Source organism: Schistocerca nitens, chromosome 2 (genome assembly GCF_023898315.1).
Source record: "Schistocerca nitens isolate TAMUIC-IGC-003100 chromosome 2, iqSchNite1.1, whole genome shotgun sequence".
Lineage (NCBI taxonomy): Eukaryota > Metazoa > Arthropoda > Insecta > Orthoptera > Acrididae > Schistocerca > Schistocerca nitens.
Window position 1 is genome coordinate 964,638,193 of NC_064615.1, and position 66,035 is coordinate 964,704,227.

General features: G+C 43.2%; 1 protein-coding gene across 1 annotated transcript; it reads left to right on the forward strand.

Moving 5' to 3' along the window:
- The first annotated feature begins 222 nt into the window (after positions 1–222).
- Positions 223–33,566, forward strand: LOC126235478 (uncharacterized). The gene is made up of 2 exons (XM_049944198.1): positions 223–371; positions 33,326–33,566. The coding sequence occupies exons 1-2, from the start codon at positions 223–225 to the stop codon at positions 33,564–33,566; spliced, it is 390 nt and encodes a 129-aa protein (XP_049800155.1).
- The last annotated feature ends 32,469 nt before the right edge of the window (positions 33,567–66,035 follow it).

The window sequence follows — 66,035 nt, forward strand, 5'->3', positions numbered from 1 at the left end:
GTTGACTGACTCGTCTATGCTGTAAATTATAACCCGCTCCGTACTGTTTACGTACGCTATTCTAGCGCTAATGTAGAAGATTAACGAAATGCACAGTCGTTCTGTCGCGGTCGTACTACTAATGAAGCCAATCGATTCGCAGTAGCCTTTCGGCTGTTTCTATGGTTACAAAACAAACGCTGTAGTGAGAGCGCGTTCAGTCGGTGAGAAAACAGCTACGAGATGGGCGATGAAGTAAAAGAGGCGCAACCTTCCTTCGTCTACCAGCCGAAGCGCAAAGTATGGGACATCAAGGAGAGGGTACAGTTCCCCGAGCTATTCAGAAGCACTGATTCAATACACCCCAGCTACACTGGCTTTATTCTCCCGTAGTAAGTATACCTTATTTGGGATTAAGCATTGCAGTTCACACCTCTGGATTTCGCTTTACTTCTTCACGTTGGTTAATTTCTCTAATTAAGGTAAAGATTCCGACTATGCAATACCTGTTAGCGTAGTGATTCAGCTGAAAGATGTTAGTTGTCAATTAAGAGTTGCACTTAATGACTTCAGTAAGGGGGAAGTTTCTGATTGTTGCAAGTAGTTCAACATAAAACTTTGATGACTAACTAAATCATCAAAAAACTTAGTTTTGGGAGTGATTTGCATATATGCTTCTCTTTAAACGATATGCTTTACCTAACTTTTTGTGAAACAATTGGAGATATGAGCTGTATGTTGTAAACAGAGTTCATAGTTTTCACTAATTAGAGCCTATAGGTCATATGTAATAACCTTTCAAGAAAGTTAGTTTCATACGAGGAATAGAATACCTCAAACATAAAAAAGGTTTTTTATACAGTACAGTGTCATCTACTACGTTTGTTAGCGCGGATTAACTGTAGTACATTAACGCGGAAATAAAACTTTGAACTGTACACACAGGGCACTATTACAAGTAATATTGAAGTCTTTTGATACTAGCTGAAATTACCAACTTCAGATGTTGCTTTTTTCCGGTAGGAGAGCACAAGCAATATGATAAACACAAAAGTATTCATTATCTATTCGAGATCCTTTAGTTGTCTCCTTACTCGAGAAAAGTTGTCCACTTTACTCGTTGATAGAAGTAGTACAGGTGAAAGTTGGACAATAAAGTGCAATTTTCTACGAGTTTAGAAAGTCTGTATCTGCCAAATGCAGTTTCTTGCCAAACTGTAGCAGGATGGACTGCCGAAACAAGCGAAATCTGAACACGTTACCTACCAGGTAGGAGGAAAACAGTTTACATACGAGATTCAACTGTATGCAGCACGTACCAGTCTACGCAGAAAAAAATTTTGGAAGAAAATTAATACCATCTTAAAATTATAATTAGTTTTTACTTTAAAAAAATTCATTTACGCAACATCTCCTCACTGGTCCTACACTAAGACAATTTACTTTTAAACTCCAAGAATGTATCTTGTTGTAATGAAACAGGTACATTTTCCAAAGGTCGCAGTAAATGAAATAGTTTTAAATTTAAAAGAGACGAATGTCTGAATTGGCAATATTGCTTAGTTCAGAACGATTTCCTCTTATGGCGACTGTTGATGTACGACTTTTTTTTTTCTTACCTCAAGATAATAATACTAAAATATACATTCAATTTCATTAGTTGTGTTACACTTTGCCATGTTTTTTAATTGATAGATCAGTCATTTTGTCAAGATTCCATTCATGTTGTGTTTGGCATCTAGGAACAAAAAGCCCTTCTTAAGAAATATTTAACAACGGAGCTTTATTCTTTAGCCTAAGTGTATGGAACCATTTCATCAGTGTTCATAACGCTGCTTTCAGAACTTCCAAACATTTCAATATTTATGAACAATAAACAAAATACCGCCAAGATCTCAACGATATTTTGCCCCTCATAATGGCAATTTTTAAACGTAATTCGCCTTCTTTTGAGTAGCGTGTAGGCCTACTAATTTTTCACCTCTAGGCATCGATTATGCCTAAATCGTCTAGAGTTTGTTTTCCACATTCTCATCTTCACCTGGTGCTAAAAGGTTTTCGCCTCTTAAAAACGCTCATTCCAGTGTGAAACTTGTTATCCTTCTACATCTCAGCACGTGTCGCATTAACGTAGCCCTTCTTGTCGCAAATTTTGCCGTGTATGTTTTTCCTTCTCGAGTTTTCCCCGTACCTCTTCGTCTTGCACGTCATCTGTCCACTTAAATTTTAACGTTAACTGAATTTTCCGTCGGTACTTGGCGGACAATGATAACATTATTAAAAATTATATTTATTCGTTCACGAATCGGCTTTTGATTGCGACATTCAGCTCTCACCTGACGGTGGCCTAAGGAGCCGAAGTGTTTAACATTTACTATTATTACCAAATTTGAACATACTTCGGCAGTATTGCCTTTCCAGTGCTTCCAGGTTCTTCTTTAGTTTTCTCGTAGTTAACTGTTCAGACCAGTACACTGCTGTGCTGCAGACGTACAGCCCAAGAGTCTTTTTTCTTATTTCATTATTAATAGAGCCCATTAGCTGTTGAATCTCTACTTCCCTGCCCCAGTTTGTTTTTGGTACGTTCTTGCTTTCTTTTACTGTTGTGGTTTTCCCAGTTCTGATGTTTTGGCAATAGTTTGGTTTCCTCTTGATTCGTCTTACATGTTACATATACTATCACTTCCGTTCGATAGTTTATTTAAGTCTTCTCGACTATCGTTTGGAAGGGTTACAACATCTTACATCACAGGCGAAGAAAATATGTATGTCTTTCAGAGTAAGTCACTTCTTGCTAGATGTCTGATTACCTTGGGCATCAGCTAGACTGAACTAAGCCTTTTGCAGGTCTCATAATTCGTACATTTCTGCTAATGATTCGCGAGAAAAAACAAAAGTGATAGTTTGCGTAAAACCGGTTTCACAAATAGCCTTCGAAACCAAGTATTCCGTTACGATACACACTTTTGCAAGCTTTATAGTCGTCAGTCAACAAGAATCGATAAATTATATACTTCAAGTTATGCAGACATGGGGAAACAGGTATTAATTTAACAAAGATACTTCCGACAAACAGCAAACGTAGTTCCAGGTATGAAGATTCTTAATGTCTGCATAATGAAATGAAATGATCGTATGGCATTGTTGTCGGGAGGCCCCATGCGGGGAAGTTCGGCCGCCGTATTGCACGTCCTTTTTAGTTGACGCCACTTCGGCGACTTGCGAGTCAATGATGTTGAAATGATGATGAAAGACATACAACACATCCACTCATCACGAGGCATAGAAAATCCCTGACCCCGCCGGGAATCGAACCCGGGACCCCGTGCGCGGGAAGCGAGAACGCTACCGCAAGACCACAAACTGCGGACAATGTCTGCATAGCTCCTGCCGCTTACATTTATTTGAATCTGCTTGCTGTATTCAAACCTTGGTCTCCTCTATAACTTTACTTCCCTCTTATCAGAAAATCAACTATCCCTATTCCCATCCTTTATTCTATTAAAATATCCCTTCTTTTTGTCAAGTTGTACCACAGATCTCTTTTGTCTTCAGTTCTATTCAGTACCTCTTCGTTAGTAACTCTATATACCTTTCTACTCTTCAACATTTTTCTGTAATTCCGTATATCGAAGCTTCTATTTTTTTCGTTTTACTGTTTATTGTCCACGTATCACTTCCATACAACGCTGCATTCCAGGCAAATATGTCCAAAAAGTCTTCCGAGCACTTAAGGGGGTAGCCCTTTTTGAACGCATGAAAAGTAAGTGATATTCGTGATTTTTTTCGAGTAAAATAAAAAGTAATGCTTAATGTGTTGATATGATTTTATTCCTTACACTTTTGTCTTTAGGATTTTTTTTACATCGGAGGCTCGCTGTAAACTCCGCGACCTGGTGGAAGGACCCCCTACAGCTGGAACATTTGTTATCGGCGGGAATTCCCGAAGCCCTCCTGCTGGACTTGTAGCAAAATAATCACAAGACCATACTGAAATCCTTCCAGACCCATAAGAACGTCCTCCTCCATCTTCTTTGTGGCCATGGTGGTCTTGCGAGCCTCTTTGGCAACTTCTATCATTCGCTCTTCTGATCGCTCGATACGATTTTTGTCCGCTTTTGTGGAGAAGTTTTAACGGGGTGGTCCGATATCATGTTCGAGCACGTCCATAATTTTCATAATGCCTGTTAGCACGTCGTTGGAATTACAAGCTGCCACATTGGCCGCAATGTCAACATTCTTTTCCCCGCTGTGATTGGTTTTCGGAGATAGTTTTTCACAAATCGTCTTGTAACTCGATAAAGGGTTTCTGGCGAACTTGGGATGAACACTGCAATAAAGTGGACATTCCTGGAATGTTTTAGGCAAAAACAATCGATTTTCTGAAATCTTCAAAGAGGACTACTCCCTTAAATACATGTACGATGTAACATATTTCTATTTTTCAGAATAGCTTCTCTTTTCATTGCCAGTCTGCAGTTAATATCTTCTTTTCTTCTGCCCCCATCCGTTTTTTTCTGCCCGAATAAGAAAACTCGTCAACTGATTTCAGCATCTCATTTCCTATTATAATTCCGCCAGCATCACCTGACTTAATCGACCACACTACATTACTCTTGTTCTACTTTTACTGGTGCTCATCTTGTAACCTGTTTTCAAGAAACTGTACTTTTAGTCTCTCATCGGCAAACCTTAAAGTTTTAATTTCTTCTCCATCTACTTCTTTTTTTCTGCTTGTGTCGTTGCTTTTTCTTTGCTACTTGTCCTAGATCGCGACAGGACAAAATGGAGGACAGGCTCCAACCCTACGCCACATCTTTCTCAACTACCGCTGCAATTCCATATGTTTTGACTACTGTAACTGCAGTCTTGTTTCTATAGATAACCTATCTCTCTCTACATTTTGCCCCTGATGATTTCAGAATTTGACAGAGTGTTTTCCAGTTAATAGCTTCAAAAGTATTTTCTAAGCTTGCAAATAATACGCGATGTGATTAGAAAGTAACGGGACTCTTTGTTTTTCTTAAAGAACCTTTGTTTGTTCATCAACATCAACTTTGTTCTCCTCAAATATAACGCACTTGTGCCAGCGCTTTTTCCAGTCTTGGAAGCTCTTCTGAACTCACTTTTCGTCACATTGTTCAGCTCCTTCAGCGATTCTGTTTTTATTTCATGAATGGTGGCAAAACGACGTCCTTCCATGGTTCTCTTCAACCTCGGAGTAGAAAGAAGTCGCAGTGGGCTATGTCTGGTGGATACGGTGGCTGAGGCCACATAACGGTTTTGTTTTTCACCAGAAAATCACGAACAAACATTGAGGTGCGAGCCGAAGCATTATCATGATGTAATTTCCACGAGTGGTTTTGCCACAGCTTTGCTCTTTTTTTTTTCCGGACTGCTTCACACAGACGGCTCATAGCTTCAAGCTAGCAGTCCTTATTGACCGTACTACCATAAGGCAGCAACTCATGATGGACCTGTCACGCTGTAATCGAAGGAGACGAAGCTAGAAATGTGATCGAACTTGTCGAATTTCTTCCGATCTTGGCTTTTCAGGCAGTTTCGACTTCATACCCATACACCCATGTTTCGTCACTTGTTACAACCTCCGTTAGAAATTCTCGATCTTTGTCTACTTCATTCAGAAATTAGTAGCGATGTCTACGAGACGTAGTTTTTGACTGAAATTCAATAATTTCGGAAGAAACTGCTGCTACAGGTTTCATGCCCAAAACATTAGAAAAGAAAAAAAATTGCTTGGCATGAGCCAGAGGATTGCCAACATCATCAGAAATCTCTCTGATGGTAATTCGGCGATTTTCCGGAACCTTTTTCTTTACTTCTTCCACAACGTTGTCAATAATTGATGTGCTAGGGCGTCAAGGGCGCTGAGCTTCCTCAACGTCTTTTCGACCCTCTTCGAAACATTTATACCGGACTTAATTCTTGTTTTACTCATAGTAAATTCGCCAAAATCCGCAGTCAGCATTTCGTATTCAGTGCTGCACTTCATTCAATTAATTAAGAATAATTTAATGCAAATTCTTGATCTATCTTTCTCGGAAGTGAAAGCTCGCCGATCATTCGAAGGCACGTATAACAATAAACTAAATATTCAGAACAGCTTAAAATGCAGACATGCGTCAGGGAATGTGTAGCAGCAAGATAAAAAATACGAGACTCGGATGTATACAGCGCGCGGAATTTAAAAAAAAAATGTTTTTCTCTTTCTTCATTTATTTTGTGAGAAAGGTCACAAGATCACTATTACCTCGAGTGTCCATAACAAGCGACGTGCGCAGTAATTAGCACACTGAACTCGAATTCGGGAGGACGGCCATTCAAATCCCTGTGCGGCCATCCAGGTTTAAGTTTACTGTGATTTCCCTAAATGGCTGAAGGCAAATACAAGGATAATTCCTTTGAAACAGCATCGGCAGTTTCCTTTACCATTTCTCCCTAATTCGAACTTGTGTTCCGTGTCTAATGACCTCGGGACGTTAATCACTAATCTTCTTTCCTTCCTTCCTGCGAGTGTCCATATGAAATGATCGTGTGGCAACATAACCGAATGATACACATCAGTTGCTTCAAAAGTCGCCTTCGGAAACTGTATCTACAAGCAGTGCTTCTGAATGTAATAAGATCAAGCCTAGTAGTATTGTGAGAAGCAATAACGACGGAAATGTTGCTGTGAAACTAAATATGCTGTCAAGACTTTTGAAGAGTGCTGTGAAATGTGAGTACTGCAATTGTGAAGATAGTGTTGACATTTCTGAGGACATTTCAGCAAGGAAGGGTCTTTCAAGTCGGTTAGTGATTGCCTGTAACTCGTGTAAGATGCACAGTGATACTGTGACATCGCCATTAACTGATAGTCGACATTACAGTGTAAATACTCAGCTTGCTTATGCAATGCTATGTATTGGAAGGGGAAGGAGAGCTGCCCAGACGTTTTGTGCAGTGATGGATTTGCCTCCACCTCTACTGAGGTTTGACAGATACAATAAATTAATACATAATGCTTTATGTGGTGTAAGTGAACATTCAATGAAAGGAGTAGCAAAAGAAGCAGTAGCCTAGTCTGAGAATACAGACATTGTAGCAGCATTTGATAGATCTTGGCAGAAGAGAGGCTATACTTCTCTGAATGGGCTTGTAACTGCCACATTTATTGGAACTGGTAAGATACTAGATTGTGAATGTCTAACAAAGCACTACCAGGGTTGTTCAAGTAAGGTTATTGATACCCATGTTTGTGTATAAAACTTTGATCGTCCAAGCGGAAACATGGAAACGAAAAGAGTTTTAAACATTTTTAGATCAGAGGTCAGTTGTGGTGTGAGATATGTAGGCTACCTTGGGGATGGAGACTGAAAAGGACACACTACTTTTGTTAATGACAGACCATATGGGGACACACTGATAGAAAAGCTTGAATGTGTTGGGCATGTACAAAAAAGAGTGGGAGCTTGGCTGAGAAAATTATGTAAAGACTTCAGTGGAGAAAAACTGTCAGACAGAAAATACATAGGTGGTCCAGGTCGTCTTACAGAAAGTGAAATTAATTCTTTGTCTCAATATTAAAGACTACCAATAATGTGAAATGTAGGAACTTTATAGAACATGAGACGAGCTGTTTGGACAACATGGTTTCACTTAGTGTCAACAGATGAAACCCCACAGCATGGCGCCTCGGGCATGGATGTGTGTGATGTCCTTAGGTTAGTTAGGTTTAAGTAGTTCTAAGTTCTAGGGGACTGATGACCACAGATGTTAAGTCCCATAGTGCTCAGAGCCCACAGCATGGCTTGTGTCCAAAAGGGGAAGATTCGTAGTGCAAGTACTGGTTGAGCAATGCTGCAGGCATACAATATACCCACAAGCATTCTTTATCATTTGCTGTAATGGTGGCAATTAGGCCTATATATAGGGATTGGCAAATAAAAATCTACTTAGGAAATGTATGCATGGTCTCTCTCAGAATGCAAATAAAAGCGTCAACAGCTGTATATGGGAGAAAATACCCAAAAGTGTATTTGTGGGCTGACAGTGCTGAAGACCGGTGTAATGGATGCAATAATAACATTCAGTGATGATGCAATTTCAAGGATCAATGTTATGAAGGAATTGAGCATCCAGACTGGAAGGAATATGGCTTCAGCTCTAACTGCTATTGATGAGAAGCGGGTATCCCAAGCAGAGACAGCTGCAGAAACTGCTACCAAGGAGTCAGAGGATAAAGAAAAGAATGAAGAGAAAGAGTATGGAGGATAAGGAAACAGGAGGACAACTGGAGTATGCAGCTGGAATGTTCTACATAAGCATAGTGGTAAGTTAATAAATCTTTAAACCTTCTTTTGCGATTTACCAAAAACTTGAATTTTCATCATTCAGGTACACTTTTCTCCTGGATGACTGAAGTTAAACTCACAAAAACTGGTACAGATATTTAGAATGCCCTCCTCTACCTCCCTTGCCTACTATTTGCTGAAAAATTTATAACATGATGATGATGTCAGTGATATTTGAGCTACATTTTAAAATATTTTTGTTATAGTAAAATAAATTACTTGCCTTTTTCACAGATCAGCATCAGGGAAGGAAATTGGAGGCATAAAACACTTGTTGAATGTTGTCTGTAATCTGACTCTTTTTTCCAAGCTGTGCAGCCAGTGGTTCCAAAGAAAATGGTACCGCAGTGAAATAGTGTTCCGTTTTTTATATTATTATCAATATTCTTGTCAGTGCCAATATATAATAAATACCTCAATGATTTTTTAGGAAATGCTTTGACTAATGACCCTAATTGTGTGTAAAATATTGAGCTATCTCTCATTTATAGATCAGTTGCACTATGAGGGTGAAGATAATGCTAATAATGTAGCCCGTTCAGGGGCGTTCCCATTAAGGGGTCCTTACAAAAAAGAAACTTAAACTCTTGGGTTATGGAATGTCCCTGTCACGTGGAGTGACAGGCGTGCCAAAAATTCGAGAAATAGCTTCAGTTGATACTTAAACAGACATGACATGTCTCCGAACTGTTAAAAACTACAAATTACAGCCAGTTATTGGAGTGAGCTGCTGGCAGAATCCAGTTTATGAACCCAGATAGTGAGTCATACTTCACTGGCCTAGGTGACGACACGTGTTAGGCACACCTCTCCGGGCTTCGAGGAGGCGCGCCAGCCCCGGATCGAATCCACAAGTTCCCAGGTTCAAGGTCCCGGTCTGGCACACAGTTTTAATATATCAGCAAGTTTTAAGAGCAATTTCGATGCAAGGAACAGTGTAAAATTCCGTCGCCAATGTTTCAGGATCCGTAATCATATAACCCTATGAAGATTCCTTCTGTTTTGTTCGGCCGTGCATCATATTTTATTTTTTGAAATTCCTCTAGGTGTATGGCACTAAAGAAATGGATGAAACTTCCTGGCAGATTAAAACTGTGTGCCGGACCGAGACTCGAACTCGGGACCTTTGTCTTTCGCAGGCAAGTGCTCTACCAACTGAGTTACCCAAACACGACTCACGCTCCGTCCTCGCAGCTTTAATTCCGCCAGTTCCTCGTCTCCTATCTTCCAAACTTCAGAGAAGCTCTCCTGCGAACCTCTCCGCTGTAGAGTGAAAATTTCATTCTAGAAACATCCCCCAGGCTGTGGCTAAGCCATTTCTCCGCAATATCCTTTCTTCCAGGAGTGCTAGTTCTGCAAGGTTCGCAGGAGAGCTTCTGTGAAGTTTGGAAGGCAGGAGACGAGGTACTGGCGGAATTAAAGTTGTGAGGACGGGGCGTGAGTCGTGCTTGGGTAGCCCAGTTGGTAGAGCACTTGCTCGCGAAAGGCAAAGGTCCGGCACACAGATTTAATCTGCCAGGGAGTTTCATATCAGCGCACACTCTGCTGTAGAGTGAAAACTTCATTCTAATTCCAAGGGATCTTTGAAATCGTCAAGATGATGACTTAACTACAATGTGTATAGAGCTACATTTATTGGCGGAGAACTCAAGTTGTCGCTAATGTCGATCCCTGGTTTTGCATATCCGTCAGTCGGCTATTTGGAAACATAGCCATTGAAGCGCTCACGGCCAACCGGACGGTGACTTTTCAATGTCGCGGCAGTTCCTGCCAGTAGAGGCTTTCATAGTAAACGACTGCTCTGATCCTAGTTCTCAGTCTCTCCAGTTCATGACTTGGAAGTCGCCTTCCTAACATGGTGGCTAGAGTTTGAATCTAAGAATCGAGGTTTCATTTCGAGATAGGTAGCGGTGTCAGCTGCAATTGAGCGTTGAAATAATTCCGTGGCAAACCAGAAAATTTATGAGGGACTGGGACTAGGACCCGGATTTCCTGCTTTACGTGTGCGGTCACCTTAGCCACTTCGGCAATACGAGCACGCTCTTCGTCCAGTCAAAATTCGCAACTTATCACACACCACTAAGCATCGTTCCCGTCTATTTACCTCATTTGCTCGCAGCATTATAGAACACATACAACAGACACTACCGTTTTTTTTATACAGCAGCCGTAAATATCAATATTTCGAAGTAATACCGCCGTTAGCCGCAATTGGGGAGTGAAATAATTCAGTTTTAACTGTCGCCATTGAATTATTTGGATGCCCACCTGCCGCTGACGTCGAAATACTGATATTTACGACCGCTGTACCAAAGCCAGGTGTCTGACAGAACGTAAACCTCACATATATAGTATATCTGTAAGCTTGACTGCCATGACATCTTCAGTGATGATGCACAGCAGTGTACGAATCTCTTGCGGAAATACAGGATACGCTGCGAGCAAATGAGGTAAATGGAGAGGGGGCCCTACTGCGTAGTGTTCGATAAGTTGACAGTTTGGGTCTGATGGGGAGCATAGTCGAATAGCAGAGGCAGTTAAAGTGACCTTTCACGTAAAGCGGGCAATCCGACTTCAAGTCCCGCTTTGGCAGAAATGTTCAACTTTCGCTACTGAATTATTTTAGTGCCCATTTGCGATTGACGTCGATCTCACAATCAATCGAAATATTTGTATTTACCGCAGTTTGTATCGAAAGTGTGTCTGTAAGCTTAACTACTGCGATATACTCAGTGTCGAAACACAATAGGATCCTAACTTGATGCGACAGTTCAGGAAACGGTGCGAACAAGTAAGGTAAATGCACAGGGACGCTACTTGCAAGGCAACGGTACAATCCGATATGTCAAATCTTACCCCGAAATTTTTCACACGGGAAGAATACTTCGAAACAAACATACTGTCAAAATTTTAGCTGCTAAGGGTCACTGCAAGCATTTTTTTAAATGTTAACAGTACTTATTTACGCGGCACGTAGGACTGCTTCTAACAGCGGTTTGTACAGCTCTTCCTGCCTAGAGCGCTTATAGGCGTTACAAGAGAATGAGCGCCGTCTAACGCGCAGTTTGAAGTATACAGGGTGTTACAAAAAGGTACGGCCAAACTTTCAGGAAACATTCCTCACACACAAAGAAAGAAAATATGTTATGTGGACATGAGTCCGGAAACGCTTAAATTCCATGTTAGAGCTCATTTTAGTTTCGTCAGTATGTACTGTACTTCCTCGATTCACCGCCAGTTGGCCCAATTGAAGGAAGGTAATGTTGACTTCGGTGCTTGTGTTGACATGCGACTCATTGCTTTACAGTACTAGCATCAAGCACATCAGTACGTAGCATCAACAGGTTAGTGTTCATCACGAACGTCGTTTTGCAGACAGTGCAATGTTTGCAAATACGGAGTTGGCAGATGCCCATTTGAGGTATGGATTAGCACGGGGCAATAGCCGTGGCGCGGTACGTTTGTATCGAGACAGATTTCCAGAACGAGGTGTCCCGACAGGAAGACGTTCGAAGCAATTGATCGGCGTCTTAGGGAGCACGGAACATTCCAGCCTATTACTCGCGACTGGGGATGACCTAGAACAACGAGGACACCTGCAATGGACGAGGCAATTCTTCGTGCAGTTGACGATAACCCTAATGTCAGCGTCAGAGACGGTGCTGCTGTACAAGGTAACGTTGACCACGTCACTGTATGGAGAGTGCTACGGGAGAACCAGTTGTTTCCGTACCATGTACAGCATGTGCAGGCACTATCAGCAGCTGATTGGCCTCCACGGGTACACTTCTGCGAATGGTTCATCCAACAATGTGTCAATCCTCATTTCAGTGCAAATGTTCTCTTTACGGATGAGGCTTCATTGCAACGTGATCAAATTTTAAATTTTTACAATCAACATGTGTGGGCTGACTAGAATCCGCACGCAATTGTGCAATCACGTCATCAACACAGATTTTATGTGAACGTTTGGGCAGGCATTGTTGGTGATGTCTTGATTGGGCCCCATGTTCTTCCACCTACGCTCAATGGAGCACGTTATCATGATTTCATACGGGATACTCTACCTGTTCTGCTAGAACATGTGCCTTTACAAGTACGACACAACATGTGGTTCATGCACGATGGAGCTCCTGCACATTTCAGTCGAAGTGTTCGTACGCTCCTCAACGACAGATTCGGTGACCGATGGATTGGCAGAGGCGGAGCAATTCCATGGCCTCCACGCTCTCCTGACCTCAACCCTCTTGACTTTCATTTATGGGGGCATTTGAAAGCTCTTGTCTACGCAACCCCGGTACCAAATGTAGAGACTCTTCGTGCTCGTATTGTGGACGACTGTGATACAATACGCCGTTCTCCAGGGCTGCATCAGCGCATCAGGGATTCCATGCGACGGAGGGTGGATGCATGTATCCTCGCTAATGGAGGAAATTTTGAACATTTCCTGTAACAAAGTGTGTTGCTGTGTGTTTCCATTCCATGATTAACGTGATTTGAAGAGAAGTAATAAAATGAGCTCTAACATGGAAAGTAAGCGTTTCCGGACACATGTCCACATAACATATTTTCTTTCTTTGTATGTGAGGAATGTTTCCTGAAAGTTTGGCCGTACCTTTTTGTAACACCCTGTATACAAGCGAATACTAAGCATTTAAACCACACGAAATATGCCTCAGATCTTTAATTAATTCATTAAATTCTACATTTAAATCTACATCTACATGGCTAATCTGCAAATCACACTCAAGTGCCTGGCAGAGGATTCATTGAGCCACCTTTACAATAATTCTCTTATCATTCCACGCTCGAACAGCACGTAAAAGAAACGAACACCTATATGTTTCCGTCCGAGCTCTGATGTCTCTAAGAAGGTCGGCGTCAAAAAGTAGTTTCGCATTCCGAGAATAAAGTTTGTGATTGAAATTTCACGAGAAGATACCGCCGCAACGAGAAACGCCTTTGTTTTAATGAACTTCGTGACACTCTCTCCCCTATTCCTCGATAATACGAAACGTGCAGACCTTCTTTGACCTTTCTCGATGTACGTCGTTAATCTTATTTGATAAGGATCCCACACCGCGCAGCAGTACTCCAAAAGAGGACGGACAAGCGTAGTGTAGGCAGTCTCTTTAGTAGATCTGTTGCATCTTCTTAGTGTTCTGCCAATAAAACGCAGTCTTTGGTTTGCCTTCCTAACATTTTCTATGTGTTCTTTCCAATTTAAATTGTTCGTAATTGAATTCCTAGATATTCAGTTGAATTTACAGCTCTTAGATTTGATTGGTTTATCGCGTAGCCGGGTTCCTTTTACAATTCATGTGGATGACCTCACACTTTTTATTATTTAGGATCAACTGCCAATTTCAGCACCACATAGACACCTTATCTAAATCGTTTTGCAATTGCTTTTGATCTTCTAATGTCTTTGCTAGCCGATAAACGACAGCATCATCTGCAAACAACCTAAGACGGCTGCTAAGATTGTCTCCTAAATCGTTTATATAGATAAGAAACTTTTAGTTCGTATCAATAGCTAAACTGTTGTACAGTTAGTTTTTGCACAAATGAATGGCAGAGGAAAGAAAACTGAGGCAGTGTATGATGTTACATTACGGACAACTTCCATCAATCGGGATATTAATATGTTGACATGAAATATTTTGTAACTATTACTGTAACCCACTTCTTATGATAATTTTTCAATAAGGTACAATTTACTAACAATGAAACAGTTTCTAATGTATTCCCTGTACTCGTCACAAAAATGCGGCATGTCTATAGGATGATGAAAACGAACTTTTTTCTTCCACTAGACACACCTGTTGAGATAAAAATTAAAGTATCCAGGCATTTCATAGTAATTACTGCTTTTATTTAGACAAAACTGAGATGGAGTAAGAAATGGTAGCGGCCATTGTTCTGCATACCCTCCTGCATATCAAGCATCAATTGGAAATTTGTGGTAAGGTCTTATGGGAGCAAACTGCTGAGGTCATCGGCCCCTAAGTCTACACACTACTTCATGTAACATAAACTAACTTATGGTATGAACAACACACACACACTCACATACCCATGCCCGAGGGAGGACTCGAACTTCTGACGGGGGAGCCGTACGGACCGTGACAAGACGCCTGAGACCGCGCGGATACCGCGCGCGGGATATCAGGCATGCTTGATCCAGTTCGTAAAATATGATGATGCAAACTATCAACGAACAAATGGCAGAAGTTTAACAATACCGTTCCGCTGAAAAACCTGAAATGACAAAGAGCTGTCGGAAATTATATTGTCTGACTATTTACTGAAAAATGCTTTACACTGTCGAAAATTTTCTTTGCGAGACGCTGACTCACACTATTGTTACCTGGTGGAATCCAAATTATATTAACAGTCTTTTCGTCGTCCTCCTAAAGACAGAGAGGTGTTGTTACGTCCAGGCCAAGAGTCCAAAGAATTATTTTCTGCAACTGGTAAGAAGACGTTACATATGCAATATTGAAACTTTTTGTCTCCCATTTTTCCATATTTTTCTATATCAATTACAAGGTTTTTGCAACTAGACGTTAATACTTTTTTTAATATTTGGCCGTAATTTGTTTTCGGGTTCCTGAAGAGAAACATAAACTGTGGAAACAGTAATCCGCTGATACGTAATCCAGTGATATGGTTGTATACGAATGTGTCATAACATATCGATTACAAAGCGACTCCGTGTTTTTTTGCATGAAATGGTAAAGTGCAGTTTGCACGCAGCTCTTGCACGAAACCTAACTGACTATCTTTATACACAGCATTTTAGGAGATAACAAGAAGGTTCGTTTTGACGTCAGCTGCGAGTTTATCTATAGAATTACATATTTATGACATCTCCTCTACACTTTTCCTTAACATAAACTTCCTAATTTTGTGTCTTTCTTTTTCCGTATAATTTCCTGAATCTGTTTAACTTGGTCGAAGAAGCCTATCGAAGGAAATTAAAATTCACTTTACAAATTACGATCGTGTTGTGAAATGTTATCTGTTTACCAGTGTCTCTCAACCAAGACAATACACCTGCCATGTTGCATGTGCGCTGTCTGTTACAGCTATAGTAGGCGTATACATTTCTCAAAAATGGTTCAAATGGCTCTGAACACTATGGGACTCAACTGCTGAGGTCATAAGTCCCCTAGAACTTAGAACTACTTAAACCTAACTAACCTAAGGACAACACACACATCCATGCCCGAGGCAGGATTCGAACCTGCGACCGTAGCGGTCGCGCGGTTCCAGACTGTAGCGCCAGAACCGCTCGGCCACCAGCGGCCGGCCGTATACATTTCTCCAGCCGCCTATGGAGCTACGATTTTGGCAGTTTTCAACATTTAAAAAAATTATTGCAGTGTGTTTTGGCAGCTAAAATTCTGACAGTGTTTCTTTCGGTGCATTCTTCCTGTATAAAAAAATTCGGTGTAGGTTTAGAAATATCTGACTGGGCCATTCCCTTGTTGGTAGTGTGCAATAAGTACAGAATTTGGGTCGAAGGAGAAGCGTGCTTGGATAGCTGAAGCAGTTAAGGTGACCACGCACATGAAGTGGGAAATCTGGGGGCACAAATACCAGTCTGGCACAAATTTTGAACTTGCGCCACTGAATTATTTCAATTCCAAACTGCAGCTGAAGCCAGTACCTTCTCTAAATGTTGATATTTATGGTCGCTGTAGCAATAAACAGTGGTATCTTTTCTGTCGGATGCGTCCGACAAAACAGGCGCCACACGTATACAATAAATCGAGGTTTTGTCTCCCAAACTGGAATATAGTACAAATATAATAACACATAAAGGTTTTGATTGTCCTGTCAATTCTGCTGGTGTTGCAATATAAAACATCGAGAGTATAGGCGATTTTTTTCACATTCGCTACAGGCTTACAAAGTAGTTGATGGTCACTATGTTTCACACCTAACTATTGGTTCACTATCTGCAAATGTTTCATATGCTGACATTAGGGCAAAACTCAGCTTGACTGGAGACCTGTTCACCATCCTAGTCGGCAATAGGTGGAGTGCAACACGCATTTTTTTAAATTTTTTAATGTGTCGGACCTCCTACCTAAAATGATGGAGAGAGTACAGAAATGATACCTTAGTGGATGGCTCGGCCTTTGCTTTTTATTAAGTGGTCAGCCATTCACATATAACATAAATTTTTTAGCATTTTTATTCAGCTGATTCTCGTTTCGTGAAGTTGCATCTAAAGTCAGGACCATTAGAGTTTTCTTCTGCTACAGAGGTGTTTATATGCGAACCACTGTGGAAACAATGAGCTGGGTATTTTAAGTGTCATAGTTCAGTGTGTCATAAGGACGGTTTCCCGACGACTGATGGATTTAATAATTACTAACTGATCAATTGAAACTTCCTGGCAGATTAAAACTGTGTAGATTTAGTAAAGTCAATGTGGCTATGTAGTTGAGGTCCCTAAATCAAAACTATCCTGGTAGTCTAAACATCCAAGATCGCAACACTAGAAACAATACTTGAAGCTATAAATGCTAAATTTATCTATTGGCCACTTATCTGTGAACGTTGTTACAATTTATGGTCATCCCGTCCAATAATCTGGCTGTATGGTGAAAGCAATGTCAGGGATATTGCACTCCACAAAACTGGTGGAACGCTGCTGTTACGAATTCCGTGGGCAGGTTTGTTGTTCTCTGCCGACACTGCTTCAGCACTGGCCACAGCAGCGTCACCTACCGGATGATCAAAAAGTCAGTATAAATTTGAAGACTGAATAAATCACGGAAGAATGTAGATAGAGAGGTACAAATTGACACACATGCTTGGAATGACATGGGGTTTTATTAGAACCAAAGAAATACAAAAGTTCAAAAAGGTCCGACAGATGACGCTTCATCTGATCCGAATAGCAATAATTAGCATAACAAAGTAAGACAAAGCAAAGATGATGTTCTTTACAGGAAATGCTCAATATGTCCACCATCATTCCTCAGCAATAGCTGTAGTCGAGGAATAATGTTGTGAACAGCACTGTAAAGCATGTCCGGAGTTATGGTGAGGCATTGGCGTCGGACGTTGTCTTTCAGCATCCCTAGAGGTGTCGGTCGATCACGATACATTTGCGACTTCAGGTAACCCCAAAGCCAATAATCGCACGGACTGAGGTCTGGGGACTTGGGAGGCCAAGCATGACGAAAGTGGCGGCTGAGCACACGATCATCACCAAACCACGCGCGCAAGATATCTTTCACGCGTCTAGCAATATGGGGTGGAGCGCCATCCTACATCAACATCGTAAGTTCCAGCAGGTGTTTATCAGCCAGGCTGGGGATTATGCGATTCTGTAACATATTGGCGTACCCCTCACCCGTCACGGTAGCAGTTACAAAACCAGAATCACGCATTTCCTCGAAGAAAAAAGGCCCGATAACGGTAGATGTGGTAAATCCAACCCATACCGTGACTTTCTCGTCGTGCAATGGAGTTTCCACGACAGTTCTAGGACTTTCGGTAGCCCAAATTCTGCAGTTGTGGGCGTTGACAGACCTCCGGAGCGTGAAATGAGCTTCGTCGGTCCACAACACGTTACTCAACCAATCGTCATCTTCCGCCATCTTTTGAAACGCTCACACCGCAAATGCCCTCCGCTTCACTAAATCGACAGGTAGCAGTTCATGATGCCGATGGATTTTGTACAGGTAGCATCGGAGGGTACTCCTAAGTGCCAACAAAACAGTAGTGTATGGAATGCCGGGGCGACGTGCGATTGCACGAGCGCTGACTTCCCCGTGCATAGACGAACCCGCTACAGTCTCCATTTCTTCCTGAACTGTCTCAGCAGCATTACGCCTTGTGCTCTGTCGGCCACTACGGGGTCTATCGTCTAAACAACCTGTGGCTTCGAACTTCGAAATCATTCTCGCCACAGCTGCATTTGTCAATGGACGTTTACCCGTCCCAATCCCCTTCCTATGGCGATGGGATTGTAACGCTGCAGTAGCACATTCCCCATTCTTTCTGATAATACAGCTTCACTAAAAGCGCCTTTTCATGTAACGTCAACATGCTGCGACTGCTGGCGCATCTGATTCTCTCTCTCTTTTTTTTTCCTTTATTGTAATTTTAATCACCTATACAGGCGGGCTGGCAGCAGCATAGTACGCTGCTCTTCAGCCTTAAGTGGAACAATAACATGACATAGAGGCGATACAAACAATACAAAAAACGGCGGGCAAAAAATGGAGATACAAAAAACAATAAACAAGAAGCCGTTCACGTTGGACGATAAAAACACTAAAACTTGTTGACACGGCGCACAAAACACAGAGAAAGGCGACAGCACATGTGAACAGTTGAGTTGTAACTGCACGAAACACAAAACGAAGCACACACACTAGACACTTGATGGCGATGATCTCCGGCGCGCGAATGTTCACTATGCGTGTGCGAGTCCGGGGACCTGCCAAGAGAGGAGGAGGAGGAAGGGGAGTGGGAGAGGGGAGAGCAGAGATGCCACGGGCAGAGGAGAAAAGGGGGGAGGGAGGAAGGGGGAGGGGAAGCCCGGGGGAAGAGGGGAGGAGGGAGGTGACGGGGAAAAAGGAAAGAGAAGGGAAGGGAAGGGAAGGGAAGAGAAGGGAGGGAGGGTGCCTAAAGGTAAGGACACAGGAAGTGGGGGGGGCAGGGTCAAAGTTGATAGGAGGGGTAGATGGAGGGGAGGAGGACATCATCAGGGAGGGGGAGCTGGCGGAAGCCACCTTGGGAGAGGGTAAGGAGGGTGGAGAGATGGAGACCAGGTGGGACGTGGGCATACAGGCGCGGCAGCGGGCGGGGGTGGGAGAGGATCGGGGAGACGAGCGGGTGAGGAGGGTCGAGTTTACGGGAGGTGTACAGGATCCGTATCCTTTCAAGGAAAAGCAGGAGGTGGGAGAAGGGGATGAGATCATACAGGATCCGCGTGGGGGAGGGGAGACGGATGCGATAGGCGAGGCGGAGAGCATGGCGTTCAAGGATTTGGAGGGATGTATAAAAGGGAGGGGGGGCGGAGATCCAAGCCGGATGGGCATAACAAAGGATAGGGCGGATGAGGGATTTATAGGTGTGGAGGATGGTGGAGGGGTCCAGACCCCACGTACGGCCAGAGAGGAGCTTGAGGAGATTGAGTCGGGAGCGTGCCTTGGCTTGGATTGTCCGGAGGTGGGGAGTCCAGGAGAGGCGACGGTCGAGGGTGACGCCAAGGTACTTAAGGGTGGGAGTGAGGGCGATAGGACGGCCATAGATGGTGATGTAGAAATCAAGGAGGCGGAAGGAAGGGGTGGTTTTGCCTACAATGATCGCCTGGGTTTTGGAGGGATTGACCTTGAGCAACCACTGGTTGTACCAAGCGGTGAACCGGTCAAGATGGGATTGGAGAAGGTGTTGGGATTCTCTCTCTCATTACAGCTCCTTTCATACACGATTATCATGCGCAGTCACTGACGTTTTGCTGTCCAGCGCCATCTGTCGGACATTTTGTGAACTTTTTTTTTTGGTTCTAATAAAACCCCATGTCATTCATTCCAAGCATGTGTGTCAATTTTCACCTCTCTGTCTACATTATTACGTGGTTTATGAAGTTTTCAAATTTATACTGACTTTTTGATCACCCGATACTTGTGTAAGGTCTTGTCCAGCTATGGAGACAGTTAGGGCACAAGACTGAGGAGCAGGTTCAGAAATGTGAGCCGCACAGCTGCCTTTACTCATGTGCAGTCGACGAGAGGCTACGAAGTTAGCTTTCTGTCCAGGGTGGCGGCTAGACACCGCAACGCCTTCACCCATGGTACAGCCATGATCCGAACGCTCGCTGGCGTTGAGGCATTGTGGAGAGGCCTGGAATTTAATACAGTACACTGGCGCAAGGTCTGGTGATCATTAACTTGCACCGTTAGTATTTCTTCGTCCAAAAGGTCCGTTTACAGATGGATTCGTTGGTGGATAAGTCCTGGTAAAGCTGATAGTGTAGTGGACCACCAGCAGTTGGCACATGGTTATGGAGCCTACAGTGACACGCCGTAGTAAAAAACAAAGCTGAGGAAGAGGCATATGGCAGTGTTGGCTGCACGATGCTGAGGGTTGGCTTCAGCTGCCTATTCGGAAAAGGTTTTTGGTTTCATCACACAATGGTCCCTTTCCCTGTAGTGTATGAGAAATTTGTCTTAAGTGTATCTATTGATGGTAGATGACTCGTTTTAGCAAACGGCGCGCGGGCTGTCTACCGCGTTTTACTTTTTATCAAATGGATCTGAGCACCATGGGACTTAATATCTGAGGTCATCAGTACCCTAGATTTAGAACTACTTAAACCTAACTGCCCGAGGCAGGATTCGAACCTGCGACCGTAGCAGCAGCGCGGTTCCGGACTGAAGCGACTAGAACCGCTCGGCCACAGCGGCTGGCCTTACTTTTTATCCATCACAGCGATATGTCGAAGGACATTTAATCTTTAGTTCAGAACCTCCGTTTCTCTAGGCGTATTTTATAGACCTTTCTCCATGCCCCTGTTTTTAGCTGTCTTCTTTTCCCTCCATTGGGATTAACATGTAATCGTCTTTAACTCCTCTCTTTATCTTCGTGTTCTACAGTTCTGACATGGGCGCGTAGGACTCTAGTTCTTTTTGTGCCCTAAAACAAAACAATACAAACTGTAATGGGTATGTGTATACAGGGTGGTCCCGAATTCATGGTACAAACTTTAATGGTAGGTGCAGGACATTGTAACAAGGATATATTGTATAGGAATGTATAGTCCCAGGTGACGCGGTGAGGCGTAAACAGGGGAAATAACGGCCGAAAGGAAAACGAAAGATTTTATTGAAATCGTTGTTGACAAGTGTCATGGTTACAGTAAGTGTTCAAAATTGCGTCCACCATGAGCGATACATGCTTGACAGCGTCGGTGCAGCGATTGGCGTACACGTTCAAAGATGCCTGGTATTTCACGCACACCTGCAGCAGCTACAGATATGCGAGCAACGAGATCCTCATCTGAGTCAACTGGAGTCTCATAAACAAGGCTCTTAAGATGTCCCCATAAAAAGTAATCGAGGCAAGAGAAATCAGGAGATCGGGGTGGCCAAGGGACTGGTCCACCACGCCCAATCCATCTAGCACCAAACGTGGCATTCAGGTAATTCCGTACAGCAGTGCTGAAGTGTGCTGGCGCTCCATCGTGCTGAAACCACATGCGGTTACGAATGGCGAGCGGAACATCTTGCAGCAGTTCTGGTAACAAAAAAAATGGCTCTGAGCACTATGGGACTTAACATCTATGGTCATCAGTCCCCTAGAACTTAGAACTACTTAAACCTAACTAACCTAAGGACAGCACACAACACCCAGCCATCACGAGGCAGAGAAAATCCCTGACCCCGCCGGGAATCGAACCCGGGAACCCGGGCGTGGGAAGCGAGAACGCTACCGCACGAGTTCTGGTAACACTTCTTGCAGAAAAATAAGATAGCTTTCGCCACAGAGTCGCGTGGGTAGTAAGTATGGCCCAATCAAAAAGTCGTTCACAATACCAGCCCACACATTAATACCGAAACGTTGTTGATACGCATGTGGACGCGTTGCATGTGGATTATCTGTTGCCCACACATGGGAATTGTGCGCATTAAAGACACCCTCGCGTGAAAATGTCGCTTCATCTGTAAATAGCACATGACCTACGAAATCCGGCTGCAACGCACATTGCTGCAACAACCACTGGCAGAAGTTCACGCGAAGAGGATAATCTGCCGGATTCAATGCTTGTACTTTTTGAAAATGGAAGGGGTGTAAGCGATTTTCATTTAACACTCTGCATACAGTCTGATGACTCACATGTACGTCACGCGCAACAGTTCTTGTGCTTGACTCGGGTCTATCAGCCACTATGTTCAAGATGCGTTCTTCCAGTCTTGGAGTGCGTACAGCTCTTAATCGACCAGCGTCATGTCTGTTGACGTCGAACGTACCTGTTTCACAAAGTTGACGATGTAACCGTTGAAAAATTCTATGATCCGGCATTCGTCGATTAGGATACTCCGCGCGATACATTCGTAACGCAGCTCTGGCGTTACCATTTGCACGGCCGTACATGTAATGCATGTCTGCTTTTTCTGCATACGTAAAGTCACCCATCGTCTACGGCAGCACAATTGTGAATGGCGCTTGTCCCTACTGCGATACATCATGTTCATCTACTGCCCTCTACCGGCAGTGACACCAACCGATCACTCCATTTCTCTTTCCCCTGTTTACGCCTCACCGCGTCACCTGCGACTATACATTCCTATACAATAAATCCTTGTTACAATGTCCTGTACCTACCATTAAAGTTTGTACCATGAATTCGGGACCACCCTGTAGTACGATGTAGTGTCATGATAGGGAAAGAAACGGATGAAACCTGATGCCGCCATATAACCCATTCGTTCTGAAATGCATCAGTGGGGGGCCAACCGAGCTAAACGTTCCCGTGCAATGAATGGATCGTCATCGACAATGTCACAAGCGCCGGCCGGTGTGGCCGTGCGGCTCTAGGCGCTTGTCTGGAACCGCGTGACCACTACGGTCGCAGGTTCGAATCCTGCCTCGGGCATAGATGTCTGTGAAGTCCTTAGGTTAGTTAGGTTTAAGTAGTTCTAAGTTCTAGGGGACTGATGACCACAGATGTTAAGTCCCATAGTGCTCAGAGCCATTTGACCCAATGTCACAAGCCCTCATTCTGTAGGACACTGTGAAGAGATATTCAGTTTAATCCAGGACATCGGTGCGAAGTCTAGATAATTGACACAACCGCTTTAGCTCTCATTGCCAACGTAATGCTGGCAGTGAGAATACGGACGAACTCATTGGTGGATGATTCCCAATAAAGAAAGCGACTAATGTTGTGGACCACAACCAGCATGCGCTTATGAAGACTACAGCGACACACCAAAAAAAAAGAAAAAAAGAAAGAGGCTATGAAATCGTCGGCTGGCAGACAACGAGGAGTAGCCCGAGCAGCCTATTCGGAACATATTTTCTGTCTCATCAATAGCATCTTTTCTTGCGGAGTGTGAGAATTGTATCTTAAATGTATCTTATGAGTGTAGGTAACTGTAATGGCCTTCTGTGTGTAGTATGGTGTCATGTTTGTGTCATATGACGACGAGGGAAAGACAAAGGAGTAACCTGGTGGCAACAACTCCTCTAGTCTAGCACTCAGGAGGCCATTAGGTTTAACGTTGTCTTCCGACGAGAGGAGCGCCATCAACAGTATCACTTACCTTAACTCCATGAGACACTGTAGAAGGGTTTTCAGTTTAATCCACGAGCTTGGCAAAATGTTTGGGTTGTTGTTGTTGTTGTGGTCTTCAGTCCTGAGACTGGTTTGATGCAGCTCTTCATGCTACTTTATCCTGTGCAAGCTGCTTCATCTGCCAGTACGTACTGCAGCCTACATCCCTCTGAATCTGCTTAGTGTAGTCATCTCTTGGTCTCCCTCTACGACTTGCACCCTCCACGATGCCCTCCAATACTAAATTGGTGATCCCTTGCTGCTTCAGAACATGTCCTACCAGGCGATCCCTTCTTCTAGTCAAGTTGTGCCACAAACTCCCCTTCTCCCCAATTCTATTCAATACCTCGTCATTAGTTATGTGATCTACCCATCTAATCTTCAGCATTCTTCTGTAGCACCACATTTCGAAAGCTTCTATTCTCTTCTTGTCCAAACTACTTATCGTCCATGTTTCACTTCCTTACATGACTGTACACCATATAAATACTTTCAGAAACGACTTCCTGACACTTAAATCTATACTCGATGTTAACAAATTTCTCTTCCTCAGAAACGCTTTCCTTGCCATTGCCAGTCTAGATTTGCTATCCTCTCTACTTTGACCATCATCAGTTATTTTGCTCCCCAAATCTCAAACTCCTTTACTACTTTAACCATACAGTAAAGCTGCATGACCTCGGGAAAAATTACGACTGTAGTTTCCCCTTGCTTTCAGCCGTTCGCAGTACCAGCACAGCAAGGCTGTTTTGGTTAATGTTACAAGGCCAGATCAGTCAATCATCCAGACTGTTGCCCCTGCAGCTATGTTTGGGCATCAAGAGCGATATAAAGCCTACCTTCCTCTACTCCCTTTGCAGACCTGATGTTATGGTGGAAACCTCTGCCATCGCCATGAGTAGCGCCCGCTATCCCCGAGTCGAACTCCTCTGTGCAGGAGTGAGTTAGTGACCTCGGCTATTGACGTGGGCCATGCTACGGTAAAACGTTGTTGGGGACTCTGCCTTGCTGTGGAACTTGGAGTTAAAGAGTACAGTGCACAACACATTAAAAGTATCACTTTTTCGAAACTCCGTAATTATCTCCCACTGCAATGTAGAAGCCTGAAATTTGGCTCAAAGTACCTACAACATTCCTCTGTAATGATCCAAAAGTATGTCGCCCTGTGACGTCACCATCGGGCTCGGACGTTGTAGACCAGCAACCCTACTGACCGTGATCGCACCCCTTTGGAGTACAGTACGACCACAATTTTTGCCCTAGTGTGCAAGAAGCAACCACGAGGGATCATTCAGAGCAATTCAACAAAATGTGAATAGTATTCAAAATGGCAAAGGGTTCCCCTAATACCCACCAGTTTGGCAACACGTTCACTGCCACCTGCTCACCTTTGTTGAGCACTTGTAAAAATTTACCTGCAGAGAAAGACCCTGTGACGAGAGCCCCAGGCTCCTGCAGGTAGGCTACACTGCTGCTCTTGGGCCTGCTAGTACGCATGCGGATTCGGAGGGCTGTCAAGGGATTTCCTCGGCCACCCGCCTGATTTCAACGCTGGAAGTCGCGGTTTTAATATTAATCGCAGAGGTGTCAAAAGAAGGGGTGAAATGTGGGTAAGAAGGGGTGCGACGACCTTCCTATCGTGCGACACGTCCGTGGTGGCACTGGGCAAAATTTGGTGAAAAAATGTTCAAATGTGTGTGAAATCTTATGGGACTTAACTGCTAAGGTCATCAGTCCCTAAGCTTACACACTGCTTAACCTAAATTATCCTAAGAACAACCACACACATACCCATGTCCGAGGGAGGACTCGAACCTTCGCCGGGACCAGCCGCACAGTCCACGACTGCAGCGCCCTAGACCGCACGGCTAATCCTGCGCGGCAAAATTTGGTGAAATTTGGAGGCAGTGTGATATCATTAACCCACCTTACACCTGAGACAAATTTCTGACCTCTGGTCTTTTTCTCCGCATGCATCGATACAATGCTGTCTGAAGCGTCGCTGAGCTCGAGGGTGACGTCGCAGGGCGCCACACTCTTGCACAGTTATAGAGGAAGATTGTAGGCACCTTTCACCAAAATATAGAACTTTTGTGTCGCAATGGAAGACAATTACTGCGTCTCGAAAAGTGATCCTTTAATAGTATTATTCTGTTGCGCAATCTACACTTAAAAAACGCGCGCACGAGAGAGAGAGAGAGAGAGAGAGAGAGAAAAGAAGAAGACGCACTATCACGGTGTAAGTGTATATTTGTATTTTTATAATTATGTATTTTATGATTTTGGTTGGGGTGCCTTTAAATATTGTGGGCTAGCATGAGACTTGTATTTAACTTATACCGCGATAATACTCGTACGGACATCGGCTGCCCCGAAGTACGTACGATATAATATTTTTTAAACACAGCGCGCTACTCACCGCCTTCTAATAAATAGTTTGCGTGAGCGCTGCTATTTAGAAAAGAAAATTGCGTATTCTTACGCAAACTGTAAATATTAATATGAGTCTCACGGGCTACTGGTTATTTATGTACCAAATTACATAAAGATTAACTGACATATTGCGTAATGTAATGATTTTCAATATTTCTTTTTCATTATTTGCGAAGCAAAACTGGAGAGGATCTCGTCTGCCGTTAGGCGGACAAAATGAAACATACTGAACTCACTCAGTATTCTAAATATTAATAAACGAAATCTATTTTGACTCTTTTTAACTATGAAATTAATGAAAGATCAAAATTGAGAAGTCTCTCGCATTTACATTTAATATTATGACATGATATTTTAATTAAATAATACAGTCAGCGTAATGGCCGACTAAATCCTGCTAGGGGAGATGAGCTCCCTGTACTGCGAAGTTCTGTTAAAACTTTGTTAATTATAATTAATGGTTGCGATCATGAGAGGTGACAACTAAGTCAATAATACACACTTTCTGATAACAATTTCGATTATATTTTTTGAAAATACAGATAAAACTTACGTTAATTATCAGACAGCACTACAATGGCGGCCTACCGCTAGACGAAACAAAACAGGAGAGTTGGTTCAATCAAAGCATTTTCTCTGATCTTTATGTCCTATGTTACACAGAGATTATACCAAAAAAACTGTTTTGTTAATTACATCGATATTTGTGTTTTGATAATAATAACGTACGTTCTTTACTATTTGTTATACATCGCGCACACGTACACAGTCTTGAAATAATTTATAATTCACATGTATCATAACAAAAACTTCCTTTCCTTTCTCCAAATGTCAATTTTGTGACGTACCGTCACAGCACCATGAAGACACTATCCGAATGGAACGGAAATCGGTAGATGTGATGTAAATGCACAGACAAACAAATGATTACAGTTTCACAAAAATTGGATGATTGATTCAAGAGAGAGAGCTTCACAAATTGAGCAAGTCAACAATGCGTTATGTAGGCAGTTATTCGTCTCGACATTGATTCACAGAGAACCTGGATGTCATCCTGAGAGATAAGGTGCCAAATTCTGTCCAATTGTCGCGTTAGATAGTCAAAATCACGAGCTGGTTCGAGGGACGTCCCCATAATGCTCCTGGTATGAAAAGAAATGGCGCCTCAGATCATCACACTTGGTTACCCGGTCGTATGGCAGATGACAGTCAGGTTGATATCTCACTGCTGTCCAGGGTATCTCCAGACACGTCTTCGCTGGTGATTGGGGCTCAGTTCAAAGCAGAACTCATCACTGAAAACAATTCAACTCCAATCAAGATTCCAGGCCGAAGAGAGTGAGGAGATGCCCTGGGCAGTCGTGGGATACTGCCCCGACTATCGCCTGCCATACTGCCCGACACCAGGATTGATGGTCTCGGCTGCTTATTTTCTTTCATAGTAGGATCCCTTTGCTTGTCGTCCAAGGCACCCTTACAGCACAGCGTTACTTCGACGGTATTCTACGCTTCCTTTTGTTGCCATTTATTAGAAGCCATCCTCGGCTTACATTTCAGTAACGTAATGCCGGGTCGCACAAGGCTAAAGTTTCTACTGCATGTCTTCGTGTTTGTCAAACGCTATCTCTGCCCAGCAAGGTCACCGATCTCTCCTCAATCGAGAACGTTCGGAGCATTATGGGCACGGCTCTCCAACCAGCTCTGGATTTTGACTATCTACGTCTACATCTACATCTACATTTATACTCCGCAAGCCACCCAACGGTGTGTGGCGGAGGGCACTTTACGTGCCACTGTAATTACCTCCCTTTCCTGTTCCAGTCGCGTATGGTTCGCGGGAAGAACGACTGCCAGAAAGCCTCCGTGCGCGCTCTAATCTCTCTAATTTTACATTCATGATCTCCTCGGGAGGTATAAGTAGGGGGAAGCAATATATTAGATACCTCATCCAGAAACGCACCCTCTCGAAACCTGGACAGCAAGCTACACCGCGACGCACAGCGCCTCTCTTGCAGAGTCTGCCACTTGAGTTTGCTAAACATCTCCGTAACGCTATCACGCTTACCAAATAACCCTGTGACGAAACGCGCCGCTCTTCTTTGGATCTTCACTATCTCCTCTGTCAACCCGACCTGGTACGGATCCCACACTGATGAGCAATACTCGAGTATAGGTCGAACGAGTGTTTTGTAAGCCACCTCCTTTGTTGATGGACTACACTTTCTAAGGACTCTCCCAATGAATCTCAACCTGGCACCCGCCCTACCAACAATTAATTTTATGTGATCATTCCACTTCAAATCGTTCCGTACGCATACTCCCAGATATTTTACAGAAGTAACTGCTACCAGTGTTTGTTCCGCTATCATATAATCATACAATAAAGGATCCTTCTTTCAATGTATTCGCAATACATTACATTTGTTTATGTTAAGGGTCAGTTGCCACTCCCCGCACCAAGTGCCTATCCGCTGCAGATCTTCCTGCATTTTGCTGCAATTTTCTAATGCTGCAACTTCTCTGTATACTACAGCATCATCCGCGAAAAGCCGCATGGAACTTCCGATACTATCTACTAGGTCATTTATATATATTGTGAAAAGCAATGGTTCCAAAGCACTCCCCTGTGGCACGCCAAAGGTTATTTTAACGTCTGTAGACGTCTCTCCATTGAGAACAACATGCTGTGTTCTGTTTGCTAAAAACTCTTCAATCCAGCCACACAGCTGGTCTGATATTCCGTAGGCTCTTACTTTGTTTATCAGGCGACAGTGCGGAACTGTATCGAACGCCTTCCGGAAGTCAAGGAAAATGGTATCTACCTGGGAGCCTGTATCTAATATTTTCTGGGTCTCATGAACAAATAAAGCGAGTTGGGTCTCACACGATCACTGTTTCCGGAATCCGTGTTGATTCCTACAGAGTAGATTCTGGGTTTCCAGAAATGACATGATACGCGAGCATAAAACATGTTCTAAAATTCTACAACAGATCGGTGTCAGAGATATAGGCCTATAGTTTTGCGCATCTAACGCGACAATTGGACAGAATTTGGCATGATGTGCCTCGGGAAGACATCAAGCATCTGTCAGCAAACGCCAAGAAGAAGAACTGCTTGCAAAAGGGCCAGAAGTGGACCAACGCGTTATTGACTTGCTCAGTTTGTGAAACGCTTTCTCTTGAATAAATCATCCATTTTTTGTGAAATTGCGGTCATTTATTTGCCTGTACGTGTACGTCACATCTACGATATCCGTCCCATTCAGAAAATTCCTTCGTGGTGCGTGGGTTTTTTGTATTACAGTGTATTTGGACTATCGCTATCTCGCGTAATATTAGTATCTGTTTCGGTAGCTTAAATAAACTTACAGGTATATTCGATAATCTAACCATGCAGGCTCATAAAACCCATACAATTTGTGTAAAAATTTCTTATATCGTCCCCGAGCAGCGACCACCTGATATTTCAAAGAATATCTTACGCGCCACGGCGCAGAATACGATTTGTTCATAAATTGTATGGATAGAGATATTTTGTGTTTCTTATTTTTTGACAGCTGAAGAATTGTAATCCTCTTCTGTTACCACAGCCCTGATATATTTTTTAAAGACGGCGGACGCGTATATGGCGTGGTCCGCAATCACTAATTAGTTATTATAAAATATTACTATTGTGCAGTGCTATGTAGGAATTTGTGTGTGCAGCTAAGATGAAATGTCGAAAATGCTAAAGGACTTAATTTAAAGAAACAGCCAGCAAGATATAAAATTGAAATGTACGGAGTCTATTGTCAGCAATACTGACTAAGGAAATTAAATTGGTTATTGTGCTCGCAGATGCAGTAGTGCCTGCTTATTACTTAGAGTATTTCTGTGCTATGCATCTCCTATTAATGGCAACAGGAATAACGGTGTTTTTATAGTTTTCATACAGCTACCAGGGACCGACTGCATGTCGGCAAACTCGTATTTAAAGTAGAAGGCGCATTGTCGTTTACCTTGTTTGTGATTTAAATTCTATTTCTTTTAACGTGTGGTGTAGTATAGCAAAGAAAATTTCCAGCTCTGTCTGGTCCCTTAGGTATCTCTGTTCGTAGTTGCTATGTCTCATATCCGGTCGTGATCGAACATGATCACGACACAAATAAAGTGGCAATGCGAACTCTGTTCTTACTCTTGAGAACGCTACGCCTCCTGCAAACGACTATTTCAGGTGACATATAAACTATCACATACAGTACATAAGTTTCTGAAAAGTCTTTGCTCTTCCCGCCAAGGAGTGGAGCAAAACTCACAACAGATTTCTGAATCTTCACAAGAGAATAATAATTTAATCAAAACATAAATATTAAAAAAAAACACCACAACGTGTACGTCACAACTACGATATCCGTCCCATTCAGAAAATTCCTTCGTGGTGCGTGGGTTTTTTTGTATTACAGTGTATTTGGACTATCACTATCTCGCTAATGGCTTTCGTCTTTGGATAGTTTGGCTTGCAACTTCCCTCCTGAAGTAGCTCGCCTCCATGGCTACGTTTGTAGTAATGTTGAATGTTATTGCGGCTTCCTGATAGTCAACGACAATCAACATACCAATCAGTGTTAATGGATTCGCGGGCCCGTTGTAAGGGAATTATATAAAAATTGTTTTGAGTATATAGACACTAGTTCAACTACCAGAGATTAATGCGTAAAGCATTTGCTGAACAAAAGGAGCTTTACGCTGTTCGTTTTGAGGCGCGAGATTAGCCGAGCGGTTTAGGGCGCTGCAGTCATGGGCTGTGCGGCTGATCCCGGCGGAGGTTCGAGTCCTCCCTCGGGCATGGGTGTGTGTGTTTGTCCTTAGGATAATTTAGGTTAAGTAGTGAGTAAGCTTAGGGACTGATGACCTTAGCAGTTAAGTCCCGTAAGATTTCACACATTTGAACATTTTTTGAGCTCTTCGTTTATTAGTTTTAGAATAAGTTACCTTTCGCTGTTATCCTGTCCTAGTGTTACGACGTGTTGTGCCTTTTCTTACTGATAAAATTGGGTTAAATAATGAAAGTGATTTTGAAGCAGAGCGATTTCGTCTTTTGTGATACCATTGGTCCCAGCTCCTGAAATTCTGGATAATTATTACTATTATTTTAATTTTATGGAGAGAATATAGATGGAGGCGACGATCTTCACGGCGACGCTGCTCAACAATAGAGGTACGTGAATGTATTCATCTTTTTCCTTTCGTGGCCGCTACCGTCAATTTCAATATATTTGCCGTGACATTCAGAACCTGCAGTCTTTCTTTTCATTTAATTTCGAAGTCCATGCATTTACGTTCGAAGATGAATAAATGCATCTAACTGTAATTCTTTTTATTCAGGCCACGGGGGTATAATTATACTCAAAATGTACACTCCTGGAAATGGAAAAAAGAACACATTGACACCGGTGTGTCAGACCCACCATACTTGCTCCGGACACTGCGAGAGGGCTGTACAAGCAATGATCACACGCACGGCACAGCGGACACACCAGGAACCGCGGTGTTGGCCGTCGAATGGCGCTAGCTGCGCAGCATTTGTGCACCGCCGCCGTCAGTGTCAGCCAGTTTGCCGTGGCATACGGAGCTCCATCGCAGTCTTTAACACTGGTAGCATGCCGCGACAGCGTGAACGTGAACCGTATGTGCAGTTGACGGACTTTGAGCGAGGGCGTATAGTGGGCATGCGGGAGGCCGGGTGGACGTACCGCCGAATTGCTCAACACGTGGGGCGTGAGGTCTCCACAGTACATCGATGTTGTCGCCAGTGGTCGGCGGAAGGTGCACGTGCCCGTCGACCTGGGACCGGACCGCAGCGACGCACGGATGCACGCCAAGACCGTAGGATCCTACGCAGTGCCGTAGGGGACCGCACCGCCACTTCCCAGCAAATTAGGGACACTGTTGCTCCTGGGGTATCGGCGAGGACCATTCGCAACCGTCTCCATGAAGCTGGGCTACGGTCCCGCACACCGTTAGGTCGTCTTCCGCTCACGCCCCAACATCGTGCAGCCCGCCTGCAGTGGTGTCGCGACAGTCGTGAATGGAGGGACGAATGGAGACGTGTCGTCTTCAGCGATGAGAGTCGCTTCTGCCTTGGTGCCAATGATGGTCGTATGCGTGTTTGGCGCCGTGCAGGTGAGCGCCACAATCAGGACTGCATACGACCGAGGCACACAGGGCCAACACCCGGCATCATGGTGTGGGGAGCAATCTCCTACACTGGCCGTACCACACTGGTAATCGTCGAGGGGACACTGAATAGTGCACGGTACATCCAAACCGTCATCGAACCCATCGTTCTACCATTCCTAGACCGGCAAGGGAACTTGCTGTTCCAACAGGACAATGCACGTCCGCATGTATCCCGTGCCACCCAACGTGCTCTAGAAGGTGTAAGTCAACTACCCTGGCCAGCAAGATCTCCGGATCTGTCCCCCATTGAGCATGTTTGGGACTGGATGAAGCGTCGTCTCACGCGGTCTGCACGTCCAGCACGAACGCTGGTCCAACTGAGGCGCCAGGTGGAAATGGCATGGCAAGCCGTTCCACAGGACTACATCCAGCATCTCTACGATCGTCTCCATGGGAGAATAGCAGCCTGCATTGCTGCGAAAGGTGGATATACACTGTACTAGTGCCGACATTGTGCATGCTCTGTTGCCTGTGTCTATGTGCCTGTGGTTCTGTCAGTGTGATCATGTGATGTATCTGACCCCAGGAATGTGTCAATAAAGTTTCCCCTTCCTGGGACAATGAATTCACGGTGTTCTTATTTCAATTTCCAGGAGTGTATGTGCCTCTATCCCGTTCGTATGTTCGCATACATTTGAGTGTGTACAAGCGTAACTATATTTCCTACATAGTACTAACGCTTTTTTTTTTTTTTTGACCACTCATTCGCGAGTGTACGTGCCCTCTTATTTGATGTAGTCAGTCGGTCATATTCTTTAGTAACATTATTTGTAATATTCAGTGTCTTAGTTTCCACAATTGGTCTTAACCTGTGTCGCAACAGCGCTTCACGCGAAATATTTATTACGCGACATCCACAATAACTTTTGTTTCAAAATTTCGACGACCGACTGAATAAAGATTTTTCTAACAACAACAGTAGCAAAACATAATAATATAAGAGGACGCGTTACACCGTGTACTGTTTTTCTGAAGCCACAGTTTACGGGTGTAACGGAGGAGATACTGAACCTGCTGATGTTGTTTTCAGCGACGCAGTATGCCGGCAGCGTTACCATTTCATGAAGCAGCAGCACCGGAAGCAGTTCTGCAAGGAGGTGCGCAGGATGGAGATGCTGCAGTCGACGGCGCTGGACGGCGTGCGGCTGCACATGGTCTTCTGCAACTGCTTCTCGTACCCAGAGCCCAAGAAGGTGGTCAGCCCGCTCACCTCCAAGGAGCGCCTGCGCCTCGAGGACATCATGAAGCAGCGCAAGGGCTTCTTCTGCTAGCAAACTGCGTTTCCGGCCGACACCGAAATCTACTGTCATCCACAATTAAAAGGAGAATGTCACTAGAGTAAATAAAACTCAGTATCAGAAGCAAAAATAAAAGTGAGTCTCACGTAATGGCCATTTCTCGCAGCATCTACGAGAGGCCTTCAATAAGTAATGCAACACATTCTTTTCTAGGACAATTTCGGTTCAAAAAGACTGAATTTGTTGTGGGACATCGTGGAATATTCCCACTTCAGTCCCTAAAGTTTCGTGAAGTTACGCTAGGTGGCGGCGTCATACGTAGCTTTCAAAATGGCATATGTAAAGGAGGTGCGCTCCAACGAGAGAGCTGTCACTGAGTTTCTTCTGCTGGAAAACCAGAGCATCGCAGATATTCGTATGAGCTTGCAGAATGTCTACGGACACCTGGAAGAGAACAAAAGCACGGTGAGATGTCGGGCGAGGCGCCTGTCATCATCGTATAATAATATTAATAATTGATAATAATTAAATAATCAATCAAAAGGAAATCTACTAAATGAAAAACAAAATGAACCTAAATATTTCACACCCACATACACATCACTTTCTTATATCTGTAATGAAAATTTTTTTTTTTTTCGAAACTGCACTCGATATTATCAACTACGTAAAAAAAGGTCACTTCACTCCTTAGTTAATACTGTTCTTTTTTTTACCTTTTTTTATTGTTTGAAGTGAAGGTCGGTAGACTCGTGGCGTGCTGTAAAACGTTTACTTTGGGTTTCTATAATCACAGGGAAATTACTAACTGTCTTCGCGGCCCGCGAGAAAATTCAGAATAGTTTAATTTCGTGGGTATCGCGTTGGCAACGTAAGAAAAAATGTAGTAAAGCAAAATCTGTAACATTTATACATTGGGGATTGATGATCGTTACTATGAAATGAAAGCAGAAATGCCAAATTAAGCAATTATTATTTAAGGGGCTCCGGAACGCCCTATACTTGCAATGTTAAAATTACGCTTATAAATTACATCTTTCCTCACAAAGTATTTGAGGTAGGAAGTTGAACTTTTTACAGATTATTTATTGGAATAAGGGCTACAACTTAACACAGAGATTTTACAAAATTTTAGTTCAGTTATTAAAGATGATTTTTTTTCAATTGTAATGAAAATTCACAACATTTTTTTGCAATTTTTTATTTATATATTCAAAAATATACAGTTTTTTGGAAAAAGGCCGTGTTAAATTATGCAGAAGGTACTGTGTAACATTTACTGAAAGTTTGAAACAAATATGTTTGGAAGATCCTTAGAAAACATGTAATTAGTATGAGAAAATAAAAGTTTTGGGAATCGAGCAACAAAGATTGGATTAACTTTTTAGTACATTCCAGGTCCATAGGATGGATTATCTTCATCCTCTGCAAACTCCTCCTCCAGCTTCCTCTTGTTCCTCCTCCTGTTTACTCTTGCTTGTATTTCTAGACTCTTTACAGCCCTGTCTGCAGCCCGAAGGCGTCCTTGTCTAAAGCAAGCATCGCTCGTACCATGTTAGAACCTATCTTCATTCCCATATTTCTAAATACCTTGCACCTTACAATGTTGCCATCATTGAAAGTCGCAACAGCATCATACACATCAAAGTGAAGTGTTTCTATTCCAACAAATACAGTCTTGGGGATTCTCGACCATATAACACTATTTACACTTTCATTGGGGTTTTGAGTTTTTCCGTGAATACACTTTTTCAACAGTTCAGGTGCTGCTAAGTCTCTGAAAACAAGGTTAGCCACAACACATACTTTACCTCACATCACTAAAATGTACCTGATGAACACGGACGTTAATAATAACACCATTTGACAGCAGTTTAACAGCGCGACAGTGGGTCACGCCCATGTAGAACACATTTCAAAAAAAATTTAAAAATAGTTGTAGTCTTCGGAATTGAATAAATTATATATCTATTAAAAGGTAATAGTCTGCAGATTCAGAAAACGCAAAAAAGTAAAAATTGAACTTTTCATGATTTTGAGCCTTTTCGGAGCCCCTTAACTAAAGAAGCTTTTTATACATACACCTGACATCTCGTGCATTGATCTCACAGTTTTGAACATAACAAAGGATTTTTTGCCGTATTCCGGCGAAATACGTAGAAATTACAATAATCTTAGCCCGAATTCGGAGCGAAAGAAAAAAGTATTTATAGAAAAGTTATATCAGTAATCGCAATTGGCGATAATAATGGCACAATTAAACAAATTCCTAACTGGAATAGAATTTCAGTTCATTTGAACAAAATGGAAGAAAATAAGAGTCTGATAACGTAAGATGCTGTCGGAAAGGCGCGCGACTAAAGAAGAAGAGGGGAACAGAGAGAAAAAGACGAACGCGCATTCTTATATAGAACAAAATACAGATGATAATGTTACGCCGCTCTCATTATCCTGGGTGTACATATTCGCTGACTTGCAGCGCAGTTTATTGACTCAGTGGTTAAATTATATCTTTAACTCTTGGTATTTCGATAGAAAAGGAAAACAGTATGTTATTACGTCGCGGGCAGGGAACAATATTACATCGCCCCCTGGACGGGAATATAAAAACTATTAACAATATTTTAAAATTCTCGTCGAACTTCGATAACAATAGATCCTCTGATTAGTCATGCACATGTATCAGTTATTTCAATTGATCATAGGGTTTACATTCCCTTTACGATGTTCATTGTTTAGCTTCCAATGGCTTTTTATCACTGACATGTGCACACTTACATTTGGACTACGGTTTTGTTAAATTTAACGGGCTCACCCATTTGGCAGTGGAGGGTCCGGGAAAAACAAAACCGTTAAAAAAACCTCCCACGTGAGCCGAGGGTTGCGCAGGTCTACTAGTTACATTACAATCAGGTCTTTATGATAATTTCAAATAATACTTATAAATTGCAGTATTATTAAGTTTTCAGTAAAATTTCTTTTACATTAACATTCACTACCTTTTTAGGTTGCACTATTTGGAAGTTATGCTTTTATAGAATATTACCAGGTAGTAAATATTTAAAGTCAATTTATTGAACTGGTGTTCGACTACGCTGATATCTTATGAATCCTTAAATATTTCAACTCAAACCTCAATTGATTACATTGTTAAAGAACAATAAATATACCTTTTTTTCCTATTAACGTCATATTGGTACCGAAAAGGATATTACTCTGGATTATGATTAGACAACACATCATAAATTGTAACAGGAAAAATCTTAAATATTTTACAATACGGTTGCATTAAAATTTGTGTTACTGTGAATTAACCAGATTTCAATCAAAGTATACTTTAGAACTTTACTGTGTGTGTAGCGTTATGTTTTTTGGTTATGTTTCATAAGAGCTTTCTATTTAAATCTTCACGTGGTGGAATGACGAATGACTTGATTGAAGCGTTGGTTGAGGTGACGAAAAAATATCGTCGCAATGGAACGGTGGATGGCGAGTTCTCGCCCTGCCGTACGTGAGTATTAGGTCCGGATGGACCTGCCGTGGTTCACCGACGGCTGCTGGCTGCGACTTTCATCCTTTTTTCCTCTCGGACACGATCACTTGCATTTCTTTGGAGCGCGGCCCGTTATGGATGGGGAGCAGTTCGTTGCAGGTGGTCATGAAAAAAACCAAGTACATGTTGCAATAGTTGTATTTGTAGACGCTAGTTTATCGCCCTGTAAGGTAAGTTGTGTTATAAGACAGGTACTAAGTCCTGAATTTTGCTGTTCATCTATAACATTTCACAGAGAGCGGAACGGGATTGATAGCCGTTGCGCGCGAAGACGGTTCGGCAAACATGAGTTGGCTCCGTACAATGCTGCGTAAACCTTTTCAATAATTGTTCAGGCGACGCTAGCTGCGGCTGGCGAGTAAATATTCATGCCAAAGCAAGAACGTTGACTCAATGTTCCGACTACACACACAAAACATAGTCTTCAACAAGTAGACCAAATTTGCAGTTCCCGGGCGGATTCTGTCCTATTGATCACACTTGTTTTTCGGTTTTGTGGCCGTAAAGCACAAAATGCAGAGGTCAGCTTATGACTGGTTGCAGTTTATGGTCACTGAATGAAGCACTTCACACAGTTCGCACGCAGTAATGTATGCGGAAATGTCACCAATTGTCATATCTTGGAGAAAAATCGCCACACAAAACTTGACGTGGTACCACTGCTCATTAAGTAGGATTATTTTTATACACAGTTCGTTGTGACAACCTTTGTTATTATATATTGTCCAGTAAATCACAACATTGTTCAGTGAAAAATACGATGACGCTTTATTTTAAAAGTTTCAATCAACGTATTCACTTTGGGTAAATTTTAAAGGTACAATGTCAAAGCATTCTTTGAAACACAGGTCTGTGGGAGTTCACTGCTGCGTACTCTTAGCTATACTCGCGTTGGAGGTTCATATAATGGATTTCACAGTAACAGTCACTGATCAGAAGATCATCATCACTGTCCATAAAGATTACAATGAAATTAGAAATATACATTACTCAAAATTCAGTTACTCGTTACCATTTACATATTCACAGGAAAGAAAGCATAACTTCCTTTCTCATTCAAATGACATTCGTTGCTCCGTTAAGCAGAGAAAATCTCGCGATTTTAATTCCTATTTACGAAATTAAAATTGCAACGAAAATTAGCAAAAAAGGCTACCACGTATACATCAGAAGGATGTCTAATCTAATGGTTTAAGCAAGGTAACACCTTTGATTCTCTAGAGGCTGACTATCTTAGACTTCTATATACACATTGCAAATAACACATAGCACAAAAATCGAAATTATTTCATAAATAATTGGAAAAATGAAATTTACTACTCATCAAGTGATTCAAAGTTTGAGTTTACTCTTGACTTTGCAAAGAAAGTCTAAAAGGTTTCTCTAACTACATTCCTGTCAAGACTAATTATGCATAACCATTAAAGCAATAACATTTGAAAAAGTTCTTTTTGAAAAAGTTACCTTTCATTATTGAATGAAGTTATTTACTTAACTAATCCAAAAGGAAAAATTTACGAGCTAAATACTGAAAGAAAGAGATTCACATTATTTATATATACGTCATGAAATTTATATACAAGTTAGATACACAGTGCAGTTGTTTACATACAAATACTGGTACACGTGTAACAAAGGTCATTACTTCAAGTAAGTAGTACTTTGTTTACTAACATTTGATCATTCATAATACTTTTTGAAATCTATCTGGTTGTCACTGAACGGTGTCTTCAATAGATAGCTTCCTTTTTTACTCTACGGCACGGCATATGATGTCTTACAAAATGTTTTGTGTGGGGCAACCTCCATGTTATACACAAAGTTCTTTATGATGCCAAGTTTCAAATGGTTCAAATGGCTCTAAACACTATGGGACTTAACTTCTGAGGTCATCAGTCCTCTAGAACTTAGACCTACCCCATTGATTGGCATTCGGCTTTTTCCACGGTGTCCTTTTGTCGTGGTAAGCGTCATGGTAATTATTTCTATCTACGAATTTGCGCTTATGGCTTGTGCCGTTTCCCGTGTTACCGTTGCCTTAATTCCATTTATTGACTACGTAACCGATATTCGCAAGCATGGTTCGGATTATTGTTGTAATCAGGCACATTCACTTTGTCATATTGACCTTTTCTGTGCTGGTTACGTTTACTCTGTTCATTACTGTTCGGATTATCAATACTGTGACAGCCGTTGCAGTTATTCGTGAATGCTTGGTAAGACTTTGTGTCTTATTGGATTAGACCTAAGGAGTCGATCACCGAAGGGAAATGCTCCAAACCTTCGTCTGGTACATTTATTAATTTTTCCCTAAGGTGGATCGGTAATTTCGTCTTTAATATTCGTAGTACATCTTTGTGTGAGACAGGCTCAGACCAATATCTCGTTTTCGCAATGTATCGTTCAAAATATTTGCACAAGCTCCCCTTTTTCGGATTATACAGTTCCGGGGTATATACTTCTTTGCGCAAACGTTCTTGGATTCCTGCAGACCAATATTTTGCAAGGAAAGCTCTCTCGAATTCAGCAAGCGAATTGCATGATTCAGCGGTTTCGCTAGCCCATAAGGCTGTGTCACCGGTGACGCGTGACATCACGAACTGAATTTTTTGATATTCTGACCAGTATTTGGGTAAGATATTTTTGAAAGCGCGTATAAATACAATTGGATGGATGGACGTCTTGTCCTCGGAAAATGTATGAAAATGGCGATGCTTGAGGAAACTTTGCCCAATCTTCGTCTTCGTGATTACATTTTGCTGGCGACAAGTCGGGTGCTTGGAATATTTTTTCATTGCCGAATGTCGTTTTTCGTGCATTGTCATCGTTCGGCGGTTGCATAGGAAAATTCATTTCCGTTCTGCTGTCCGTCGAAACGGCTTTCTTCAAATTACGGACGAGAGCGTTTATTTCCCGAGTCCACATAGGCATTTCTTCTTTTGGTTCTTTTGCCCGTCTCGCTAATTGTGCGCGGCGTCTGAATTCGCTTGTACGGCTTTCAACATATTTCTTCCCGTACGCGCTGAAGAGCGTTGTCGACGACAGCATTAATCTTTGTATCAAGTTCCGTCTCTTTAGTGGTTATCCAATTGGATTTTCAAATATTTATTTGCCTTTTGTGAGATTCTAGCTGTTCATCTAAGATATTTTGATTATTTATTTTGAGATTTATAACGTCACATGTTAACTCTTTCACATCCGATTTTATTGTGGAATGCGAGATTTTTGAAGTTTCAACATCCATGTCCAGTTTACTGACTTGGTCCAAGATTGGTGCGTAAGCTTGCTCGTTATTCATTAGCTCGGACCTGATGTTGGCTAATTCTGTTTTTATTTCATTTTTTAACTCTTTGTCTCTCTGATCGCGTTCGCGATCGCGTAATTCCAACTTTTTCAGGAAATCAATAAGCGGGTCAAGCGCAATACTGTCTTCCGTCATCCCATTAAATTGATCCGTACCCGCTGCAGTTTCATTAATTGCAGTGGTCGGACGACCATTTTCGTTATTTTGTACGGTCTCCGAATTCGCGGTGGACGTGTTCAAGTCCGGGTTTTGATCTTCTAACTCATTTGCAGAGAAATGTATGAGTGATTCATTTAGATTTACCGCTTCATTTTCGAAATCTGATGGTGAAGCCATGGTTTCAGTTGGTAAATTCTCTTTTTAAACCGACTTTGACCAAAATATGAAATTTCGAAAAATTGGGAAAAATTCGACACGAATATTAATATTTAACAGTAACATATACATATATCAGTAAATAATGTTAATACAATAAATAATTTTCCTAACTGCTATGCTCTTTTAGCATTAAGCGGCCAAAAAGGCCTATTGTGTTCTCTATCTTCAAGCGAAAAAACAATCTTACGTCTATTTTTACAAAATGGGATTTTTCTTAACACACACTTCCAAAATCACTGAGCTAAACTACGGTACAACTAACTACGATTTTACTTTTGTAGAGAATCAAAGATAAAAAATGCTGTAGACGAAAACTACTGTCTTGACAGAGCAGAAAAATTAATTTGAATCAGTTTTTACCTCACAGCTGTACAATTTGCCGTAAAATTGATTGGTTGACCTTTTCCACGTCGTGGTACAGTACCTCGTATGGTTATATGTAATAGAAAAAAAGTTTTATATTAGAAGCTGGAATTTAAATTTTTACATACACTTATTCATACGTAGCGGACATCGTTTTGAGCGAATAATAATAATGATCATACTCGGTAATAAGTAAATAAATAAACAATCAAAAGTAAATTACTAAATGAAAACCAAAATGAACCTAAATATTTCACACGCACACACACATCACTTTCTTAGTCTCTATAATTTTTTTTTTTTCGAAAATGCACTTGATATTATCAACTACGTAAAAAAATCACCTCACTCCTTAGTTAATACTGTTCCCTTTTTACCTTCCTTTTTTACCTTTTTTATTGTTTGAAATGAAGGTCGGTAGACTCGTGGCGTGCTGAAAAACGTTTAATTTGGGTTTCTGTGATCTCAGGGAAATTACTAAGTGTCTTCTCGGCTCGCGTGAAAATTCAGAATAGTTTAATTTTGTGGGTATCGCATTGGCAATGTAAGAAAAAATGTAGTAAAGCAAAATCTGTAGCATTTATAAACTGAGTTGGCAAATGGCTCTGAGCACTATGGGACTTAACTTCTGAGGTCATCAGTCCCCAAGAACTTAGAACTACTTAAACCTAACTAACCTACGGACATCACACATATCCATGCCCGAGACAGGATTCGAACCTGCGACCGTAGTGGTCGCGCGGTTCCAGACTGTAGCGCCTAGAAACGCTCGGCCACCCAGGCCGGCTATAAATTGGGGATTGATTATCGTTACTGTGAAATGAAGCAGAAATGCCAAATTAAACAATTATTATTTAACGAAAGAAGCTTTTTATACAGACATGTGACATCTCGTGCATTAATCTCACAGTTTTGAACATAACAAGGAATTTTTTGCCGTATTCCGGAGAAATACGTAGAAATTACAATAATATTAGCCCAACTCTGGAGCGAAAGAAAAAAAAGTATTCATAGTAAAGTCATATCAGTAATCGGAATTCGTGATGGCTGGGTGTTGTGTGCTGTCCTTAGGTTAGTTAGGTTTAAGTAGTTCTAAGTTATAGGGGACTTATGACCACAGCAGTTGAGTCCCATAGTGCTCAGAGCCATTTGAAGTAATCGGAATTGACGATAATGATGGCACAATTAAACAAATTCCTAACAGGAATACAATTTCAATTCATTTGAACAAAATGGAAGAAAATAAGAGTCTGATAGCGTAAGATGCTGTCGGAAAGGCGCGCGACTAAAGAAGAAGAGGAGAAGAGAGAGAAAAGACGAACGCGCATTCTTATATAGAACAAAATACACATGATAATGTTACGCCGTTCTCATTATGCTGACTTGCAGCGCAGTTCATTGACTCAGTGGTTAGATTATATCTTTAACTCTTGGTATTTCGATAGTAAAGGAAAATAGTATTTTATTACTTCGTGGGAAGGGCACAATATTACAATCGCAACGAGGTAACTCAAGCCTCTCAGGTCTCGCACGTCCCAGTCGGCAGCACACCGCTGACTCCTGCTATTTTGGAATGTGCGAGCACTCATTCGATGTTTTCGAAAGGATTACAGTCAAACATCTCGCTCCTCAACTGGACGTCTCTGTTAGTAGTCCACTTGTTGGGATACTCAAAGGTATGTTCCGATGGATTCCTCTCCTCCTAACGGAATACCATAAAGAGCAAGAAAGGACCGTCTGTGTGGAACTGCTTGACCGTTATGACGCTGATTGTGACAATTTTTGTTGAACATTGTCACAAGCGTTGAAACGTGGGTTCATTACTTCGAACCGGAAACAAAACGTTAATAAAAAAAAATGGTTCAAATGGCTCTGAGCACTATGGGACTTAACAGCTGTGGTCATCAGCCCCCTAGAACTTAGAACTACTTAAACCTAACTAACCTAAGGACATCACACACATCCATGCCCGAGGCAGGATTCGAACCTGCGGCCGTAGCAGTCGCGCGGTTCCGGACTGCGCGCCTAGAACCGCGAGACCACCGCGGCCGGCAAAACGTTAATCCATGGAGTCGCGCATCACCATGTCTTCTCTGAAAAAATGTTCACAGCCGCAGCCTCAACGGGCAAAGTCATGGTGACGGATTTCTAGGACTCTGAACGATTATCCAGTTTCGTGTCCTCCGTCATGGTGCGACGATCAACTATCCTCAGAAAACTGAAGAAACGACGTGTTGGTCACCACAAAAATGTAAACCGACTTCTCCCTATCCATAACAACGCAAGGCTTCACATAAATCTGCGCGCCCGAGAGGAGCTCACAGAAGTTCACTGTACTGTTATTCTTCACCCAGCCTTCAGCCCAGATCTCGCATATTTCGAATTCCATCTGTTCGGCCCAATGATGAAAGCACTCCGCGGGAAGCAGAACATGGGTGATGGGGAGGTTGTTGATGCAACAAGACGTTCGCTCCGACGTCGACCAGCTACACCGTCCCACTGAACGGAGATTGTCTTAAAAAATAGGGTTTTGTAGCCAAAGGAGTGAGGGATGGTATAGTGTGTTGGAATCTTGAATAAAACCAATATGCTTTCAGGGAAACTATGTTGCATTACTCACTGAACGCCCCTCGTATATACTCGTATGCCGTTTTGCATGCTGCATACGAATTTTTGTTTATACACACATGCGACTTTTGCCTTTGTAACATTTTTCATACAATTCCTCCCCCTCTTCCCACCTCTCCTGTGAAAAACAGATTGAAAGGCGCACTTTTCAAGTAATATTTAAATGCCGTTTTCGATTTGTGGAGTGTCATTTCTTCAATAGGAAGTACGAAAGAAGGGCAACAGGCATGTTCCATATCCCAAGAGTTCCGAAAAGCAGTTGATACTGCGACTCACTGAAGACTGTCGACGGAAGTACGAGCATAGGGAATAGGTTCGCAGATATGTAACTCGAGGATTACTTAAGTAATAGAAGCCATTACGGTGTCCTCTATGGCGAGTGTTCGTCAGAGACAAGTAAAACGTCAGGAGTGCCCGGGGGAAGTGTGATAGGACCGTTCTGACTTCTATGTACGAAAACAATTTGGCGGACAGTGTGAGCAGCAATCTGTTTGCTGGTTATGCAGTGGTGTGCGGGAAGGTGTCGTCATTGAGTGACTGTAGGAGCATGTAAAATGTCTTAGACAAAATTTCTAGTTTTTATGACGAATGGCAGCTAGCTCTAAATGTAGAAGAATGTTAAGGCAGATGAGTAAGAAAAACGAACCCATAATGTTCGGATGCAGCATTAGTAGCGTGCTACTTGGCAGAGCCACGTCAGTTAAATGTTTAGGTGTAACGTTCCAAAGATATGTCAAACGGAACGAGCATGTAAGCATTCTTGTTGGGAAGGCGAATGGTCGACTCTGGTTTATTGGGACAATTTTGGGAAAGTGTGGTTCGTATGTAAAGGAGAACGCATGTAGGACATTGGTGGACCCTTGGTTAACTACTGCTCGAGTGCTTGTGATCCACACCAGTTCGGGTTCAAAAGAAGAAATCGAAGCAATTCAGAGGAGGACTGCTAGATTTGTTATCGGTAGGTTCGAACAACACGCAAGTATTACGGAGATGCATCGGAAACTGAGATGGGAATTCCTGGAGGGAAAGCGACGTTCTGTTCGAGAAAAAATAGAGAACTACATTTTAAGCTGACAGCAGAACGATTCTGCGGCCACCAACGTACCTACATTTCGCGTAAGGACCACGAAGATAAGAGAAAGTAACGCTCTTACGGAAGCATATAGATAATAGTTTTTCCCTCGCTCTATTTGCGAGTGGGACAGGAAAGAAAATGATCAGTAGTGGTACAGGGTACCCTCAACACGTACCGCACGGTGGCTTGCGGAGTATGTATGTAGATGTAGGTCACAAATCTCGATCTTTCTTGTATATAAATAAGTACATGCAAACGCGCACACAGTCCACCCACACATATAGACACACACACGCACGCACTCACACACACGCACGGAAAACAAGTAGAAACAACAAATCGGGGACTCTCGCACCACATACAAAACTACTGACACAGTAGACGTCGATTATGACAGTTGAATCAATACTACGTTTGGAAATTGCAGTGACTCGACTCTACACGGGAAAGAGCAACTTTCAACCAGTTTCCTTCATGTGGGAAAACTACACCATCTTCAAGAAATGAATCAGATGTTTTACTGTAAGTGCATTTTTATTTTTTGTAAGATATTTGCGTGATCCGTTTGAAATCTAGAAATGAATACATGAATACGTGAAAACGAAAACTCACCCACGTGAAAAGGCGAAAGTAGGTAATAAACAGTCATGAGCAGCACGCAAAATAGCGTTTCTTGCTAATTACTACAACAAAACTGTGTAACTTTCCACGTACATTGTGAGAAACATTTATTGATGTCTCCGTTCCTTAGTTAGCAAGTGGTAGATATCGGACGACATTAAGCAAAGAGGGAGTCTCAACGAAGCAACTATCAACCTTGCAGACGAGCAGCATTTCAGCAAGTGAACAGGCACAGTGCTACTGTTCAACGTTTCCGTTTTTGATATCATATTTATGTTATTATAGCGTAGAGAGCGAAACGAATTAGACAGGTCACCCGTAATAGATCCAGAAAAAGTAAATAAATCGAGGTGCACTTTCCACTCATTTGTATAACGGGCAATGTGACCAATTTTCTGACGTACAAAAGTAATTTTTAACGTTTATAGCTGCCGAACTGTTATTCCGACCTTGCTGTTTTAAATGGAACTATAGACTTTTTATATAGTTTTGGAAAGAGCCTTAGAAGAGAACATCAACGACGTAACATGCGTGTAGCTTGAATAAATAGTAACAAGATAAAGAGATTCCACAAACTTCTTTCTTATTGTGCCGAATGTAAGCATACTCGTAACACAGGTACATTTCGTTTGTTTATTATTATGATTGGCATATAAAATACTCCAAATGTTGAGATTCATCTGGCCTCGACGCAGCACCTAAGGTCTTCGCTGTAACTTCTTGTTTTAATTTTGCTCACAGATGAAAGTCCAGAAACAGCGATTAAGGTCTTCGAGAGTCGTCGGTACTTTCCTGTAACTTCTTGTTTAAGTTCTCCCCTGGTGAGATTGCGTAAAAATTTGTATTTCCCGAACAACCGATCCAAGGATCTCCACATTTTCTACTGAGGTGGCCTGTAATAATGTATGAGAAATGGGCGGAACATCCGACACGTATCACATAGATTTCCTTATTTAAACAAAATCTTGCATAGAAATGCCACATCACATTGCACTTTTAGTAGACACGAGACGGAGAACTAATCAATTGGCACGAAGCTGTAGATGGAGCGAAATGTGTAAAGGAGGTAATGCCTGCAAACGCAGTTTGCGCAGAACTCACCCTTGACTGAGATCCTATTCGAGGATTTTTTTCGAAATGTTTGCAAAGATAATTCGAGTGGATTTTGCACGATCAGGAAAGATGCAATTCAATTCTGAATTGCACCGCTGCACTAATAGTTTGGCGACTTTCGCCGTAAACGGAAACCGTATCCACTTTACAGACTGTCGTAAAAATTCCGAAAGTTTAAATACCTTCACGAATAAGTTGCGTGGCCGCTACCACAGCAGACTATGAACTAATCGGCAACAAGTAAACAGGTTAATAGACAAACCGTAGCTGATTTACGTGTTTGCGTTCATTTGGCGCAAGAGGGACAACATTCGTGGGAGATCTGACGACAGGATACTGGTTTGAGGCGCTATTACCTCATTACTATTCGACTAATTTCCACACATATTATGTCACTGAAGTCATCTTTGAAGACTTATAACAGAAGAAAGTCGGTGTCATAATTCGGGAGCTGTTGTTGTTGTTGTTGTTGTGGTCTTCAGTCCTGAGACTGGTTTGATGCAGCTCTCCATGCTACTCTATCCTGTGCAAGCTTCTTCATCTCCCAGTACCTACATCCTTCTGAATCTGTTTAGTGTATTCATCTCTTGGTCTCCCTCTACGATTTTTACCCTCTACGCTTCCCTCCAATACTAAATTGGTGATCGCTTGATGCCTCAGAACATGTCCTACCAACCGATCCCTTCTCCTAGTCAAGTTGTGCCACAAACTTCTCTTCTCCCCAATCCTATTCAATACGTCCTCATTAGTTATGTGATCTACCCATCTAATCTTTAGCATTCTTCTGTAGCACCACATTTCGAAAGCTTCTGGTGCAAATGGTTCAAATGGCTCTGAGCACTATGGGACTCAACTGCTGAGGTCATTAGTCCCCTAGAACTTAGAACTAGTTAAACCTAACTAACCTAAGGACATCACAAACATCCATGCCCGAGGCAGGATTCGAACCTGCGACCGTAGCGGTCTTGCGGTTCCAGGCTGCAGCGCCTTTAACCGCACGGCCTCGAAAGCTTCTGTTCTCTTCTTGTCCAAACTAGTTATCGTCCATGTTTCACTTTCATACATGGCTACGCTCCATACAAATACTTTCAGAAACGACTTCCTGACACTTACACCTATACTCGATGTTAACAAATTTCTCTTCTTCAGGGACGCTTTCCTTGCCATTGCCAGTCTAAATTTTATATCCTCTCTACTTCGACCATCATCAGTTATTTTGCTCCCCAAATAGCAAAACTCCTTTACTACTTTAAGTGTCTCATTTCCTAATCTAATTCCCTCAACATCACCCGACTTAATTCGACTGCATTTCATTATCCTCGTTTTGCTTTTGTTGATGTTCATTCGGGAGCTATAAACGTTAAAAATTACTTGTCTACGTCTGAAAATTGCCCGCAGTGCCCGCTTGAAACGTTCCCTTAGAAAAATTAAGAATGACAGTGCTGGAAAAACTCCTACGTTACAGAAACAGTTGAGTAATACACAACGTACTCAGACATTTCGCTCTTTACTTATTCTGCTTGTAAGGGGTCCGTAGGCCCTTACTATAAATTTGCACTCGGCACAGGTCGATAGGGCGAACAATCGATTGTGTCGTGTTGCGAGAGCGAGTGTGGAGTTGAGCAGTGCCATGTTGCGGGTAGAGGTGTGTGGAGGCCAGTTGTTGAAATGTAAGGCTTTAACGGAGAAGGGAGTCGCCATCGCCGGGCTAGACCCCTTTGTACTAGAATAATACCGGGAAGGTGAAGAAGTATTATTACGAAAGTGATCAGTGACATATCTAGGGCCGATATTTGGTTTCGCGTCTACCGCGCCGGCATCACCTTGGATTGCAGTGTTGGATTGCAGTGTTGGATGCATTGATGGATTAGCGTGTGACGATAATGGAAAATGAAGAAGCCTGTGCTGAGATTAGCCGTAATTAGATATGTATGACGAAGGCAGTGGCTGTCTCCTTTTTTTGTGTTTTTGAGACGAATATAGGTTCGTAATTAGTGAAACTGTGTTGGTGTTTTTCTTGTTACCAGATATTTCATTATTACAGTATCGAACAGGACTAACTGGAAAGTAACAACTTCCATAGCAGTCAATTCCGATTACCAGCCCCATTAGGTACACGGTCATATTAATAATAAATATTGGGCTGCTATTCGATCAGATCGGGTCGGGATAAATAAACGGAGGTGTTACATGCTCAACACTAAACTGACACACAATATTTTTTAGCGCAACGCAATCTGACTTTTAATAATCCCTACAAAAGAATGGCCCTGACTAACAATAACCTATACCTTTCATGAATCACTTACCTCACAAAAATCTTCGTTACTCGAACTACTGCAATACAAAGAGCGCCAATACTGCCAGCTAAATAAAATATTCTAACTACTGGAGGCACTAACTACTGATAGGCATAGTTAGCAAATGAAAGATTTTGATACAGAACGAACAATGTATTTACCTCAATAGCATTATATATATATATATATATATATATATATATATATATATATATGGGGTCAAGGTGGTTGGTAGAGGTAGCACCTTTGCTTGGGGTTGACTCAGTACTGGTCCTCACCACCCCAGGGATGAGCTGAGGAGGTATGCAAGACCTTTGCCTCTGAGGAAGCTACGTCCAAGACCGTCCGTGCGTGGTGAAGAGCCACATCCTACACGAGGTGACCCTGTTAACGCAGAACACGGCGGATCTATAGGAGAAAACCTTGAAAAAAAATCTCACATTCCAAATCCTCAATGAGTCTGTACTCGAGTCGAGCGGCAGCGAGGTCAGCGTCTGTCCATCTAGTAGGTGCGGCTGTATTATATGCTCCAGGAACTGACAATCCCTGGTTCTAAACACCCAGTGGGAACACTGGACCAAAACTTACAAGCTGTCATGATTCGTGAGAGTAATGACAAAATTACCCCAGGTGGTAACCAATCCACTCGTCGACAGACGACAACTGGGTTTTCGGATTCTGGGGAACCCGGGCCATCACGATCAGAGTTCTCAAGCAAACTTCGTCCCAAGGTTCCCATGTACATTGGTACCTTTAACATTCAGACCCTAATTCAACCTGGAAAATTACACAACTTAGTAACAGAGCTAGACCAACAAAAAATTAAGATCTTAGCGTTACAAGAAACTAGATTCACGGATGAAAATACAATAGACTATGGAAACTATCGCATCTTCAAGAGCAAGACTGACAAACGAATTGCCAATGGTACGCCACTCCTGGGCATGGCATTTGCGGTGCACAGAAATATATTAGGCTCAATTAGAGAGGTCTCTTCCATAAATAATCGCCTCATGACCATGCGTATCCAGTGCGCCAACAAGAAATACACATTTATAAATGTTCATGCACCCACAAACATAGACAACAAAAAACGCCAATTACAAACTGAAAAATTCTGGACTAAACTTGAAGATGTCATGGCCAAAATTCCCCGGGATGATATTTTCAATGCACAAATTGGCAGAGAGAAAGAACACCAAAAAACTGTAGGAAAATATCCAGCACACAGATTCACCAACAGAAACGGACTGAGATTTATTGAACTATGCCAACAAAATAATCTAAAAATAATGTCTACATCTTTGAGAAAAAAACCTAGAAAACAAAAGACCTGGAGGTCCCCCATACAAGAGATCGGCGAATACCAGATTGACCACATTGCCATCTCCTATTTCGTACAGAAAGAGATCCATGATGTCCAAGTCCGCAGAGGGGCGAACATTGACTCAGACCACTACTTAACACGCATTAAAGTGAAATTCACCCCAAAAAAATTCTATCCGAAGAAAACACACATGATGAAATTTGACACACGAACAATCAAAGAAACCAATCTGAAGGAGGAGTGGGAAAAGGAACCAGCTGACTCTTGGGAAAAATTTCGAACAAAAATTACAAAGAAGGCAAAAGAACTGATCCCATTGAAAAAGAACACAAAACACCCCTGGTGGGACTCTGGATGTGAAAAAGCGCTGGAAGAAAGAAAGAAAGCCTTTCTGAAGTATAACAGTAAAAAATCCCCAGAAAATCTAGATCACTTCCACAACACCAGAAGACAAGTGGCAAAAACAATCAGACAAGTCAAGAGGAAGTACCTCAAGGAACAGTGTGAGTCTATTGAAGAAAATTTCCGTAACTATAATGTACGAGACTTCTATAAGACCTTTTCTGGGAGAATCAATGGATACGGCTCACGAAATCCATGTTTCAGAAAACCAGATGGAAAACTAGCGCTCACAAATCGGGAAAATTGTGAGGAGCTGGCAAGATACTTTTCCGGACTCCTCAATTGCCCTGAACCTTCTTCAAGATTCCCTCAAGAAACTGCTGTCTACACAAATCCAGAATCCCCACCACCTACACTAGAGGAGATCCAAAGACATATTCATAGACTGAAAAACAACAAGGCATCCGGAGAAGATATCACTGCAGAACTACTTAAAAATCTTGGACCAAATTCCCTCAAAGAACTCACTCAAATCATCACAGACATTTGGCAGACAGAAAAACTACCAGAAGATTGGAAATGCGCCCTAATTCATCCACTGCATAAAAAGGGAGACATGGCAGATATAAACAACTATCGAGGAATCTCCCTTCTCCAAGTCACTTATAAAATCCTCTCAGCTTGTCTTTTTCAACGAACACAAGAACAACTCGAACACAGTATTGGTGAATACCAAGCTGGCTTTCGCCCTCACCGATCCTGTGCAGAACAAATTTTCAATTTGAAGACAACACTAAAATACAAAGCAGTCAGAAACAGTCCGATCATTTGTTCCTTTGTTGATTTCGCAAAGGCTTATGATTCAATCGATAGGCAATCTCTCTTTATTATCCTTGAGGAGCTAGGACTCGATCCGAAAACCCTAAACCTTATCAAAGAAACGCTCACAAACACAACTTCTAAGATAAAATTCCTGGGTGAAATATCAGAGCCCTTCCTGATCAAAACCGGCGTCAGACAAGGTGACGGCTTGTCTCCACTCCTCTTCAAACTTGTCTTAGACAAAGTCATCCGAGAATGGGAAAAAGAACTGAAGAATCAAAATTACTGGAAGCCTATACAACTAGGAAGATCTAAAGATGGTATTAAAATTTCATGCTTGGCATTTGCAGATGACGTGGCCATTCTAGCAGAAAACGAGACCACAGCAATTAAACAGATAGACATTCTCAAAGAATGCGCCGAAAAAGTTGGGCTACAAATTTCCTTCCAAAAAACCAAATTCATCTGCTCAAAATTTGAAACTCAAAAACTGACTACAAAATATGGACAAATTGAGAGAGTTCCATTCTTTAAATACTTAGGCGAGGTCCTAGAACCCACAGGGGGAGAGAAAACTGCACAATAAGTTCGACTGCAAAAACTGAAAAGAGCATACTGGAAAACCCACAACATCTACAATAAAAAGTGTCTCTCCATTCACTCAAAAATACGACACTACAATACAGTAACCAAGCCCGAAGCACTATATGCCAGCGAAACACTCACACTCCATAGAAAAGGCGACCTGGAAGGCATCCTGAAAGAGGAACGCAAAATTATCAGAAAGATTCTTGGCCCAAAAAGAACTGAAGATGGATACAGGTTACAGTCTCGGAAAACTACAGAAAAATTATCTAACCTCGCCGCAGACATCCGGAAAAGAAGACTAAAATTTTACGGTCATATCCACAGACTCCCAACACCCAGACTCTCCCACAAAATTTTAATATAGATTGAAAAATTGAAAACCATACCCTGGATACAAGAAACCAAAACAGATCTAGCAAATGCACAAATAAATTCTTCAGAAGTTATAAACAGAAATGTATACAGGCAAAAAAACAATAGTTGGAAAGTACAACCCGAGAATGAAGTTTGCAAGAGACAGGGGACAAAATGGACAGAGGAAAGAAAGAGAATTCATGGGGAAAGAATGAGAGAAGTTTGGAGAATTAAAAAATTGAATCGGAAAAGCTTTGCGTGATCCGTATGGGTCCAATCGCACATTATATATATATATATATATAACCAAATTTCCTTTTTCTGGTGGACACACGTCTAGATCGTCCGCTCAAAACTCTGGCATCTCTCTCCCCACATCCACCACTGCTGGCGGCTCACCTCCAACTGCACAACGCTACGCGCTGTTCACATCCAACTGCCCAACACTACACAAGAGAATATTCCAGCAATGAGTCCAACCAGCCACAGACTGCACACAGCGCAGTCAGCGATTTTCATACAGAGCAGTATGTGGCACTACCAACATAAGAACCTAAACAGCCTACTTACACGCTATAGAGTTAGAGAAAATGCAAACATATAAAATGAATCGCTCCAAGTACACACTGTCCATTCACATTAACGAGACCACTGCCTATATTCAACGTCAATGTGCAATAACCACTCACAGACGGTAAGTGGCAGCAGCACTAGTAGCGAAGGAAATATATAGCGTGTCAGGGGATGCGGAAAACAGACGTTGTCGTAATGCAGAATCGGAGAAATTTATCTGGCGTTCAACAGGGCATTGTCATTGGATTCCGGGCCAAGGGTGGAAGTGTTTACGAAACGGTTAAGTTGGTAAACTGTTCGCGTGACGTCGTGCTTGATGCATAACGTGCACGGCAAAATGGCTTTATTCAAAACCGGTGCCGAGGCAATTTTGGTTCACCACGGGCCATAGACAACAGGGGTGAAAAACGGCTGCAGGCACGTGTGTTCGCGAATAGACGTGGAACTGTTGACCATCTGACCGCCATCGTGAACCAACGGGCTACCAGCAGTGTCTCCTCAACGACCGTGCAGCGACTGTTGCTGCGTATGGGCGACCGCAGCAGGTGCCTGGTTCGTGCACATTCAGGCTGACTGGTGCTCATCGGCAACCAACGCTGGAATTTGCACGGCAAAACCGCAACTGCACCACCATTGAGTGGCGACAGGTGGCCCTGTCATATGACTCACGTTTTATGTCTCATACGACAGATGGCCATTGGCGCGTGCGGAGTGAAACGACTGAAAGCAAACGCCCTGCAACAGCCAGCGGAAGGATCCGGACCAGACGGCATTCTCTGGGTGATCTCGTCGTTCAGGAAGGCACAGTGGGTCAACACAAGTATGCATTTATTCTTGGGGACAATTTCCACCATTAAATGCAGCTTATTTTTTTCTTGGCGCGATGGCATATGTCAGCAGCACAATCCAATGTGTGTCAGCTCGCGGTGTTCGTGCGTGGTTCGACGAGCAGCAGGATGAGTTTACCCCACTCCCCTGGACGCCAGAGTACCCGAATTTAAAGCCAATCGAGAATTTGTGGGACAACCTCGATTTGGCTGTTCGCACCATGGATCCTCATGCGAGAACGTAGAGTCGGTATGGATCCACATCCCTGTCGGTACCTTTCACAATCTCATTGGCTCTCTTAGTGCACGTCTCGGAGCGGTCCATGCTATTAAAGGTTGTTATTCAGGTGCTTACATAATTGTGGCTGGACAGTGTATTTGGGATGGAGTGCCTCAGCTGTTTTCCCCTCTATATTATAATGATATGCTGTGAGTGTGTGGGTTTCAGTTTGTCAAGTTGTGCAGTGAATTGTTCCAACAAGTACCCTTTGGCTCCTGCAAGAAACAGTTTCCACCTCACACTACTACTGAAGTCAGACAGACGCTCCTAATGTACCAACAAGAACTGCTTGAAAAACATTCAGCAACAAATATCTTCTGGAGTCGTCCGCTGTAAGGAAAAGGCACAAAAATATTCTATATTCTTACGTAACTAGTGGAATACTTCGGTATTGGAGTAATGCTAGTTAGGGTAAGAAAAACAGTAAACGAACGAAAACTATTATTTATTGCAAAAGTTCTGAGAAACCAAGTGAAACTTTTTCTTATATAAAAAAGTAATAAATTTCTGGGTTCTTTTCTGAATAGTAGAGTGCCACTTATGGATAGGAATGCTATTATTTTACAGAGTATGGAAAGGTTCTTTTCCTCCTTTCTTTAAGAATGTTATTTACTCGGCAGAATGGCTGAGAGCTGCGCCTACACAACTTGAAGAACTTTTCTAGGTACGGTCGAGACTGTCGCGTGAGAAATATAATACAGTGTACTGTTATGGAGGACAGATGGGGCTCGCATTCGCTGTAGCGCACAATACCGTGAGTTGCGATGACTGCTGCCTGCGTCACTCGCTGCTGACAAATAATACAACTATCTCTTTCTATTTGCATTGACCTTCACCAATAAAACTCTCCCTACGCCTTGATGAAGTCAAGGACTCCTATCCCCCCTTAGTCTAACTATTGGATTGGTACACCAGTCAGATAACCAGTCCACCGCGATGCCACTCAATATTCGCTCGCAGGCGTTTATTTAGTACTCTGTCTGTGTTCACACCGCACAATAAGTGTGGCGGCCAACACAGTGAACAATGCTTAATCGTGAGCGACTCAGTATAGAGTATCACTCCAATTCGCTGACAACAGAGGTGCTTTCCCAGTGAAGTACTGAGGAGAGACTTTGTTCCTCGCTCTTTGCGTACATGTACGAGCGCACTCGCTCTCGTTACGTGTTCCTGCTCCAAGAGCGACAACGGAACGGCTCCTTTTTCTGGAAAAATTTTAAGGGTATATCATTTGCTGTCTTTCCTCACTCCCCTGCTCTTTTTAAGGAACCGAGGCCTGGCCATACCGCCGCCATGCTCAAGCAACGTGTTCTAGGATCGAAGGATCAGGGAGAGGATGTAGCGGGATTGTCTATGTAATTTTATTTATTTGTTCAATTTTTATAATTTTTAAATTTCTTTTTTATTTTTATTTTTTAAATTGTATTTATGGATTTATTTTTGTTCCATTATAAAAGATCCTACAACTGCATAGCCGAGCGTCCGAGTTGTCTTCTCGCCTGTTGGGAGCCCCCACCCCCCCGCCCTATTCCGTCCGTAGATGATCAATGAACTCGACGATTCTTCTTCATTTTCAGCGTCTCATATCCGGAACGCCCCAGTGACCAGGAGGATCCGCAAATAATGAACCTAAATAATTTGCGAAACGGGTTCTGTACTTCAGGTGGCGACTGAAAGCTGCATGTGTCGTCATCAGTAGGGATCAAAAGTCGAGTGTGCCTTTGTGAACATCACAAAATATGTAGTAAGGGACCATGCATTTTAGCCAGTTAACGGCGTTCGTCCTGTTCGATGGAAAGTATACGCTGTCGGGGTGCAGTATATCATCAGGGGAGATAGACTCCGGCAGGGCTGCGTCAGTAGCCAGAACTCGCTGGTCGCGGCACAAGTCAGGCGGCGTGCATCCGAGTCAACGACTGAGCACGTTGGACACAAGGAGTCGTCCGTCAGACATATGGAATGTAGCCTCTGACAAGTAGCGAACTTCCCATTCACGACCACGTACCACAATGAGCGCACCGTCGTAGGTATAAAAGGTGTGTGTACCGCTCGCCACGCCGTGTTCCAGGCGACTTCAGGATGTCTGTGGGCGTCCGTATTGATAGGCTGCTGCTGTTGATAGCGGAGATAATAGTCTTTCTTGCTGAGCATCCTTGTCGTCGGAAGGTCTGACCGTCGCTCCCAGCTTCAGGCAGTGTTGGCTTCGGTCACACAGCTTGAGGCTGTTGCCAATGGGCATCACTGTGGGGGTCCGAATGGGGGTTTGTCGGGGACGGCCAGCTCGTCCCACGCATCCCCCGATCGAACTACGACTGTGATTGCCCGGGATACTGCCCGCATTGAGGCTGATCCCTCACCTGTGGTAGAGTGGGAGGTCGTCTCAAGGTGTGGCAGGGGGCGAAAGACATTCCAGAGGGCTGAACGGAAGGCCTCTCCAATTTGTCTGACAAACCGGTTTCAGGCTCTGTCTCAGGCTGATCTTTGGCCTTACATGGCTGCTTGTCCTGTTCCAGAGGTTGCCCCTCAGTCTGCAAGATCCAGGCGGTCGCAGAGGGTGGGCTTACTGGTAGTTGGGAGCTCCAACGTCAGGCGCATAATGGGGCCCCTTAGGGACATGGCAGCAAGAGAGGGGAAGAAAACCAATGTGCACTCCGTGTGCATACCGGGGGGAGTCATTCCAGATGTGGAAAGGGTCCTTCCGGATGCCATGAAGGGTACAGGGTGCACCCATCTGCAGGTGGTCGCTCATGTCGGCACCAATGATGTGTGTCGCTACGGATCGGAGGAAATCCTCTCTGGCTTCCGGCGGCTATCTGATTTGGTGAAGACTGCCAGTCTCGCTAGCGGGATGAAAGCAGAGCTCACCATCTGCAGCATCGTCGACAAGACTGACTGCGGACCTTTGGTACAGAGCCGAGTGGAGGGTCTGAATCAGAGGCTGAGACGGTTCTGCGACCGTGTGGGCTGCAGATTCCTCGACTTGCGCCATAGGGTGGTGGGGTTTCGGGTTCCGCTGGATAGGTCAGGAGGCCACTACACGCAACAAGCGGCTACACGGGTAGCAGGAGTTGTGTGGCGTGGGCTGGGCGGATTTTTAGGTTAGATGGCCTTGGGCAAGTACAGAAGTACAGAAAGGGCAACAGCCTCAACGGGTGCGGGGCAAAGTCAGGACATGCGGGGACCAAGCAGCAATCGGTATTGTAATTGTAAACTGTCGAAGCTGCGTTGGTAAAGTACCGGAACTTCAAGTGCTGATAGAAAGCACCGAAGCTGAAATCGTTATAGGTACAGAAAGCTGGCTGAAGCTAGAGATAAATTCTGCCGAAATTTTTACAAAGGTACAGACGGTGTTTAGAAAGGATAGATTGCATGCAACCGGTGGTGGAGTGTTCGTCGTTGTTAGTAGTAGTTTATCTTGTAGTTAAGTAGAAGTGGATAGTTCCTGTGAATTATTATGGGTGGAGGTTACACTCAACAACCGAGCTAGGTTAATAATTGGCTCCTTTTACCGACCTCCCGACTCAGCAGCATTAGTGGCAGAACAACTGAGAGAAAATTTGGAATACATTTCACATAAATTTTCTCAGCATGTTATAGTCTTAGGTGGAGATTTCAGTTTACCAGATATAGACTGGGACACTCAGACGTTTAGGACGGGTGTTAGGGACAGAGCATTGAGTGACATTATACTGAGTGCACTATCCGAAAATTACCTTGAGCAATTAAACAGAGAACCGACTCGTGGAGATAACATCTTGGACCTACTGATAACAAACAGACCCGAACTTATCGACTCTGTATGTGCAGAACAGGGAATCAGTGATCATAAGGCCGTTGCAGCATCCCTGAATATGGAAGTTAATAGGAATATAAAAAAAAGGGAGGAAGGTTTATCTGTTTAGCAAGAGTAATAGAAGGCAGATTTCAGACTACCTAACAGATCAAAACGAAAATTTCTGTTCCGACACTGACAATGTTGAGCGTTTATGGAAAAAGTTCAAGGCAATCGTAAAATGCGTTTTAGACAGGTACGTGCCGAGTAAAACTGTGAGGGACGGGAAAAACCCACCGTGGTACAACAACAAAGTTAGGAAACTACTGCGAAAGCAAAGAGAGCTTCACTCCAAGTTTAAACGCAGCCAAAACCTCTCAGACAAACAGAAGCTAAACGATGTCAAAGTTAGCGTAAGGAGGGCTATGCGTGAAGAGTTCAGTGAATTCGAAAGTAAAATTCTATGTACCGACTTGACAGAGAATCCTAGGAAGTTCTGGTCTTACGTTAAATCAGTAAGTGGCTCGAAACAGCATATCCAGACACCCCGGGATGATGATGGCATTGAAACAGAGGATGACACGCGTAAAGCTGAAATACTAAACACCTTTTTCCAAAGCTGTTTCACAGAGGAAGACCGCACTGCAGTTCCTTCTCTAAATCCTCGCACAAACGAAAAAATGGCTGACATCGAAATAAGTGTCCAAGGAATAGAAAAGCAACTGGAATCACTGAACAGAGGAAAGTCCACTGGACCTGACGGGATACCAATTCGATTCTACACAGAGTACGCGAAAGAACTTGCCCCCCTTCTAACAGCCGTGTACCGCAAGTCTCTAGAGGAACGGAAGGTTCCAAATGATTGGAAAAGAGCACAGGTAGTCCCAGTCTTCAAGAAGGGTCGTCGAGCAGATGCGCAAAACTATAGACCTATATCTCTGACGTCGATCTGTTGTAGAATTTCAGAACATGTTTTTTGCTCGAGTATCATGTCGTTTTTGGAAACCCAGAATCTACTACGTAGGAATCAACATGGATTCCGGTAACAGTGATCGTGTGAGACCCAACTCGCTTTATTTGTTCATGAGACCCAGAAAATATTAGATACAGGCTCCCAGGTAGATGCTATTTTTCTTGACTTCCGGAAGGCGTTCGATACAGTTCCGCACTGTTGTCTGATAAACAAAGTAAGAGCCTACGGAATATCAGACCAGCTGTGTGGCTGGATTGAAGAGTTTTTAGCAAACAGAACACAGCATGTTGTTATCAATGGAGAGACGTCTACAGACGTTAAAGTAACCTCTGGCGTGGCACAGGGGAGTGTTATGGGACCATTGCTTTTCACAATATATATAAATGACCTAGTAGATAGTTTCGGAAGTTCCATGCGGCTTTTCGCGGATGACGCTGTAGTATACAGAGAAGTTGCAGCATTAGAAAATTGTAGCGAAATGCAGGAAGATCTGCAGCGGATAGGCATTTGGTGCAGGGAGTGGCAACTGACCCTTAACATAGACAAATGTAATGTATTGCGAATACATAGAAAGAAGGATCCTTTATTGTATGATTATATGATAGCGGAACAAACACTGGTAGCAGTTACTTCTGTAAAATATCTGGGAATATGCGTGCGGAACGATTTGAAGTGGAATGATCATATAAAATTAATTGTTGGTAAGGCGGGTACCAGGTTGAGATTCATTGGGAGAGTCCTTAGAAAATGTAGTCCATCAACAAAGGAGGTGGCTTACAAAACACTCGTTCGACCTATACTTGAGTATTGCTCATCAGTATGGGATCCGTACCAGATCGGGTTGACGGAGGAGATAGAGAAGATCCAAAGAAGAGCGGCGCGTTTCGTCACAGGGTTATTTGGTAACCGTGATAGCGTTACGGAGATGTTTAGCGAACTCAAGTGGCAGACTCTGCAAGAGAGGCGCTCTGTATCGCGGTGTAGCTTGCTCGCCAGGTTTCGAGAGGGTGCGTTTCTGGATGAGGTATCTAATATATTGCTTCCCCCTACTTATACCTCCCGAGGAGATCACGAATGTAAAATTAGAGAGATTAGAGCGCGCACGGAGGCTTTCAGACAGTCGTTCTTTCCGCGAAGCATACGCGACTGGAACAGGAAAGGGAGGTAATTACAGTGGCACGTAAAGTGCCCTCCGCCACACACCGTTGGGTGGCTTGCGGAGTATAAATGTAGATGTAGATGTAAGTGGCTGAGGTCAATAAAGAACTCTCTGATGTGGGCGAGTGCCAGTGAAATGTGTCCTACAGAAACCAGGGAATGCAGAGAGTGTGGTGCCACTTCAGCTATCATGGTTCCCGTCAGAGTGACGTTGGCAGAGGTCCACGTGCGACGCATAGTGTTGAGATAAAGCGATCGCGCACGGTTATAGACATGATGAATTAATACGCCTGCCCACTGCGGCAGTGTCAGGGTGGCGTAAGAGACTTTAAAAACAAGGCCGGCGGTCACGAAATGTCCATATGCATCTTTAAATCTATCGACCACCGTAAACGGCAAGGGAAGGACGCAGTTTGGAGTCAAGATAGGTAGATAGGTGTTGACATAATGTGTTCGGAGGAGCATGTCCATGCGGCGCAATTTGTTGTCATGCAGCAGAGCACGTGTCTGGAGTAGGAGCCGGCGGAACGTAGCCGCCGCCGTGCGGCGAACATTGCTATAGAACTGCACTCCTAAACATTTGAGTAAGGGCATCTTGTCAAAGGGTACCGCCGTTGCGTGAGGAAGCCCCCCTCTGACCTCCATGTATTTTTTCTTCTTCATGTTGATGACGCTCCCAGCGACCACTCTGTACTGGTATAGCCACTGAAGCGCCATGTTCATTTCATCCTCTGATGTGGCCAGGAACACCACATCATCGGCAAATGCACCACAACGAAAGCTCACTTCCAGCATGGAAATGCCTGTTAATCGCTGCCGTAGATCATGTAAAGCTGGTACAAGCGCTGCCGCAAATAATATACCCGACTAGGGGCACCCTTGTCGCACTGACCGTCCAACAACAATGTTAGCAGACTGGTAACCGTTGACCATCATGCGGGAGCGCGCTCCGTGGACCAGTCGAAGGACCACCTCCGCCGTCTCTGGAGAGAGGCCCATGTGTTCCAAAACTGCGCGTAGGAAGCCATGGTCGACGCGGTCGAATCAGTGGTCAAAATTGACGGCGACAAGGGCGCCTCGTATTTTGCAGGTCGCCGTCAAAGCAATTACGTTGCGATATGCTCCTAACTCTGTATGAATGTTGCTGACACGACCTCAACATGTCTGATCGGTGTGAATGGCTTTCCCGATAGCGGTGTGGAGACGCGCGCGGAGGATGTGGGCTAAAGATCTTGTAGTCGTTGTTAAGATGTGTGAGTGGGTGAAAGTCCTGCCACCTACAATTACCATTCGGTTTCTGTACTGGGATCAAGATGCCGTCTGTGAATTCTGTGGGGACAGTGAAATTAGGACGGATCAGTTCTTGAAACATTTGGAGCCACTTTTCGCCAATAAGATCATAAAAAGTGCGGGTGAATTCGCGGATCTTCCATGTATAAGGTCCCATAGTGTCGGGCGAACGTGTGCTCTATGTCCGTTTGCGACACTGCGCGACCACCCTCATCCGTGTTTACCGCCGTAATGAGCTGACGTTTGTGGTGGCACCTTTCGCACACATTGTGACAGACTGGTGCTGTTTCGTTGGGGATGCTGCCCTGATGCGAAGTAGACGAGCTTTGATGTGTTTTACTGACATCTGACGTTCGGGAGACGGCGGTTGCGTCGCCAGCTCACGTAACACTGTATAGTAAAATTCCAATGTTGTCCTTTGCCAGTTCGATCTGTCACGCCTGTAGGCCATCAGGGTCTTGCGGAGTGGAGGTTTAACACTCCCAGCCACCACAGCAACGTGGAAGCATACATGGGCAGGCACCTGATACATCGATACCACGTGTCAGTAACTGCTTGTCGACACTCTTCCTCGCGAAGTAGGGTGACGTTCAGCGTCCACGGGCCTCTGCTGAGTCTTGTGAGTTGTCGGGATAATGTGTTAGTGCAGATATACGCACGATGATCCGTGAAGGTCGTCGGCCAGAGTTCTGCATCACGGACTGCTGCGCGGAGGGCACGCGAGACGTATATCCGGAACAGACGACTGGCAGAATGCCTGGTAAAGTGCGTATATCCCCGCTGCTTCCCATGATGTAACAGCCATGTGTCATGGAGCGCGAGGTCACGTAGCAGTGCTTGTGGAGCACCTTCGTGCTTTCCACTGTTGAAGAGCAATTCGGGGATGGCGACTCCATCTTTCAACACGATCGAGCACCTGTTCATAATGCACTGCCTGTTGCGAAGTGGTTACACGAAAATAACATCCCTGTAATGGGCTGGCCTGGACAGAGTCCTGACCTGAATCCTATAGAACACCTTTGGGATGTTTTGGAACGCCGACTTCGTGCCAGGTCTCACCGACCGACACCGATACCTCTCCTCAGTGCAGCACTCCGTTAAGAATGGGCTGCGATTCCCCAAAATCTTCCAGCACCTGACTGAACGAATCCCTGCGAGAGTGGAAGCTGTCATCAAGGCTAAGGGTGGGCCAACACCATACTGAATTCCAACATTACCAATGGAGGGTGCCTCGAACTTGTAAATCATTTTCAGCCAGGTGTCCGGATACTTTTGATCACATAGTGTATCTGTTACAGATCCCGCAGGCGTCAGCGGTACGATCCCAGGGACTCTGCCTGCCTGGCCAGCCTGTGGCTCTGAGCTGCTTGGCCCGCTGCACTCAACAGCACAGGGCGGGCGGGATGCGTCATAGCGTGGACTGCGGCAAGCAAGTGTATAGGCGGCGCGCACTCTTACTGTGGGGGCACCCGCTAAGCGGTATGCTGGTCGTGCTGCGACCTGCTCTCTCTCAGCTATTTTCCTAAATACCGAGCCGGCCGCTGTGACCGAGCGGTTCCAGGCGCTTCCGTCCGGAACCGCACCGCTGTTCGGGTCGCAGGTTCGAATCCTGCCTCGGGCATGGATGTGTGTGATGCCTTAGGTTAGTTAGGTTTAAGTAGTTCTAAGGCTAGGGGACTGATGACCTCAAATGTCCCATAGTGCTTAGAGCCATTTGAACCATTTTAAAGCCTAAATACCGACTCTAAAGCACTATGATCCGAGGCTGAAATAAAGCTGCCAATATGGCCCGTGTTGGACGGAAGCAATTTCGAAATAAACGTAGTTTTATTTCACTTCAATAAATCAAAAGTACGAGGGACAGTCAAAAGTAATAACTTCTATTTTTTGCTCCTTAAATAAAGTTTGTTTAGGGAAAATTTGATTTTGGCGCTATTCTGCAGAGCTTCTTCTCCAATCCACTGCAGTACTAGCTTTCTGCCTCAACAGATGCCAGCACTGCAGTAATTTGCAAACTGGCTGAACTTGATGCTTGCATTACACAGCGTTGTGTGATAAGAGTTCTTGAATGCAGAGGATAAAACGCCCTTTTCCATTCATGTAAGACTGAAAAATGTATGCAGTGATGTAACGGTGGACATCAGCACTGTTAAACGATGGTTTCGACGCTGTAATGAAGCAGAAGTGCAAACACTATTGGCTGACGAAGCACGGAGCAGCAGGCTGGGCAGAGAGTGTGATTGTGATTGGTTTTTTGGAACTGGGGTGCACAATAAATTCTCTCCAATACTTCATAAGTCTCAGACAGCTTGAAGCACGTCTTCAGCGAATTCGCCCAACAAAAGGTATGGCACATTTTCTTTCTTTCCATGAAAATACATGCCACACTCCAGTCAAAAAATGGTTCAAATGGCTCTGAGCACTATGGGACTTAACTTCTGAGGTCATCAATCCCCTAGAACTTAGAACTACTTAAACCTAACTAACCTAAGGACATCACACACATCCATGCTCGAGGCAGGATTCGAACCTGCGACCGTAGCGGTCGCGCGGTTCCAGACCGTAGCGCCTAGTACCGCTCGGCCACCCCACTCCAGTCATCACACCACTGATGAGATTGTGAAAACTGGATGTAAAGTCTTACCTCGCCCCCTCATACAGCCCTGACCTCGTCGCCATCAGACTTCCATTGTTTGGGCTGCTAAAAAAAGCATGGGATTCACTTTCAAGATGAGGGAGCTGTGAAAACGTTTGTGTTTCAATTGATTTGGAACGAGGACCGTCAGTTTTACCACACTGCAGTACATGCCCTCGTTAAAAGCTGGACCAAAACTGTGAAAATAGAGGGATATTATTTACTATTAAAAACAGTCTTGATCACAATTTATTTAGTACGGTTACCGGTTTCGACCACTACTGTGGTCATCTTCAGACCAATGAGTAAGAACCTCCTTCTGCTAGAGAATCACTACTGTGATTCTCTAGCACAAGGAGGTTCACTCCTATAATGTATTCAAAAGTAAGACGGACATTATACTGAAAAATGTAAATTAATCGTTGTTGTTGTGGCTTTCAGCCTATTTAGTTGCATTTGAAATTATTGACACACAAAATAAGAGGCACCACTTTATGACTGACTCTCGTAAATAGGAGGAAAATTTAGGTAAATCAAATATACAGCAAACGTGCAGAAACTAAAACCTTTTCACGAGTACAAACCACAGAAAACTGAACAAATGGTTCAAATGGCTCTGAGCACTATGGGACTCAACTGCTGAGGTCATTAGTCCCCTAGAACTTAGAACTAGTTAAACCTAACTAACCTAAGGACATCACAAACATCCATGCCCGAGGCAGGATTCGAACCTGCGACCGTAACGGTCTTGCGGTTCCAGACTGCAGCGCCTTTAACCGCACGGCTACTTCGGCCGGCAAACTGAACATAATGTGCGAAAATAGTTTCAGAATGTGTTGCATGAGGCTTTCCCAACGTGATGTATGCGATGTGTTGAATCAAATATGGGTGAGAGAACGCCGGAAATGATGGAAAACTAATTTTATACCTCAGACCTGATTTTATGTGCAAGAAAATTTTGCGTGTGCCTCAATACTATAACATGGGGTTACCAGATGATAACGGAGACACTTTACGGTATGCATCCGTGCTACGGCACTTTATGAACTATATTTTCGCCTAACACCGGATTTTATGTGTGTATTTTACGTTTACAAGTAGGGTAACTTTGAACCTCTTTACCTCGGGAACGGATAAAATTTTCAAGGTTATACGAGATCAGGATCTTAGGAATAAGACACAAAAATTTCAGCCACTTGCTGTGAGTAGCCGCTTGGAATCTTCGGCTGTGTTTTGGTCCGCGAGTGACGGCGAAAATATAGTAAAAACCTTTTTGTGCGATTTTCCGAGGATCCTTCCGTGAACTAGTGGCGGCTCCGTAAGTCGAATCAAGCCCACTGTAGACCACATCTTAATGCAAAAAGGACCAACCGATTTGCTCCATTTGCCTAAGCGGGAGAAAGTGTGTAATATTCATACTTTGACCTTGTACTGTACGATAGTGACACTACGACGATCCTACTGTTGGATATACATATGGTCCCTAGCCCAAGGGCGTTTTATCACCAATAGAATCCGGGGTATGAGCACTGTAAAAACCTCTTCTTTCGCGCCGCGTTCTGGGACATATTAGGTACGCATGCATACTGATACAGTTGCGGGTTGACGCAATGGTGTCTATTCTTTCTAACTTTATTGTGATTTGCTAGGAGTACGACATATTTACTTAAACAGAATAGTCGCTAACTTAGCTACACGCGTTTCAAAGAGAAGAAAAGGTGCCTCCCTACAAAGACTGTTGTATGACACACGCTAAGAGTCAAAGAAGAAATCCTGAGCTTCATAATCAAAGATAAGGCTGCCGGAAGACGCAGTGAAAGCCATCGATATTCCAGGAACTCTATCCACTCTTGAGGGAATCGTCTTAAACAGGTAAAGGAAGGTATTGTGAGTCAAAGAACGTTTGTTGGATGTAGAAAAATTTCCACTACCAGTCACTCGGCACAATCTGTTGGATACCCATTGGGCTAGCGGGAACAGACTGCTTATCTGCTGGATTGTCCTAGCAGTTGAAATAGCAGAAGTTGGAACATGTTTGTAGATCATCATTGTACCAAAAAGTATTAGACAGTGATGACCTGATGGTGAAATAGCACTGGCGTTTCTTGCAGTTTCATTTGATGTCGCTGCTTCTGTTGAGTGAATGGTATTTGAGAAGAGTATGTAACATAGAAACAAGGAAATTACAAGTTCGTATAGAAAAGAAAATAATAATATTAAGAAAAT

Coding starts and splice junctions, on each gene's coding strand:
- LOC126235478 (XM_049944198.1), top strand. CDS start 223: ATGGGCGATGAAGTAAAAGAGGCGCAACCTTCCTTCGTCTACCAGCCG. Junction 372..33,325: donor ACTGGCTTTATTCTCCCGTA/GTAAGTATACCT, acceptor TGTTGTTTTCAG/CGACGCAGTATGCCGGCAGC.